Source organism: Sphaerodactylus townsendi, linkage group LG09, assembly GCF_021028975.2.
Source record: "Sphaerodactylus townsendi isolate TG3544 linkage group LG09, MPM_Stown_v2.3, whole genome shotgun sequence".
NCBI classification, from domain to species: domain Eukaryota; kingdom Metazoa; phylum Chordata; class Lepidosauria; order Squamata; family Sphaerodactylidae; genus Sphaerodactylus; species Sphaerodactylus townsendi.
Window position 1 is genome coordinate 54,009,181 of NC_059433.1, and position 72,089 is coordinate 54,081,269.

At 41.4% G+C, this 72,089-nt stretch overlaps 1 protein-coding gene across 2 annotated transcripts; it reads right to left on the reverse strand.

Moving 5' to 3' along the window:
* Positions 1-6,844: 6,844 nt before the first annotated feature.
* ALKAL1 (ALK and LTK ligand 1) lies at positions 6,845-53,888 on the reverse strand. Of its 2 annotated transcripts, XM_048507269.1 has the most exons (5): positions 53,136-53,888; positions 12,925-12,978; positions 11,397-11,477; positions 10,267-10,343; positions 6,845-7,609 (listed from the first exon to the last, which is right to left on the reverse strand). In XM_048507269.1, the coding sequence occupies exons 1-4, from the start codon at positions 53,527-53,529 to the stop codon at positions 10,279-10,281; spliced, it is 594 nt and encodes a 197-aa protein (XP_048363226.1). In that variant the 5' UTR covers positions 53,530-53,888; the 3' UTR covers positions 6,845-7,609; positions 10,267-10,278. The 2 variants fall into 2 exon arrangements, with proteins under 2 accessions (XP_048363226.1, XP_048363227.1); XM_048507270.1 differs by lacking the exons at positions 6,845-7,609; positions 10,267-10,343; positions 11,397-11,477; positions 12,925-12,978 and adding an exon at positions 49,908-50,010.
* Positions 53,889-72,089: the final 18,201 nt, after the last annotated feature.

The window sequence follows — 72,089 nt, forward strand, 5'->3', positions numbered from 1 at the left end:
TGAAATATTGGCAGGTCAAACTCCCAGAGCAATGTTCCTTTCAAATATGGACTATATTTAAAAAAGCATGGCTAGGAATAATTTCCAAAATGTATTAACAAATGAAAAGGTGTATAGGAGCTATAACAATTGACAAAAGAAAACCTACAACACCAAGGCAAAAGCAGAAATACGAGAATGCAGAATAAGTCTTCATTGTTCATATGTGACTTTCATACGTGACTAATGGTTGAATCTGCCAGCAATTACAAGAGGACCCTGTTCTATGGGACACTACTTCAGTACCATATAGAATCTTTTGGACTTAAGACCAATGAAATTACCAGTGATTCAGTTATGGATTTTTGATATGTCAGACTAATGCATTTGTTTATGCATTTTTGTGGAGGGTATGTGTTTGGTATACACGTTTTTGTTCTGTGTTTCACATTAAATGTAATATATTCCGCATTCTTGTAGTTTTGCTTTTGCTTTAGTGTAGTAGGTTCTCTATTGTTCCTAGGAATAATTTCCACCATGAACATTTCCAAAATTTCCAAAAATGATTCCAAATGATTTCTATAAATAATTTCCAAAATGAAGATCTTATGAACAATGAACTTTTTATTTCAAATGTTATCAGTTCATATACCAAAAAGAAAACTGAAACATTGGCAGAAACAGATAAATAAGTTCATTTGGAATGGCAAAAATTCAATAATTAAATTCAGTTTTACAAGATAAGAAAAAGAGAGGAGAACTGACAGTATAATAAACTATATAACAAGCAGCTGGTTTGGATTGTGGACTGGACCAAGAATCCAAATCAGAGGATAACAAAATGATAGATTTGGCAGCAGGATTACATAATTGGTTGTGAACAGAAAAATCACTGAAGGAAAGTAATACAATTCTAAATAAGAATTATATAATTACAGATGGGCTGATTAAAATTTAGAATGCAAGAGACTGAGTCCTCCAATATCCCTATTAATGTCTCTTATAGAAGCATATCATGATAAAAATGTGGTGGAAAATATGACCCTCCTTCGCACTGGAACACAGCACCAGACAGAGCATCAGTGACCCAACCCTCCTGCCACCACCATTGATGTGGCACGGGTGAGCCAGGTACATGGCCAGGGGAGGAGGTGATGTTAGTTGGCTTCTCCCTGGCCTTTTGCCATGTTATGCCAGTGGACAGGGCCACCAAAAATGGTGCTGTAATTCTGTGCAGCTCAATAGGGGTTTCTTAGTGGCGGGCAGACGTTTCCACTTTACCAGCCTCTCTGTGCCAACTAGAAAGCCCCTTTTGAGGCAGTGGCCCACTGCAGCTGTGGCGCTATGGCCAGGCACATTGCCCTGTGGCTGGGGCTGCCCATAAAGAATTCCATGACAGAAGGAGAATGTCTTTCTCATACTACAATCAAAAATAATTTTAACAATGAAGCAAAATTGAAAAGATGTAGTTCATCTATATAAGTATATACTTTGCTTTTAATATATTAAAAGGAGTGGTAAAATGGGTTTTTAGAAAGAGAAAATTATATGAATAATTAAAATAAATACATTTTTTATTCAGTTTTTAAATCAGAATTTGAATATAATTTTTAGAATATTTTTAGAACTGTATTGAAGATCTGTTTTCTTATCTATTGTTTTTATTGTTCTTATCTTTTTGTTTTTATTGAAAAATTTAAAAAATATTAAAAACTTCCAGTTAATGTTATTGAGGCAGTACCCACTAAATAACAATGCATAAAAATTCTAATAAAATCCATCATATACTATGACTGAAACCAGAAATTTAAAAAGTGTCTGTATATGTGTGTAAGATTGTTTCTCTCTCTCTGTGTGTGTGAGTGTGTGTGTGTGTGTGTGTGTGTGTGTGAGAGAGAGAGAGAGAGAGAGAGAGAGAGATTTTATATAAATATAATATCAACGGGCAAGGAAACAAAGACAAAAATAAACCAAAATATACAGCAAACATAGTAAAGTTGCCAGAGGATAAAACAACCAGATTACTGAGCAGGTTCCATACATAAAAGGGAAAGATGAAACAAGTATAAAAACATGGTAAATTCAGGGCGGGGGGGGGGGAGGGGGGAGATTATGCCTGGCACCTAAAACTCAACATGCAGCACGTGTTCTGTGCCTTCTGACTTGTGGTGACCCTATGATTTAATGATCTCCAAAAATCCTATCATTAACAGCCTCTTCAGGCATTGCAAACTGAAGGGCCATGGCTGACTTTACCAAGTTAATCCCTTTCCATATTGGATCTTCCTCTTTTCCTACTGCATTCAACTTTCCCTAGTGTTATTGTCTTTTCCAGTGACTCTTGTCTGTCATGATGTTGTCGAAGTACAATAGCCTCAGTTTAAACATTTTAGCTTCTAGGGATCATTCAGGCTTGATTTGATGTACAGCTCACTTACTTGTTTTTTGAGGAGTCCTATAGTATACGGAAATCTCTTCTCCAACACCCATGTTTCAAATAAATCAATTTTATTGCTGTCCGCTTTCTTCAATGTCCAGCTTTCAAATCCATCCATAGTAATAGAGAATACCATAATATGAACTGTCTTGATCTGTGTCTCCAGCAACTCTTCCTTACATTTAGGGATCTTTTCTAGCTCCTTCATGGCAGCTCCTCCAAGTCTGAATCTGCTTCTGATTTTTTGGTTTGCAGTCTTTGATATCTAGATTTTGTTTTAAAAGAGATGTTCTTATTCTCAATTAGCTTATCACCATTAAACTGTTTTAACTTGGGCAGACTTGTACATATCTATTGGAGTTTGGAAAGCATGGTTATCCAGCCGTAGCCACAAAACTCAACTCGTAATTAAGTGATGTTAATAACTCTTCAGGGAAGATTTTGTAGTGTTTATCACTAAATTTTGATTCTACCTCTCCCTTGACTGATTTGTCTTTGGAGGACTTGACTGCAGGTTCTAAAAACTTTAGAATGTTTTTGTTTATGCCTTTAATATGTTTTTATAAATATTTTTTGTAGAATTATTCTGTCTTTTGGAATTCTCTGAGAAAGAATTAACAGAACAATCAAAACTTAGGAGCATATTAGATTATTTAGAAGTATTACCATTGTGATATATTGTTTATACCTTGACTTACTATTTTTGTTGCCAGTATAATAAGCATTATACTGACTGTTAAAATTTAAGTGGATCTGTGGGATATATATATATGTGTTCCGCTACTGTATGAAAAATACGTTTGAGTTGAGGTATAAACTCTTATAAAATGAATTATGATTATTAATCAGATTGTACACATAAGTTCATTCATTTTTTAATAAGATCGACTTTCTACAAACAATCCACCCCAAAACAGCATCACTTTCAATGTTGTTTAGACTAGAGAGCCCAGATTCTCCTTTTAAATCTACCTTAAAGAGACACTCTGGGCTCCTTAGTTTAAACAACATTGAAAGTGATGCTGTTTTGGGGTGGAGTTGTGGAATCTGTTTTTAGCATCACTTTTAATGCTGTTTAGACTAGAGAGCGCAGATTCTCCCTTTGAATCCACACCGAAGCTGGTGGATTTAAAGGGAGAATCTGGGAAAATTTGAGAGTGCCTGTCAGGGAAGCAGTGTTTAAGCTAGCAGTACCAAAATTTCAGATTATTTTCAGAAAACTATCCTTATGATACTACCTAGTTTTTGGTGAAGTTTGGTTCAGGGGGCCTAAAGTTATGGACCCTTAAAAGGGGAGCCCCATCTACTATTAGCTTCCATTGGAAAAAATGGGGGATAGGGGCACTCACTTTGGGGTCCATAGCTTTGGACCCCCTGAACCAAACTTCACCAAACCTGGGTGGAATTAGCAGGAAACTGACCTGATGATACCACCCAAGTTTAGTGAAGTTTGGTTCAGGGTGTCCAAAGTTATGGACCCTCAAAAGGATAGCCCCATCTACTATTAGCTCCCATTGAAAACAATGGAGATTGGGGCACCCACTTTGGAAGCCCATAACTTTGGACCCCCTGAACGAAACTCCACCAAAACTGGGTGGTATCATCAAGAGTGTCTCCTGAAGATAGCCTAAAATTGTGGTGTTGCTAAGCTAAAGATTGCACCCCCCTGCTGGCTGAAAATATCAAAAACACTAAAAATGCAAAAAACCCACAAACTAACCCAAATTTTTCCACCACCACCCCACATGATCAAATGGTGGGTGCCTGGGACATTTGTTCCCACATGTCCCCATGGCATCTACACCCTGGACTTTACCAGTAGCTGTTGGCCAAATAGAATACAGCAGTCCAAAAAGAATACAGTGGGCCATCAACTTCCTCATGTTCCAGATGTGAATAATTATTAATCTGTTGAACAATAAAGTTGTTGGAATTTAAATTGGGCACTTTAGAGAAGACAGATTACCCTTCCAGTTGTCATCCGAGAGACAGGCAAAACATACATACACATAACCCTTGGGACTGACTGTTTTGCTGAATGTGAAATGCAGTTTTGTCTTTTAAAAATGGAATTTGGGAATGTCAATCAGTCCACACATATGGTGAGGATTACACTTTTGCATGAACCTTGTCTTGGCAGTTGATGAAGCCATGGAACCTACGTTTGAAAAATTTAACATGCCATCTTTTATCACTTTCATTCAGTGAATCAGGGAGGGTTTGATCACAACAGAATTTTTAATGAGAGGCTACTAGGTTTTGGGCTGTGTTAATGGAATAGAAGACAATTCAGTCTTTTGTGGAACTAAATGAAGTCTTAGGATCATAATATTTGACCAAGAGATTAGGAAAATGCTGTTGGAAGACAAGGATGCAACCATCTCCCAGCAGGTAGCAAAGTTCTGTGCATTGGCGTATAAAAAACGCAAGGGCCTACTTAATCAGGGATGAGCTGAAAGCCAAACATTCATGTAAATGGTTAGCTGTAATAATTGTTGTAATTTGCTGTTGTGGATGTGTGCTGTTGTTTTGTTTTGTCTTTGCTGGCCTTTGGCCGTATTAAACTATCTATCTAATATTTAGTGATACAAATGCAAGAATGTTTGAAATTGTATTTTGATTCAAAAAGATTAACTAGCAGTTAACTGTCCTGCCCACTGTAGCAAGATCCTTTCAGCAATTATGTATAATCTCTTTCTGAAATAAGCTATCACAATATTATTTAGATGTTACATTATTTCAATTAATAAATAATCCATTGACATCATTACAGCTGCTTGTCTTTTTTTAATGTCAATCTGATAAAGTTGTTTTAATAATCCTTTAGTAATCATTAATAAATATCATCATTTAAAAGTCATCCACAGAATTAATTTCAACTAGATATTTACCAATATAAAACTATGTAAAATGCAATGTAGCATTTTTAGAAAAAAAAGTCGACATTGAGGGTGCAACAGAAATTATCAAGCAACAGTTTAGAGCCCATGGCATACATACCTGTTTCTGCCAAGTTTCTCTGCAAAAATATAATGTGGTTCTACACATCAGATATCCATTTTGTTTCCTCCCATCCCCAGGGAAGCTCCTATCATAGTACAGATGGCAGTATGTCCAACTGATTGCCAAATTGTATTCTGATTTTAAAAAAGCCGGGGGGGGGGGGGGGTTGCCATAATGTGATGACTCACTTCAACTTCTGTTGATTTTGCCATTGTGTCGCAAATAATTTATCAAATGACAGACACTGTAGAAGAGGAAATTGATGTGTTGTTTAACAGAAATAACATCACACATCACACAGAAAAAAACAAAGATTAAACACAGATAAATGGCAAATTCCTATTAATGGTCCCTAGTTTTCATTTCTGGAAGTTGTAAATGCACAGTAGAGAGAAGAAACAGGTCATCTCCTGTGACCTGGCCTCTACCTAATTTTTTACACTTCAACTCTAATCTTGGACTTAAAGCAAGCATAGTTGAAATTAATAGGACTTACCTGTTTCCCCGAAAATAAGACAGTGTCTTATATTAATTTTTGCTCCCAAAGATACACTATGTCTTATTTTCAGGGGATGTCTTATTTTTCCGCTCCACAGCTGCATACTCTGGTCGACGGGCATGCTTCCAAACAAAAACTTTGCTACGTGTTACTTTCGCAGGATGCTTTATGTTTAGCACTTCAGCAAAACCTCTACTACGTCTTATTTTCAGGGGATGTCTTATTTTCTGGGAAACAAAGGTACCTCTAAACAACCATGCTTAAGACCAGGGTATAAAACACATACATCCAAATATATTGAAGGGATAAGCATGTGGAGTTTATGGACCAGAATCAGGCCATGAAACCACAAATTTTTGTCATGTGTGAATTTCCCAGTTTGGAATTCTGTGCACCTATCACAAACCTGAGTCAAAGTGAACTTAGGTATTGTTTTCATTTTAACTTGTACTGATGGTTCACATCTGCAGATCACATAGTTAACAAGGGCAGTTGCCAGGGCTATGCACAACTGGCTCATTGTTTTAGCATAGAAGGTCTCTGCTTAGCACTAAAGAACACAAGCACAAGAAGCTCCTTGTGGACCTGCCCCAAGAATGAGCTCTACATATCTGCCCCCTCACGAGGCCCTGCCATATTTTGTCATCCCTGGCAGTGTCCCATATTGGTTCCATCTTGTGCGCTGCCAGGCCCTCCCGGCCTTAAGACCGGGTGCCACCAACATGGGATTTTAGACTGTTGTTATCTGATTTGTTATGCTGCACATTGAATTTTAAATGTTGTTAGATGTGTTTTTAAGTATTTTATTGAACATTACATTGTATTGTGAACTGCCTGGAGTCCTTCGGGGATGAGGCTGTCTATGAAATCGATCGATTAATCAATCAATCAAATAAATAAATATCTTACAATTAGTTATCCACGTACCACAGATGCATGCTTTACTCTGGTCCACACAACTAAAGCACATTAATCATTCCAAATCCATCCCAAGTCTCAAGAAAAGTAAATGAAAATGTGGTTATATTTATATTTATAATCTTTATTCCACCCAAACTGCATTGCAGTCTTCCAGTCTTTTATATTTACATTAACTGTGACTCCTTTAAGTGTCAATACAAATGTTACTGATGATAATCCAGAACAATATTACAAGTGTTCCCCAAAGCACTATGCATTTCAGAGTATTTTGTTCTGATGTGCAATAATATACATCCCATGTAGGCATATATATATATTACCAAAGCTTCATAACGTAAAATATTTCCACTGAAAGTAAAACGTCCCACTTGCAGCTTATTCAGATTTCAGTTAAAGAGATTTCTGCCTTTCAAATTAGTGCAAATAACAAAAGTATGAGCCTGAGCAAAATGCTGTACACACAACAAAACAAGAGAACACTAACAAACTCCCTGCATATGGTTATAATATTTAATTAGTATATTATTAGTAGTCTTTATATACAATTTATTTAAATAAATTGGCGAATTTGAGCTATAGGCAACATATTTACACATTCAAATAAAATATAATCCATTCAGACAAATATGGAATGTCCAATCTATGTGAAAATAAAACTCATCCAGTGATGAAAAAAATGCAGTAAATCAAAAAGAGATCTTCTCTGTTGTCTTGGAGTAGATTTCAAGGCACTTTCTTGGCAAACCAGAGTTCTGTCTTAACAGGAAAATCTGAAAGATCAGTCCACACATCACTGTTTGGTTAGAGTCATAGTAATTAAATCTTCATACAGACCACAGTTATGTTTAGCTGACAGTTTTTTAAAAACCTAAATTTTCTATTTATTTATTTTAAAAAATATTTCACTTAATTTACCTCCAAAATGCTAGACTGCTTACAAAAAGTCACATGTTAAAATCAGAAATATAAACTCCAATGGACACACAAACAAAGATTATACACAAAACAGTAGCAAAACAATAGTAGCCATTTTAGATACTTTGGTCCAATTTTTTAAGAACACTGATTTCATTGTGTCTTATATACAACTGTGTTTGGACTAGAGCCAAAAGATCCATGAGGTCTTGTTCTTTTTTGTATAAATAACATTACCATTTGAAAATATCCTCCAAATAAGACTGTTAAAAAAGTTTTGGAAGGTAATAGTTAATTTTTTTAAAGAAAATTCCTGCCTATATATCTCACATGCCATTCAAATATTTTCTGCCAGCTTTTATTTATTTGACAAACAGTTAAGAGAATACAACCATGTCTAAAATATTTCCTTAGACATAACAGTGTCTTGATCTTAACATTTTGGTTACAATCTTTTGTGCAGCATAGAACATTTCCTTAAATGAGCCTATGCCCATCTATTAAAACAACAGACTTCTCCATGGTCCTGAAATGGATGCAGAGGAAAACCATGAATAAGTGTCTAACAGAAACAATAGAATGCAAAAGTGTTTTAGCTTCCTGAAGCAAACTTATTTTTTGAATGAAGTTTGCAAGGCTGTGATCACTTTCTAAACAGCATGAAACTATGAGTACAGAATGAAACATAGAAGACCAGAATCATACATTTTCACATTTGCTATGATCTTCCCACCTCTTGCCCCTCACTCCCACTCCCAACTGCCATTGAAATATGTTGCTTTCCATAGTAAAGTGCTGACATGGTAATACTAATGGCAGGAGATTTAAAAACTGACACTTGTGGTGTAATCTTCTTCTGTTACTCTGGTCTAAGCTTAGAATGGAGGAAATCTAGTCTCAGGGAAAGGAGGCAACATTTTCCTCATTTCCAGAGTTACAGCAGAAGGAGAAAGGCACAGTCTCAGAAGTAGCATGACTAGTCTCCTTGCACTGGATATGTAAGCGTATAACCAGATTCTATGCTTTGCTTCCTTAGAACTGCACAACACTGTTCAGTCAGTGAGAGGAGTGTGTATTTTCTTGAGATATAGTAGAAAACAAAACTTACAACTTCCTATATTAATGTAAAACATCTTAGACCAGTTAGATCTTAGACAAAAAGCTACCTTAGATTAGACCAGAAGCTACCTTTCACTAAGGCCCTTTCCGCATGGGCGATATACAGTGGCCCAGGGATGGCAAAAATGCTGTCCCTGGGCTGCTGTTTGCACAGGAAACGTTGCTGCATCGCAGCAGCGTTTTCCTGGTTGCCCAGGAGTGGTGTGAAGCCGCCGCTTATTACCTTGCTCAACGATTGAGGTTTTTGCAAAGCGGCGTCTTCCCATCGGCCCAGTGCAAACCACACCGCTGGGAAGACGCTGCTTTCCCCATTGCCTCCACTGACTGTCATGTTCAGCATCACTCTGGAGGGCTGCAGAGACCCGCCCACACTGCCCTCCAAACCCTGGAGGTCGGAGGGCAGCGTGGGCAGATCTCTGCAGCCCCCCAGAGAGACAATGGACATGAAGATCAGTGGAGGGGGCTGACCGGGGGCTCTCCGGTTGGGGGGGGGGAAGTTGGGGCCGCTCGCACAGTCCCCTAGCGTGAAAATGGTCCCCAAGCCTCCACCAGCATAAATTATGCTGGTAGAGGCTTGTTTCCGCGTGTGTGCGGAAAGGGCCTCGGTTAGACCATTTCAATATTATCTGCTCTGGCAGCTCTTGGGCAGAAGTCTTTACTAACTAAGCTTAGGACTGACACTGCAAGTATGTTCTCAGTCACCAAGCAATGGTCCTGGTCAGAAAAACAACAGCTCAATCCAGATTTTTTTGGAGGGGGGAAAGGGGGAAATGGCCATAGGAAATGGGATGGGCTCACGCTGATGTGTTTGCCTTCCAGGCCTGTCTCAGCGGCACCCATGCCAGCCAGGAGGATAAACAGGGATAAGGGAAGGTGCTGCTGAGCTCCACAGTCCTAGACCTGCTTCTGGTCGCTGCTTTCAGAGTTGTGTTGGTCTAACTTGTAGGGTGATGCAACTGGGGTCATTAAAGAGGCTTTCCTAGAGGCAGTCAATTCCTACAAGGCTTTGGCCCTGGGAATGCCGATGGCAAGGAAGATGCATTTACACCACTCTTTGGGGTGGAATAACTCTGATTCCCCTATGGAGGGCTTTTGGGTAGCCAGGAAGGGGGGGAGTTTCTTCTGCTTCCCTGCACTGCCAGAAAGGCTGCTGGATGTGACAAGGCAGCATCACTGTCCCCGGCTGCCTCTCAGGTCAAGATTGTACTGCAAGTTTACAACTAAGAGAAACATATATGGTTTTAATCTCTGGTATAAGGATGAATCTAGTCATTAAATAGGAAATATGCTGAAATCAATGCTGGATGAAAATGCAAGGTCAGGAAAATTGCTTGGCTTCTGAGGAAAGACTCATTAGATTATGAAGAGAGAAAGTACCAAAAATAATACTTACATAGCAGGCCTCCTATGGCTGTGTACACAGTGGGCTCACTGCTAACCTCATCAGCAATCTTGCACACCTTTTGTAATCTTTTTAAAACCATAAAACATAATTAAAATTATTATTACTTAGGCAAGAATACTGTCTGGAATTAAAAAAAGGTTCAGCAGCAAAGTTTCAATACTTCAAAAAACAACATATACATAGATTGCAATAATATCTCATTTTAGATCTGATTTTTGTTGTATAGCTTTAGATCCAAAAGTGCCCTTCTCTAAGAGTAGGGTCTGTTATTCACCTTGTGGCTATTTTTCAGCTCACGCCAGAACGCTGCCACTAAAATGAAACTACATTTTTAAAAATATCTTCTGCATCCAAAATAGTGCCAATAGCAGTGGTTCTTTGGATCCGGTCCATTGATTAGACCCTGTTTCTGTAATATTAAAGACTAGAGATAAGACACTCAGGAACAAACAATATAAGCAAAAGTAGTAGTAGAAGAAGAACAAGAAGAAGATGAGTTGGAGTTATATCCCCCCTTTCTCTCTTGTAAGGAGCATCAAAGGGGCTTACAAACTCCTTTCCCTTCCCCCCTCACAACACCCTGTGAGGTAGGTGGGGCTGGGAGAGCTCAGAAGACCTGTGACTAGCTTAAGGTCACCCGGCTGGCATGTGTTGGAGTGCACAGGCTAAACTGAATTCCCCACATAAGCCTCCACAGTTCAAGTGGCAGAGCAGGGAATCAAACCCGGTTCCTCCAGATTAGCATACACCTGCTCTTAATCACTATGCTACTGCTGCTCCTTTGCTTTAAGAAACACAATAAAGCAAAGGATCAGTTTCTTAACTACTTACGAGGTTCAAACTGTTACCAATATCCATCTACAATGGATAATACTTGTGACTTTTTTCCCTAGCCAATTCCATTCACTGATACAGCACATTTAATATTTGCAGCACAGCAAGATTTCAGGAGAACTACCTGACAATGGCAATAGGCGCACTGACACTTTTTTAAAAGAAGGACTATGAAAAACAGCCAGTGCTAAAATGAACCTGCCCATCTCTGTAAAACAAGGTAAACAATCAGAATGTTAAACATTAATACATGCCATATCTATGCCATTTTAACTATAACTTACAAGCTGGAGTTGAGCAGTCTCGTGTATTGTGATACAGTCGATGGAAATGCTTGCTACATTCAGCTGAAAATGTGACTGGACCTGTTTAAACAAAATCAACAAGTTTTACTATCTTTCTAATGCAATTGTGAACTAACACATAAGATTAAAGTATTCTTTTTTACTAATGGTCCATACCTGCTTTAAGTATTTCACCTGGTATAAAAATATAATTATTTATTTATTGGATTTTTATTACATTTTTCCTTCAAGAAGTGCAGGGCAGCATTCCTGGTTCATTACCCTTTATGCTCACAACATTCAATTTGGCTGACATGCAGTTAATTAAGGGAGAACATCACTCAGTGAATTTCATGATGCACTGCAGAACTGTATCTGGATCTTCTTGGTACTTATACTTTAACAATTATACCCCTAAATTATACTTAACCTCACACAAATACAATCAACCTGATTACTGTAATATGAACTACTGAAATAGTGAAAAGAATGAAAGGTACTGCTGATGAGAAATATTCATTGAAAAATATTTATGTTATTTGTCACAATGACTCAACAAGGATTACAAATATACAAGCAGGCCCTTTGAGACTTATAGGAGAGGAATCCTATCCGCCCTGAGTCCTCCAGGTCAGTCTCTTGCTGGGTGGCCTTGTCCACCAGAAATGTCCCTACAGTTGCCTTCCTTCTTTCCCCACTCACAGGCAAAGTAAGGCAAAATAGGTGGCTCTTTCCTCCTCTTTCTGCATACCTGCATTGCTGCTCCTCAGCAGCTTAGGGGGTAGCAGTGACATTGGTGGCTCCTTCCTCTGCTGCCTAACCCCCACACTTGCCTGTCTGCTACCTGAAGAAAGGTGGTGACTGAAGCAGCTCCTGGTTCTTCAAACCCACAGCACTTCCACCTGGGAGATGGTTCCACTTCTCCTACCCACCTGTAGACCTCCAGAAGAGAGTCATGTGTGGGCTACATCATGGCTCCTCTCCTCTTCTGTTAGTAGTAATCTTATACATACAATGTGTTTTTTCTGGTTTAGGGAAAATTAAAGCTTTTTAAAAAAAACTTTAAAGATTTTTCTGCTAACTGGGGGGGGGGGGCAGAGTTTCCAAGTTCGTTGAAAACCATCTCTTCACTCTGCATGACCCTGATCCACAGATTTAAGAATCAGCATGGGTCCATAGGGACAATTAGATATATTGACCAGCCCACTGATTATTATCATTGGTTTTTGCACACTGACTATGCCATTGTGATGTTGTAATCTAGAAACAGACAAGCATTAGAAGATGTCTACAAAGTTCATAATTTGCTCATAATTTGCTGCAGGTCATAATTTGCTGCACTGGCCCCATTCAACGGGAGGGAGACAAACATTTCATATTGGCGAAGGCTTTCACGGCCGGATTCAACTGGTTGTGGTGGGTTTTCCGGGCTGTGTGGCCGTGGTCTGGTGGATTTTGTTCCACCAGAACCAATTTCATATTGGCAATATTGGGAGAAACGTGTGTGTTTTATAAAAACTATTCTTACCTGTTAAGTGTATTAAAAATTTCTCTTTTAAATTGGAATCTCTTGGAAATACTTCTGTGGGAAAAATACATTAAACACACATTAAATATAACTGTATGCAAAATTGTTACACTTATAGAAATTATGAATAGCTGATTCAAAAGTAAAAGGTATTTTAAAAAATAATATACATAAGGTGGAAGCGAGATGGGAAGTCAAATAGTTTCTCTTTGTTGTTATTCTGATTTTTATGTATTATTTTAAATGTCACCATATGGATTCATGGTAATTTTATGGGGGATAAAAGTTGACACCATTTTCTGATCCTCCTTGATCTGAGATTGCAAATGCCTTAGCAGATTGAAATGCCTTAGCAGGTGCTCAGGAACAGCAGCAGCAGAAGGCTATTGCTTTCACATCCTGCATGTGAGTTCCCAAAGGCATCTGGTGGGCCATTGCAAGTAGCAGAGTGCTGGACTAGATGAACTCTGGTCTGATCCAGCAGGCTGTTTCGTATGTTCTTATGATTTTTTCTCTACATTTGGTGGCTGGTCTACCACGTCTTAGATTACATTTTTTAAAAAAAATTAAAAACACAGTACTGTTACTGTGGACCGCCCACAGTTCTAATCCTGCAGTCAAAATAAATAAATTCTGATCATTCATTTTATCCAGAAACACCTCAACTTTCTCAACACTGATTGCTTGATCACTTTGCCTTAGAGTCAACTATTTGATACAAAACCTTGATACAAAACAATGATTTTTCAAAAGCTTTCTTCAGACCTGATAGTATTATGAAGAGAAAAAGCCATCCATGCCATAAGTAGATGTTCAGTTTGTTTCCAGCTCATTTCATAACTAATATTAAAGTAAGCCAAATCTTTGGATACTTAAATCAGGCATGCTGGAGCTGTGAATGGGCAAGACAGATATTTCTACAAACTTAAAAAGGGCCCAGGGTTTGCAAAAAAAGTAAAATCTTATAAATAAAGTAATGTGTTTTAAAAAATCCAAAAAACAAAATGAGGTCCTGTAACTTTAAGCAATAGATTCTCTCAGTGGCTGTTGATAGACAATCATAGCTTCTAAGGCATGGTTCTATCAGTAAAAGAGAGGGGGATGGGGCAGGGCCATTTCCAGGCCTATTTTGGCCTGGCTACAGTTTTCAGCTCCAGGTTGGCAAATTTCTGGGCACTTTGTGATAGAGTGTGAGGAGGGCAGGGTTTTGGGTAGGGGAGAGGCCTCACTTGAATATAATGCCATAGAGTCCACTCTCCAAAGCAACCATTTTATCCAGGGGCACTGATCTCTATCATCTGGAGTTTCTTTTCAATTCTGGGAGATACCCAGGTCCCACCTGGAGGTTGAGAACCTTATGCCTAGTAGCAATCTCTGAATGGTTTGATATCACGTAACTAGCTTAACTAGGCCTGGCTACTATTCATCACCAGCCACCAGATTTGAAGAAAAATACATTGTGGTTGGCATTTTAAAAAATCCAAGAATGATAAAAGGAGTGCCTGCAGCTTTAAATAATGTATTTCTTTTGTTGCTATTGCTAGGCAATCAAAGAATTTCAGGATTCAGGTTCTGTGAGTAAAAGGAAGGGGGAGGGTATAAAATCCTTTCCAGAGATTGTTTGGCCACTGAGGGAGGTATGCCAGCAACCGCTAGGTAACTTGATACCATCCAACTGCCATTACTCACCTAGGCCTAACTGCTTGCAACTGTTCAACAGCAGCCATCCCATGAAAGCCAGTGTGATGTAGTGGTTAGAGTTTCAGCATAGGATCTTGGAGACCCTGGTTCAAATATCACTTGGCAATTTTGGGGCAGGAACATACCTTCAGTCTAACCTAGTTCTAGGGATGCCAGCCTCCAGGTGGAACCTGGGGGTCCCTTGGAATTACAGGTCATATCCACACTATAGTTCCCCTGAAGAAAATGGATGTTTTGTGGCATTGTACCCCACTGAGGTCCCTGACCTTCCCAGACTCTACTACTTCTCCAGGAATTTCCCAACCTGGATCTGGAAAACCTACTCCTCCACCCCCACCAGTGACCATGGGGAACTTGGCAACCCTACTTACCTCACAGGGTTGATTTCAGAAGAAAACAAAGAGAATAACATAATGTAAGCTTGTCACCACTATGGGGGTATGAATGGGGTATGAATGAAGGAAATAATGAACATCGCTGAAGATAGGAGGTAGATAAAAGGTAGGTTGATGAATGGCTGAGAAGGAGAAGTTGAAGCAGAAAAACAGGCAGGGTATATCTACAAAAAATGGTGCCTGGGGTAAGCTCCCAAACTGTGCTGCCCACAAACATCTGATACCCATTTTTAGATAACTGTACCATAATATCAGCTCAAAACTACAAGGAGCTCAGGGTAGCAAACCCTGTCCCGTTTTCACCCTTTCACCAATCCTTCATGGGAGTGTGGGTCTCCTAGATACTGGTCCAACCTGCTTTCCTCTTCAACAACAACAGCCACAACAACAAAAGCTATATCAAGAAAGAAAGAATGCAAAGTGTTTTCTTCATGGATTCACCTGTAAGCAACTGACAGTTTTCCATTTGGATAAAGCAATTAAAATTAGCTCAGCAGCTTTTTAGGACTGAAGGGTTTACCCATACAGAAGTTTTGGAGTGCCAGCATGCTACAAAATATGACTATGCAAAGGCAGCCTCTTTTTTTATACTTGGTGTGACAGTAGTATACTTCTGTGTGCAAATCAATGTGTGAGAGATGTGAGAGATAGGACGCCTCAGTGCAAACATCTCTCCACATATGAATAGGAGAACTGAGTTGTTACCCTTGTATGGCAATCTACTTCATAAGCCCCCAGCATATAGTATAGCTATACAGCCAGGGAGTCTACAAGTTTCTTTCTTCATTCCAACTCTCTCTTGCTCAACAAGAACCAGAACATTAAAAAAATTTAAGCTGTAATCCTAAAGACAGTTACGAGGTAGTAAGTCCCACTGAACTCAAAGAGAGTCCAAAATGAGAAAGTGTTAACTTTAATGAATTTCTATTTTGTTTTATAATAGTAAGTTGTCATTTTAACAGATTGTACATGGGGGAAATAATACAATGCCAGTCAAATGCAAAGAAACCAGATTCAAAGCTGTAAAAGTAAGAAGTTTTTTGTAAACATTTTGATAAGGACACTCAATCACACAGCAAAAATATTTGGTTTACATTTTTTTTTGCTTTATGTGTATGCCAAGTTTTAATTCAGAGTCCTTAATATGGATCTTTATTATACATTGAGTCCTTTGTGTGAAATATTTAAAGAACAACTTTAAGCATAAATGTTATATTGTTTTGTCTAGAGGAAGCCCCACCTCTAGACCAGTCCAATCCCTAAAAGCTCCAAGACAGGCATTATGTTATTTTTATAGAACACAGTACAGATCTAAAAAGACTTTATGGTCTCAGATAAAGCACATTTTATCATTTGTTTAAACTTCATGGACCTACATCTTTGCAATCACATGCAATGTTGCAAGAGAATCAAAATGAGATGGATTTGCATTATATAAGCAAGAGTCCAATGCCTAGTATAATCCCAGTTAATAATTATAAGTAATCTTCTTCGTTAGGGATTTCTTTCTTGTTTCCCACAAGATCATTCAACTTGTATATGCCTACTCTTCTTTAGATAATTAAATATTATGGAACAAAACCTATCCCTTACTCCACAGGTGGCCACTGCTATAAAAAGCTGGGAATTGGTCATTGAACGTATCTACTCACTCTATATTGCTGGGCTTGTTGTTTTTTTGTAGCACCAGATGGGCCACAAGATTATTCAGATTCAGTTGCACAATGCCATACAAGCCCTCCTGGGTGACCTTGTACAGAACAATTGTTTTTTCAGCTAATCTTGAAGCCATTCTTGTTGGAATAAAACTTCTTACAGACAGATTATTCCACAGTAAATAGTTGAAAGTACACTCTCCTTTTGATTTCAATTACTATCTCCCACAAAAGCTATCATATTCTCTTAACTATAAATAATATTTATCAATTACACGGAGATGGTGAAACACTGGTTTGGAAATACTGCGATCTCATTTTGTCTTCAAGACAATTCACAAAGTCAGCAAAATAAGAAGGTGATAAGCCTGCCTCTTGGCAGACTTGTTGTCAGACTGTGTTTACTGCATGATAACTGCAATAATCAAGTGCAAGCTTGGCTGTCCAAAAGTAGCTATTATGAATCAAATTAAATCTCACTTGAATATGCAACTTATCCATGAAATCAAGCTCCATCCCTGAAGACTGGAAGATGGCCAATGTCACACCAATCTTTAAGAAAGGATCTAGGGGGGACCCGGGAAATTACAGGCCAGTCAGTTTGACATCTGTTCCTGGTAAATTAGTAGAATCTATCATTAAAGATAAAATTATAAAACATGTAGAAAAGCAAGACCTGCTGAGAAAGAGTCAGCATGGCTTTTGCAGAGGCAAATCCTGCCTTACAAACTTACTAGAGTTCTTTGAGGGTATAAACAGGCATGTGGATAAGGGGGAACCAGTGGGCATTGTCTACTTGGATTTCCAAAAGGCTTTTGACAAAGTTCCTCACCAGAGACTATTGAGAAAACTTAGCAATCAAGGAATAAGAGGAGAAGTCCTCCTAAGGATTAAAAACTGGTTGAGAAACAGGAAGCAAAGAGTGGGTATAAATGGGAAATTCTCACAATGGAGAGATGTAGGGAGTGGTGTCCCCCAAGGATCCATTTTGGGACCAGTGCTCTTTAACCTATTCATAAATGACCTGGAAGTAGGGGTGGGTAGCGTGGTGGCCAAGTTTGCAGATGATAATAAAGGGTGGTGAGAACCACAAAGGATTGCAAAGAGCTCCAAGCGGACCTTGATAAATTAGGTGAGTGGGCTAAGAAATGGCAAATGCAGTTCAATGTAGCAAAATGTAAAGTGATGCACATAGGGGCAAAAAATCCAAACTTCACATACACGCTACAGGGGTCAGTGCTATCAGTCACAGACCAGGAAAGGGTTTCGGGCATTTTAGTTGATTGTTCCATGGGAATGTCAACTCAATGCATGGCAGCTGTGAAAAAGGCAAACTCTATGCTGGGAATACTTAGGAAAGGAATTGATAATAAAACTGCAAAGATTGTCATGCCCTTATATACAGCCGTGGTGCGACCGCACTTGGAGTACTGTGTTCAGTTCTGGTCGCCACATCTCAAAAAGGATATTGAGGAGATAGAAAAAGTGCAGAGAAGGGCAACGAGGATGATTGAGGGACTGGAGCACCTTCCTTATGAGGAGAGGCTGCAGCGTTTGGGACTCTTTAGTTTGGAGAGGAGACGTCTGAGGGGGGAATATGATTGAAGTTATAAAATTATGCATGGGGTAGAAAATGTTGACAGAGAGAAATTTTTCTCTCTTTCTCACAATATTAGAACCAGGTGGCATACATTGAAAATGCTGGAGGGAAGAATTAGGACTAATAAAAGGAAACACTTCTTCACGCAACGTGTGATTGGTGTTTGGAATATGCTGCCACAGGAGGTGGTGATGGCCACTAACCTGGATAGCTTTAAAAGGGACTTGGACAGATTTATGGAGGAGAAGTCGATTTATGGCTACCAATCTTGATCCTCTTTGATCTGAGATTGCAAATGCCTTAACAGTCCAGGTGCTTGGGAGCAACAGCCGCAGAAGGCCATTGCTTTCACCTCCTGCATGTGAGCTCCCAAAGGCACCTGGTGGGCCACTGCGAGTAGCAGAGAGCTGGACTAGGTGGACTCTGGTCTGATCCAGCTGGCTTGTTTTTATGTTCTTAAATATCACAGACACCGTTTTGGTTTTGTGTTAATGTGACCCCCATCAATGGAATACCTCCAGCTCTTGCTACTTAGACATGGTAAATATTGCTTAATAACATCAACTGACAAGCTGTCCCTTATGGACTATCACTCTGTTCACTGATACATTTTAATTTTCCATCATGAAATATACATTCAACAAAAAATGAAACACCACGTTATATATAAACGGAAATGTTATTTTTGCACCATAAAGTCTCACAGTCCAATCCAAAGGTTGCAGCAGCCATGGAGGGCACTGTTGCTGTGCCATCTCCAGAAGGCTTCCAGGTGGCTCAGGAAGGCATCAAAAACCAGAGAATCCTTGACCACCTGAAAAGCCCCCATTGGCGAAAATGAACCTATGCCACCAGTTCAGGTTGTTTAAGGTCAGTTCCATTCCTGGGAACATGGGAATGCCCCTAGGCTGCTTTCAGCTGCACTGGCATACTCCTTTGGGATGGCACAGGCAATAGGCTTTCCCAGGTTGGGCACAGTGGAGCTACGCAACAATTGCCTGCCTCTATGTTTGCCTTCCTCGCAGGTGTAGGTGCCACTTACACCAGTGGGTTGGGTAAACATGTTGGCAAGGCCCTTTACCGGTTCCAGGAGCTGCTTCACCCCACCCCCCACCCCCAAGATTGAGTGTAAGTGATTTATTGTGGCACGAGCTATCAGAAGCAAAATAAAATATCTTGATATTCAAGAAGCAATAGGTAAGTGTTTCTATGTAGGCTAAAATTATTTTGAGGATAAATTAGGAAGGTAAGAAAGTTACATGAATGCAAACACAATCCTAATTGCTGGTATATTAAACAGTGATTACACAAACTAAACGTTTGCTGAATACTAAGCTCAAGTGCTGGGAGTGAGTGACAAAGAGTAAAATTTAGTAGCATAATTCAAGCCGCTAATTCAAATCTGAGAAATGCAATCGGATTTATTAGCAAATACTTTTCTAGATTTTTGTGTCTTCATGACATTTTCTTGTTTCACTGCATAGACCCTAAAGTGTCCAGGAAGATGAAAATGTTTCTCCACTGATTTCAGTGCATCTTAATTTTAATGCAATTAGTATCATTCTTCCACAAAGAGATTGTTCTGGTGAGATTTTTGTTTGAGATCTCTGACCCCAGAAGCCACAACCCAACATGCTTAGCTACACAGAAGGGCTTTTGATCACCCTCTAATATTTTCAGCTGTGACTGATAGCACTGACCCTTGTAGCGTGTATGTGAAGTTTGGATTTTTTGCCCCTATGTGCATCACTTTACATTTTGCTATATTGAACTGCATTTGCCATTTCTTAGCCCACTCACCTAATTTATCAAGGTCCACTTGGAGCTCTTCGCAATCCTTTGTGGTTCTCACCACCCTACATAATTTATTATCATCTGCAAACTTGGCCACCACGCTACCCACCCCTACTTCCAGGTCATTTATGAATAGGTTAAAGAGCACTGGTCCCAAAATGGATCCTTGGGGGACACCACTCCTTACATCTCTCCATTGTGAGAATTTACCATTTACACCCACTCTTTGCTTCCTGTTTCTCAACCAGTTTTTAATCCATAGGAGGACTTCCCCTCTTATTCCTTGATTGCTGAGTTTTCTCAATAGTCTCTGGTGAGGAACTTTGTCATAGTGGAGGAATTTCATAGTGGAGGAATTTCAAAGACCTCTACTGGGACTGGTTCTAGTTAACATTTACAAGCAATCTGGATTCAAAAAGACCCATATATGAAGTTGTAACAAACCACTCCCCCCACAATTCCACCTCACACTAGTTCGCAGCACAAGAAACATGTCTATTTTCTTTTTGCAGTGATATAAATAAACCATATACTGTAATGGGAATGTAAACCAGGCTGAGGGCCCCTGGACCTGAAAAACTGCACTCATTTCCCCCTCCATTTTTGGGTCTTATGAGCTCATGGTTTACAAAGAGGAACCAAGATCCTGTGTAGGGATCTGTACAGGGCTGCAAAACTATATCTCTGAAAAGGAAAAATGGGCACCAAAATAGAATTCAGAATAACTGCACATTTCAAAAATGAAATAATTCTAATTTCATATGTAAAAGGATGGGTTCTAAATTGCTGTTGAGTATCTCTACTGACTACTATGTCAAAGGGGTATTGCAACAATGGGAAACTTTCTCTCGCTTTTTGGTGCCCATTTTCCCCTTTCAGATCACCACTGATGCAAGTGTGTATGTAGGTGTGGGTGGGTGGGTGGGTGCGAGTGGATGAGTGTGTGTTGGGGTTAATTTTGAACAATTTCCCCTTATTGTAGCATTTCAAGATGAATCCTGCTAGTTTCACAAACAATTAACCATGTTAGAATTGCCAATTTCCAGGCGATGGCTAGAGATCTCCTAGGTTACAATTGATCTACAGATGACAGAGATCAGTTCACCTGGCGAAAATGGCCACTTTGGAAAGTGGGCACTATAGCATTATACCCATTGAAGTTCCTCCTCATTTTAAATCCTGTCCTTCTAAGGTTCCACTGCAAAATCTCCAGGTATTTCCAATCCCGAAGCTGGCAACTCTATCTGCCAAAAGTGGCTTCAACAGCAGCAAGAAAAATAAATGACCTTAAAGCATAAAGCACTCTGAAATAAAACCTAACCCTTGAGAAAAGGAAATCATGGAACCCCCAAAAAATCCAAATAATTGCTACAGGGGAATTCAAGAAGGGACAGAAGCGTCCTGGCAATGTGGCAACCCACAGCAGGGACTCCCATTCAGTACAAGGCAAAATACTGGAAATCTAGTGAATTCACTCATTTTCGTAAATGAAAATTAGCATTCATTCGTTCAGTTTTTTCACTGCCCTTCCCTAGAAGGTCTAGGGCAGTTTACGACAATTAATGAACCAATACATAAAACCACAATAAATAATTTAAAGCCCCAATACAAAAAAAATTCAATTAAAAAATATATCAGAGAGGACTATCATGTGATCTCATGTCAGCTAACCAATGGTCCACATGTTGATCCATTTAGTATCAATGGGGCCCCATCAGAAGGGAAAAAAACTGAAGGGGAAAAACTGAATGGGAGAGGGGATTATTTGATGTCACACCGTTGCTGCCTCAACCATATGCCCACTGGAACAGCTCTGTCTTGCAGTCCCTGTGGAATTGTGTTAAATCTCAGAGGGCCGTGTTCCCTAGACAGAGTATCCCACCAGGCAGGTCCAGGTTGGGAACCCCAGGTTAGGAAATTCTTGAAAATTTGGTGTTGAAGCCTGGAAATGGTAAAGTTTGGGGAGAGACCTTCACAGGATATAATGCCTTAGCAGTAATGTTTTCCATCAGATCTAATCCATATAATCTGATATCAGTTGTAAATTTATAACAGCTCCAGAAACCGCCAGGAGGTTGGCAACCCTGAAAAATAGAAATAAACTTACTACAAAGATAGCATTATAATGACTGAAGCAGCTGCAAAACAGATGAGTTTATCATTGGTGCCCTACATTCTTCATGTGATTTTAATGATGCATGCATAGCAAAATGATCTTAAAAGAATGAATTCTAAAATTGACAAAGGTCACAAGCATAAAAGTTTATAAAGCATTGCAGACTGAACCACTTCAAAATTCAAACCCCAAATTAGTAGCATATTGCAGAAAAAAAGATTGTAAACGGTTTGGTAACTGCAGAAATAAAGACAAGGCAAGCTTCACTAGAATTCTAGGTAGTGGCTTTTAATGTACAAGTAGTACTAGCTCTAAGGGCTGTGATGAAGTCAGAATTTATACAGAAATGTAATACAATCAGACCCAGAAGATCAATGGCATGCAAAACCTATGGGAACAATGTCTGTACCACACAAAACAAAAAAGCCATCTGCGGGACATCTTAAAAAGAAGCAACTGCCTCTTTTTACTTGGCACACCCAAAATAAGACATTTGGGGGACATCTTAAAAAGAGACAAGGGCTTCAGAGGCTGTTTTGCTCTCTGGTCAATTTTACCATCAGCTTGTGCCTGACATGTTTGTGTACAGCTGAAGGGATTCTTCCTGCTGCCATTTTCTGAATGTTGCCCCAGGATGTTTGCTCAGCAAGCTGTGATCCTGGGTGCCTTTTCAATCCAAAAGTACATACTTGTAATCAGCTGGTCTTGGCGATGCCAGCAATGTCCTTTTTTTAAAAAAAAAAATCAATATGCTACCTCCATAGTTTCACAGACACAATTGCAAGAATCAGAGGCCCTTTCTGCACTGCAACGGTGCGGGGGTGCGTCGGCGTAAACGACACCAGCACACACCCCCGGGGCCGTTCAAATGAATGGTCCCAGGAGGGCGACAGGCTGTGGCGCAGCCTTCGCACAGGCTGCGTCATCCCTGCAAGCTTACCTCGTCTCCTGGCTTCCAGCTCGTCACAGAGGCCAGGGGACATGCCTCCACAGGCTGGAGCGACGGCTCTGGAGTCGCAGGCCAGGGATGTGTGTCCCCTGGCCTCTGCGACGAGCCAGAAGCCAGGAGATGAGGTAAGCTTGCAGGGATGGTGTGGGAGACATGGCGCCTTCCAGCTGCTATCATTGCACAGCAGCAGTTGGAAGCCGCTGTTTCCGGAAAACCTTGCTCAGGGAGCGAGGTTGGGAAACATGGGGGAAGTGAGGATGCCTCCCATGCGAACAACTCGCTAGGTTTGTTTTGCCGTCCCTAGGGCGCTGTTTTTGGCCTGAGCAGAAACGGCCTTAGCTGCTCAGAAGACCCATCTACCTCCCATTGAGAAGCACTGGGTTGAGAAGCATTGGAGGCAGGGAGAATTCCTTCAGCGTCACACAAATTGTTGGGCTCAAGCTGAGGGCGAAACAGACCAAAGAGCAAAATCATCAGGCAGAAAAATAAGATGCCTCCTGAGCTCTGCATTCCGCACAGAGATGTCTTGCTTAGGGGGGAAAAGGTGAACTTTGAACCATTCTCCCAAAAAGACACCTTGGGCTAAAACAAGGTATTCTGAGGGTGTCTTGAAAAGAAAGCTATGTGGAGTGCCTTCTCATGATTCCTCTTTTAGCTTCCCCAGGATGTCTCATTTTGGCTGTGCAAAACAGACCAATGTCTTTCAAGGCTCAGATTGCTTACCAGAATATTCATGCACCTTGGAAGGTTCCAGAGCAACAAAAGGAACAGAGTCAAATGAAAAAGCTGAAAGTGACAGTTAAGGAAGAGGAACCTACAGACTGAGTCAATCTGGCAGAAGTTCTCAACTAATGGTTCTGCAATTGTAGCAAATGAATCAGCATAATGCAACCAGCTGGTAGTTGCTGCTGGAGCATGCTTAAACCATCATGATGGTATTGTATCCATATTGACAATACATAAAACCGTTTATATTTTAAAAGTCCCTTGGATCAGTTCATTGCCATTACAATTTCAAAATTAAACCACAAAACATGCATAAAAACTTTCTATGTTGTATAGGGTAGCCAGGTCTCCCCTGTCCACCAGCAGCAGGTTGGGAGGAGGGTTACCAGATCTACACTGGGAAACTCCTGAAGATCTGGGGACAGAGCTTGGGAGGACAGGCACCTCTGTGGGGCACAGTGCTATAGAATCCGCCCTTTAAAGCATCCATTTTCTCCAGGGGAACTGATTTCTGTAGTCTGGAGATGAACTGTAATTCCAGCAGATCCCCAGATGCTCCCTAGTGGCTGGTTTCCTTACCATAACAGCAACTTTATATGCCTATGTCTGACAAAGATAAGCAAATTTAAGCAGCAAGGGTCAATCAGCCCAAAACGTATTGGATTACTGGCTGAGTCACAAGTACCTCAGGGGAAGAATGCACTATTTAATACAAAGTAAATTTGGAGATTATGTTCTGCCTTTTACTTCTGCACAGCTGGTGGTATATTTATCATCAGAGCAGACAGCCAGTTGGCAGATAATGTTGACTCATGTTTGGAATAATGGGGCAAGATATCAAGATGCATGCTATATAAAGAGCATCACATTTAGGTCAGTACATAAACCAACTGTACACACACTACGTGATCAAAGTACCCATGCTGCAATTTAGCTAGGACATGTGATATTCACTTCCTACAGCACCTTCCATGAATTCTTTTGGGCAAAACGAGAGGCTCAGCAAACTCTACAGAAAATGTAGTATACACAAATCAAATTTTTGGATGTCCTTAATCTCTTCCGTGTGGGTAAGATGGGCAGGAACAGGACAGAAAACCATGTGGCTCAGCTGGGAAAGACTGCCTTCCCCTCCCTACCAAGTTCCTTACACAGGGCAACACGTGCATGGTATTATCAATCAGATATTGAACACTTCATGAAAAGCAAGCATTCTGGAAATGTTCACAGATACTGTTCACAATTTGCTATCAAGTTACAATTTAAGAAAATAAATGTTTGTACATCAGTAGTCTGAATCCAAGAGATATGAACAAAGCAATCCTAAAATAATATTTGGTACTGGTAGGTAACAAATCCTGATGGTGTTGCATGTTATAAAGAGAGCATTCTGAGAGGGTTTACAGGACCCAATTTACAGGACCCAATCTATGATACGGCATTTATGAATAGCAGTTATCACCTACCAGCAAAGCACCTCCACTCCAGTAGTATAATAGGAAAGAATCTGTAGCTGCCAGCTGATACAATTCCCTAGGTTTGTTGCAGAAAATAATTTAGAAGTGTGTGCAGCAGGTAATTTTTTAACTGTACAATGGAACTCAGCGGCATAAAAAAGCCTTTGACAATATTGTTTGGATACACAAAATGGCACTATTTCCCTCCCGCTGAGTAGAAAAACAGTGACACTAGAAACAAACCACAAAACATTGGTGGAAATTTGAAGAAGAGTTGTTTATTAGCCAGGCATGTGCTCAAATTGAAGACTGCGTAGTCTTCAGATGTACCAGATGTCAGAAATTCAGAAATAAAAAACAACACCCCCCCCCCCCCAATTTCTTGACATTCAAAAGGAGTTTATCAAGAACAGGGAATGTCTGGATTTAAAGGAAATTATCATAGGCTAGCTTCTAGGATTAAAATATTTGCCTCTCAGAAAGCATATTATAGTATTTTTCCTTATTGTATTAAACTTTATTCTTACACCAGATTATATCACTAATTATATTTTAGAAAATAAACTACATGTCATATCACTAACAAACATATAGGATCTACACATACGTACTGTGGTATATTCTGAAATAAATCCCAAATATATGTATTTGTGAGACAGAAACCCACAACTCACAGGGGATCCTTTACCGTCATCCGGTCTCTGAAATTCTCAACCTGCTCTCCCCCCTCTTTTTTTTTGCTTCATTCAATTAATTCATTAATTAATTTATGCAAAAAGCCTGCACAACATATTGGCTTTTGGACAATATAAAAAAGTTTCGGGTAAAATATGAAAAAAACAAGACAGACAGCATTTTAAAAGATAAAAGTAAATAGAGATAAAATGCTTAAAAGTAGAAAAGATGAAAATCCACAAAAAAACCCCCTCCAAGCCAGTCATCAGACTTATTTCCCAGTTTTTCTAAGACTAATGAAATGGCCTTAGCTTGGATTTTCAAAGCTGCTGAGATGTATTTAGCAACAGCCAGATTAATGCCATTTTCATTCCCAGACAGGAGACAGAGTATATCTCTCTCATGGGCAAACAATGGGGGTTTTTTTGCTAAGTATTTCCCCCACCACCCTATGAACTGGTCCCCATTTTCTGTCATATTTTGCATCCCCATCCCATCACATTTTTTCTACATAATTTCCTTCCTCCCACCTTTCCCACTTGGTTCCCTCACAACTTCTGTTTTCCTCTCATCCCCTTCTATGTCCTGTTCTGCCCTCTATAGCCCTTGCTGCTGCAGCATGATACACCACCCAAACATATTTCTTCCCCGCTTTTTCACAGTGTTGATCTCCCTTTAAATTTTTAATATTCACAAGAATGTCTACCTGTAGACAGACAGATATTTGATAATATTATAATTTGGTTACTTGTACAGGCTAAAAACATTGCTATGAAAACTTGCCAGAAGTTAAGGGGACATATATACTTTTGCTTATAAAGCATATTTTTCCTTTCGGAAAAGATGTGTGAAATGCTATATAAAATCATTTCTACCTTTTTCGATATCAGCACTGCTGACAGTTTTCTACCATATTAAGTTAGTGCTTGCCTTCTAAGGTACAGTATTAAATTAATATTTCCTCATGTTTCCAGTGTTATGTTCTTAACCTCAATGCTGCCAGTGGTAAAAGAAATGGAAATAGTTGGGATTATTTAGCTAACCCTCTTTAAATGCATGCCAATTTCTGCCATAACCTCTTTCCCCCACTTAATAATTAAACTGAGACTCCTATTTGAATAGTATATTTATAATAGGTTCTTGCCATGTAATGGTGGAAGAAAGTATATTTTTACAAATAAATAAATTAGTAAAAATAGGCTACATAAAGCTCTCTGTGTGTGTATGTATGTGTAACTTGCTAATTGATGAGTTCTGTGTGTAGAAAATTTGCCTGTAGCATTAAAAAAATTCCAAAAATTATGAGAAATCATCAGTAAAAAAGGGATGTATAAAAGAAATCAACTCCATCTGAGATGTTGTTTAATAAAGCTATTAATTAGCCTGAGATCTCTGACAACTTTTGTCCTATTATTTATAACTTTTGTTATTGTCTCACCCGAGTAAAGCCTGTTGTAGCTAAAAAGTTAAATTATGGCTTTCTTTTGTGGTTGTCACTGCAACAGTTCATTAGTATACAAGTAGCAGATATCTTCTTCAGTTTGGTTATCAGGCCAGTAACTATTGTGTTCGTATAACTTGATGGCTGGCAGGATTGGGACACATCAATATTTTGTGTTAACAAAATGGTAGCTTCTACATGAGGTTATTCTTAGTGGGTCAAGTTCCAAATACATTACATTCATCAATGCCCTTAAACAGGAATTAGGTTTATAAAAGTAGTTGCCATGTGCTGGACTGAGAGCATGTGTCTTCTGTCTGGCTCAGGCCGCTTCCGCACGGCCATGCTGGGGGGTGCGTTGGCATATACGATGCTGACACACACCCCCGGGACCGTTCACACGAATGGTCCCGGTAAAGGCAGGGAAGATGGCGCAGTGCTGCGCCGTCGCCCGATCGACGTATCTTCCCTCGTGTCGCAGGGCAGGGGGGCGTGTCCCCAGGCCTGGGCGACACGCTGGAAGGTAGCAGAGAAGGTACGTCGACCGGGAAAGGGGGGGGATGGCGCCTTCCAGCCGCTGTTTCCCAAAAACCTCACTCGGGAAGCAAGGTGGGAAAATGGCGGCTTCGCGCCACTGGGGGGGAAGTGAGGGCAGCATGGCTGCGATGCAGCTTTGCCACCCATGCGAACAGCTCCCTAGGGACAGCATTTTTGCCATAAATGGCCCATGTGGAAAGGTCCTCACTGTGGAGGAATAGTGGATAAAAATACATACCAAATGCATTAAACCCTATTAGTATTATACAGTATGAATGAGGATGTTTCTTCAGTTACATCCTCCAGCACAAACAGTAATGTGCACAAGACCCTGAACAAAAAACTTGATGTTTAAATAATAATGGCTAAAGCACCCCTAATAAGCATTTTTGCAAGCCAAGGCTGTGCTATATTTTTTAAAAAAAGAAACCTTCCAGCTAACTTCTCCTAATGAGCTCCTAAAACAAGATGCTACCAGTGTGGTTGAGTAGTGTATGTTGAAGTCCTAGCTTTCCTATGTAGAAAGTATACAACTTGTACAGTGTTAAGAAAAATAAGGGTTTTTTAATGATGTCAAAGATCATATTACCATGAAAATCTTGACACTATCCAAAGTGCCAAAACTCTGTGTAATTACAATCAATAAAGTCCCCAATTTAAGTAACAGTATAAGATAGGTTTGATTTGGGGGCAATGCAGTTTCTCTGTCAGTTCCCTGGGTGTATATTAAGCTCCCTGGGTGTATATTAAGTGCTGTCAAGTCACTTTCAGCTTATGGCAACCCTATGAATTAATGATCTCCACGTTGTTCTATCATTAACAGCCTTGCTCAAGTGTTGCAAACTGAGAGTCATGGCTTCCTTTTATTAAGTCAACCCATCTCATGTTGGATCTTTCTCTTTTCCTTCAACTCTTCCAAGAATTATTGCCTTTCCAGGGAGTCTCGATTCTGGGGTGTTGTGTGGTTTCCGGGTTGTATGACCGGGCTAGTAGCATTTTCTCCTGACATTTCGCCTGCATCTATGGCTGGCATCTTCAAAGGATCTAAACAGTCCAGACTCTGTTTAGTCACTTTAGCTTCTAGGAAGACTTCAGGCTTGATGAATTAAAAGTGTTCTACTTAATAAACAAGTGTTCTACTTTTAGCAAAGCTATCTGGATTCCACTAAGAAACTGCCTGTATAACTTCAGTGCTATAATTTCATTGAATACGTTCTGTATTAAAGTCTACTCAGTGCAAGACTATCAGCAAAGAAACATCAGTCATCACTCATAAAGCACTTAGACGTATAGGCAGGTTCCAAAGTCACTGATCCCTGCACCTCATAGCAAAAAATTATACCATGAATTTCAGAATGCAATGGCCAAATTTCATATCTAAAACTATATCACTCCCAAATGTAGTTTTCATTGCGCAAACCAGATATACTGTTCTGGGGGTGTGGGGGGGGGGGAAGGGTTTTCACAGAACTCCAATGTCACTATTCTTTTTTCTCTGTTAGTGCGCAGTCCATTACATGCTAAGTATATTTTTGCTATCAAATTTTAAAGGCTTTGGACGACTATAAAGAACGATTTAAAGGACAAGGAGACACAGAAATCATACAATAAAACAGACTCTGTACAATACTGTTATTCTATATCTCTAAATTAAGGAGGGGAATTCTGGTGTCACATGATCCAACAATCTAAAGATACTTCAGTTTGGCTAGCATCTTGATGGGAGTTCTCCTGGGAACCCCATGAATGCTGCTTTGTGCTCCTGAATGGAATGGAAGTGAGACTAATGAGACCCAAAGGAAAGAAGTCTCCTCTTTACATAACCTATATGCAGTTGTGTATTCTTTCACCTTTGGCTACATATTTTTCTTATTTTTATTCCATAGCTAAACATTGTAGTCTCAAAGAAAGCAAGGATTATTAGTTTCTGATGTACCCACCAGGCAATAAAAAACAACTGTTGGAAACTTCATAGTATACTCCATATCATTGCATTTCAAATACCAACATTTTGTGACACTTCATTTGAAGATTCCATAGCTTATGCTTCCTTTATAAGAATATCACTAACTCATCTGTTCCTTATGAAAATAGTGTCATTTAACTTATGAAAATAGTGTCATTAGTCCTGGTTAGTTTTCACAACCCTGACTGACAACCACATAGAAAGGTTAAGTTGTCACTCACACACAAACATCCCTACAGTTCTTAAATGCAAGAAATCTAGAATGACAACACAAATCTAATTAACTACATGTGGTCCCTAAGGCAACTATGAACGTCTCAATCTACCCTTCAACTTTCAGCACTAATTTTCTTTCAAGTAAATTCCTAGTACTTCTACTCTCAAGAAAAAGTCAGATAGCTTTATGTCTGAGAACCCTGCAACCAGAAGGCATAAGGCAATCTCAGCTTTGTTTTCAGATTAGGGTTGTTTCCGCACAGACAGCGGCAGTGGCATCCCACCAGCTTAAATGAAGCCTGTGGGGCATTGGGACTGCTTGCATGGTCCTGTGTGGGCAGCCCTGATGCCAACGCTGCCCGGAGGGGAGGCTCCACACAGAGCCGCCCATGGTGTGTGCAAGGGACTTACCCCCGGGGGTCATAGGGCAGCATGGTCATGTCTTTGCAGCTGCCTGGAGCTGAACAGGACAGCAAGGTAAGTCCCTTGCACACACCGGAGGGGCCTCATGTCGGTGCGGTTTGCACCGTGCCGGCCCGAAGACGTCGCTTTCGGAAAACCTCGCTCAGGGAGTGAGGTTTGAAAGCAGCGTCTTCACACTGCTTGGGCGGGCCCAGCACGGCGCTGCAGAGTTGCAGCAGTGCCTGCTGTGCGAACAGCGCCCCAGGGACAATGTTTTCACTGTCCCTGGGGCGCTGTTTTCCGCCCATGCAGAAACAGCCTTGGCTTCTTCTATGTTGCCCTTCTATGTTGCCCAAGACCTTTCAAGTGAGAATAAATGTTTGGTTTTCCATAGCCAGTACCAATATCCGTTGGGAAAAAACCTGACATAAAACGTGGGGTGGGACTTACCCATGCCAGTGTTGCTGCCCCAGGACCAGGGACCCCAAGGACCACCATCTGCACCAGCCACATGGCACACAGAGGGCAAGGCCAGTAGAGGCCAGCTAGCACGGGGCAGTAGGGTTGACTGGGGGTGGGGCCAGAGCATGCAGGATCATATACAACAGGGGGAGGAAGCACCTCTTCTCCCTGCACTTGATGGATCTTTCCTCCCTCCCTCTAATGCATAGCTCAGTTGTGTTGTATTGTTACAGGCATTTGAATTGTTATCCTATCACAGCTTGGCATGTTATGCATGAGGACTGGTCCTTTTGGGGGGTGGAGCTTGCATGCCTGCCTGCTCATTATTGGGACCCTCCTAAGGGGCCTTGGGGATGAGACGGACCTCATTTGCAGTATGCCCATATGGGGCTGCTGAATGGCCCGCACGCCGTACCCCATGGCAGCAAGGGGAGATCCACTCAGTTGCCAGTGCCCAATTGGCTCCCACTGACTTGCTGCTCCTGGTTCTCCCAGCAGTGGTTTACATTGGGTCCAGTTTACATTGGGTTCAGTAAGCCTGCTGCCTAGTGATCAGGATGCATCCACTATGCTTTGCCTCTGCTTCCTTCACCAGCATTCAATAAAACAAGGTGTGGCCAGTTTTATTCACCACAAAGAGCTTTATAGCATATTTATTTTGTAAACCAGTAACCCCGCTCCCTTTTTTGGGTGACAAATTGCTTCCAAAATATAAACAATATGCAAAACATAAGGTAGAATCCTGAAATATATCAGTGGAAGGTGTGGATGGTTGCAAAAGTTTCCAAATATCATTTCAGTAGTCCCTTCTGAATCTACGAAAGTTGATTCCTAAGATGGTGGGTCTGTAAATGAGGAGATACAAGTAGATAAAATCTTCCTCCTACCTAGGGAGGTTGTGATTTTCACTGCCAATGAACTAACTTTATTTGATGAAAAATAACTATAGTGGCTGATCCAAGGATTGATTTGCTGGTCAATCAAACATAATGAACATCTCCCAAACTGGGGTGTTATGTAGATATTATGTACATAAGTGCGTGAAAGCCTTCGACAATACATCTCCCAAACTGGTTACCAGCTGTGCAACAGCTTTTGTTTTTTGTTTGTTTTTTGCTACCAGACATATTATTTTCTTGCTCTCCAGGCATGATTCACTGATGTGTGTGTGTGTGTGTGTGTGTGTGTGTGTGTGTGTGTGTGCAAGTGTGTGTGCAAGTGTGTGTGTTAAGTACTGTCAAGTCGCTTCCAACCCCCCAAAACATCCTATCATTAACAGCAGAGGCGTAGCTGGGCCAAACTGTGCCCAGTGCGCATTCTAATTTTCCGCCCCCCATGCCCCCCCCACAGTGTCCCCCCTTTCCCCCTTCCCACACTTACCTTAGTTCCTTTCCTTTTTCAGAACTTTTTCAGGCTGCAAAAGGCCTGTTCACAGTAAAAATGGCCTGATGGGAATTATACTTCCCAGGAGACCTTGTGAGCCCCATGGGGGAAAGGGGAAGGGCCCGTGGGCAATTGTCTGCACCTGCAGGCGTGCGCCTGGTGCATGGTGCACTCCCCTGCCTCCGCGACTGATTAACAGCCTTGCTCAGATCTTGCAAACTGAGGGCCATGGTTTCCTTGATTGAAGCAATTCATCTCAGGTTTGGTTTTCCTCCTCTGCTGCCTTCAACCTTTCCTAGCTTTATTGTCACTCGTCTTCTCAAATTGTGACAAATATGATAGCCTTAGTTTCATCATTTTAGCTTCCAGGGAGAGTTCAGGCTTGATTTGATCCATAACCCATTTGCCTTTCTGGTGGTCTCAGTATCCATAATACCCTTTTCTAACACCACATTTCAAATTAATCAACTTTCCCCTGGTGAGCTTTCCTTATTGACCAACTTTCACACCAACACATAGTAATGAGAAATATTATGACATGAGTTAACTTGATCTTAGTCATCCATGACACATCCTTACCCTTAAGAATCTTTTCTAACTCCCTCAGGCTGCCCTTACCAGTCTCAACCTCCTTCTGACTTCTTGGTTGCATTCTCCCTTTTGGTTGACACTGACGTCAAGGAACAGAAAATCTTGAACAATTTCAGTTTCTTATTTCAGTTTCTTAATTGTCAACCTTAAAGTTGGGTAATTCCCCAGCAGTCATTATTTTTGTTTCCTTGATGTTCAGCTGTAGTCCTGCTTTCACACTTTCTGTGTTCACCTTCATCATTAGTTGTTCCAAGTCTTCACTGTTTCTGCCAGCAATGTGGTGTCATTTGCACATCTCAAACTGTCAGTGTTCCTTCCACCAGTTTTCACTCCTCTTTCATCTAAATCCAATCCAGTTTTCCTCATAGTATGTTCTGTATAAACACTGAAGAGACAGGGAGATAAAATATAGCCTTGTCTGACACCTTTACCAACTGGAAACCATTCTTTTTCTCCATATTCTGTCCTAGCAAAACACTAGCCTCTTGTCCAGAGTACAGGTTGCACATCAAAAGTCAGATGTTGTGGCACACCAATTTCTTTTAAAACCAACTATAGCTTTTCATGATCCACACATTCAAAAGTAAATTAGCGATATGATCTTTGGTGCTTCTTCCTTTTCTAAATCCAGGTTTAACAGTTGGTATTTCTTCCTTGCAGTTGGGATATAAACTTGATGGGCTTTCATGAAGTATGATATAATTTGATATAATAGGATATAATTTTAATCAAACTTTGTATTACAATCTCTGATTGCTTATGTTACATCTTATTTCACTATTAAATAAACTCCATTTTAATTTGTCATTTTTCAAGAAAAACACTTTGTAATTTTCTGACTGAAAATGTCCTAAACCAGTCTATTTTAGTTCACTCACTCCTAGGATTGCAATGTTTAATTGTTCCATTCTTGTCTTAAATTTAAACTTCCTCCAGTGCCAATCTGGGAAGGCAAGCCTTCTGCAGGCTCACCAGTCTAAGCAGCCATCCCAATCCTTGCTCTCAATATGACCTGGTGAGCCACCCCCACCACCCAGTGCTGATTTGGGTTGGTGAATTAGATGTGAGTTTGCCAGCTGAGACAGCCAACCTCCCCACCACCACTGCTGCCCCCTCCCCGCAATGCCATTTTGGGCTGGCAAATTTGGCGGGGGCTCACCAGCCACCACCACCACCCTGGCCCAGCTCAACCAAATCACATTTATGTCATATCTGGCCCTCGTAAGTTCAACACCCTTTGTCTATTTTTTTCATTTAAAACCAAAACTAATTGGAAAAAATTAAAAACTAGCATTGCTTATAACTTTGTATGATCATATTGTATGTACAGACAAACATATGAGATGGTTATTTATGAAGATAACTACTGTCTACTTTATCTCCTCATATTCGGGGAAGCTAACACAGCAGCAAAAGCTGCAAGGACATGAAAACATTATAAGCCCTGAAAGTACCAAAACACTGTGAAGTAAAATTTCCAGTCTAGTAATCCTTCTGTTCCCCACCCATGGGCTGGTCCCCACTCCAAGCTCAAGCGCAACGGATGACCTTGTAATAGTTTAACTGATTCCTCTGATGATTATCTGTTATTTCAGTCTGCTCCCATCCTCTGTTTAACCAGATCCATGTGCCTCAAGGCACAGACTTTTCATTCTTACTTACTTGTTATAACATATAAGCTTTGTGGGGAAAAAAATTAACATTGATTTTGTTCTCTCTGCAATTTGGTTATAGGCATAGTCCTAAGATAGACTCACTCAAACTGATGACCTAAAAACAAATATTCAGCTGCCTGTTTTCCCGTACAGATCTATTCTGATAATGCTCATCTGTCCATTTTGTGTTTCCCTACATATTGAACTAACTTCAGATACCAATAATAGTTTTGTGGGTTTTCCTCACAGAAAGATTCCCTCTACATGTCTAAATAACGTGTGAAACAAGTCTGCCAGAAATCTGTTAAAATTACAAGATTAACTGCTGACATCAAGGTTTGTTATTAATTCTGCTTGTGGTGATTTACCAATGATTTCTTCTACAACATTCAGTTAAAGATATTACCTTAGAACGGTATTGTTCAAATATCTCGGGTCCAGATATATTCTTATCCGATCCCCCCAAACTGATCCATGTCAACCACTGGACGGACGTGCTCTGAAGATACTTATGTAAATTTTCCCACAATATTTTACTGATTTGGGATGTGAAATAGTTTCATCTGCTCCAATTTCTAAATTTACCAAAACTGGATTATCTTGAGCCCTTTTTCCAATTAAAAAATAGGAGTGAAGAAGACCAGTGGCTTGATATGATAGAAAGCAGCTTCATATGCAAATTTCATTGCCTGTAGTCTATTTATTAGAAAGCGGAGCAGTACTTCAGATCCAAACCAGTGAAATGTTTAGATAACATAATAACTTTTTTTCTAAGTTTACTGCACTGACAGTACTTGTGGTGATTAACTAAAAAAAATGTTTAGGACGATATTCACATGAAAGTGGGGATTCTTATTGTTCTCAACCTAATGTAATATGTTTTAAAATAATTTATTAGTCCTAATATTGAGCAGATTATTAGTGCCATGAAGGTAAATATTTAATATTACTACTACTACTATGGTATATTAACACACCTGATGCTTTACAGTGCTTTGTAAATTAAAATAAACCCCATCTGAAAGGGTATACATCTTCTCAATGAGAGAGTCAACAAAAGAGAGATAGGGCAGAAATATGGAGAGAGAAGTCATAAATCAGACAAGCACAGGGAACAGTGGAAGAGAGGGATGCATTTATTTCACTTTTAAATGCCAGTTACAGTTCAGCACATCAGAAAATTAAAATTATTCCCTTTCCTCTTTACAACTTTCTACTAACAAAAGGAGAATATACAATCTCTTGTTTGGGAACTGCAGGGTGGGGAGTTTAGAACCAAATCATTCGTCTCAAGCACGCCTCTGCTGATTTTTACAGAACTAGGATGTCTGCCAATGAAGTGAGTGATAGGATGTCATCCCTGCAGGTCAACAGCTGACACAGTTTATTATAAAACTGAGGCGAATTAATCAGTGCTTGGTAAAAACAGCAAGAAATCATAGCTACATAACTATATACTACTCAATTATGTGAGTTAACGAAAAATCACCACTGCTATGGTTCAGACACAAAAAGATATGAATGTTATGCTGCTGCTCTAAAAACATGTGATATCTTCTTTGGAACTCAAATGTTCTCTGAAGTATTTACATATTTTAAATTGCAGCAGTTCAAAAGCTACCTGGGTGAAACATAGGAATAACTAAAACATCTGAAAATGTTTACAGGTTATAATTTGTACATGTTATACTCCATTTCTATGGGCCCCGTTCTAGACCCAAACACATTCTCATTCTTCATGGTCTCTCTCTCTCTCTCTCTCTACCTTTAAAAATAAAAAGGTGTTAGGTGGTGTCTGCCTTGGGGAAGGGCTCTTAAGCAGTAGAAAGTCTCTCAGTAACAGAATAGCTTCCCAGTACAGTAATCTTCCCAAGTTCCTCAACATTACTTCCCGACATCAAAAAGAAGTGTTGTTGTTTTTTAATTTTATTATTTTTATTAGATAAGTATAAATGAATATAAATGAACACACATCAAAAGAAGAAATATACTGAACACTTATCTCATTACAATATAGTTAAGTAGATCAGAAAACAAATATTTTAAAATCCTACAATTATTAGTCATTATTTACTTTGAATTCTGGTTATTAACCCTTAACAATTATATAACCTACTGCAATAGATATATCCTACTAATCTACCAAACCAATAAGCAACTAGAGATAAGATCTGAAAGTATACAATTAAAGTTAATAATCCCCTCCCACCGCTCCCATCCTCCCTAGGACTTCCCCAGCCCCAAATTTGGACTTCCCCTACAGATTAAATTAATATTCAAAATCTATAAAAGATAAAAGCAAAGCTTTATTTACATAGAAAGGAGACAAAAAAGCAACTAAAAATAAAAAGACATTGAACCAAATCTCAGTTCAAGGTCTGAACCAATTTAATCCCCTGGGGGCTAAAACAAAGAAAATATAAAATCTTTTCTCCAAGGATCAAACTAAACAAGTCTAATTTTAGAATGTCTAGAAACAGACTACAAACTTTGAACTTACTAATACTCTACTGGTTTTATAATAGTATAGTTAATCTTAGACATATATTGGAACCAGGGAAGTGTTGTTTTTGGAAGTGTGGTTTTTGTGGTCTTCTAAACTTCCAAATTGAAGCTTATAAAATAATTACATCCCTCTAATCCCTTGTTTCTAGTTTGTCTCCATTTTCTGCCCTCTCTCTTCCTGTTTCTAGTGCATCTCTCCCTATGTTCCCATGTTGTCTCAACTGTGAATCTGTACACTGTACTATACTCCTTTGTACAGGGCTTGTTTTCATTCATAAAACACTGTAACCAAATACATTAAATAATTACATTTCGCATTTACCCATCACTCCTAGTAAATTTTGTCCAATGCAACCATAGGAGAGCTAACGATGTGATGATGTCTCCAACTGCTGAAATGAACTATACATATATATAGAATGGGCGCCAAATTCAAGAAAAAAGAAGGGTAAATTCCGTTTTCAAATACACTTGCAAGACTTCAGCATCATTATGCTCAGAGTATAACATTCTTCACTGTTCAGAAACTATAAGAAACTGAATCTAAAATCAGAAAAATGCAGTACTAGTACACCTGTCAACCAGGTTTTCCTTTCTCCTGCTTCCCAGGAAGCCCAGTTCTTCCTAAGTTTATAGTTCTCTGTAATAAAGGCTACTGAACAAATTTGAACTCTTCATTGTTGATACAATGGAAATTGCAGGATTTTATTTCTCCTTGTAAATGAGTCAGGAAGAATAAAACACTGTTCTTCCCTAACTTAGCAATACCAAATCTGGCATGATAAGACACCTTGGAAGAAGCCTTGGTTGTGGAGTTAGTCTGACCCTGGAAAGTCATAAAGGTGCTGTATTCAGTGCCACAAAAGAAGTTATTAAAGTCAAGTAAATGTTGGAAAATATTTTAAATCAGAATATTGAAAGAAGACACAGAAATTCTAAAAGTATAAAAGCAAAGTTGACATTGACTGAGAATATACAGTCCAACTTTCACACTATCAGACCAGTTCCTTATAGTATTAGTCCCAAAATGGATGCTTGGAGAAGGGGGCACACTTTCCAAAGTGGCTTGGAGTAAATAGGCAATCACTGTTTTTTCAATTCGAAAAAGAGATGGTAGTGTAGATCTGCGGAGAATGATGGGTTAGCAAAAACCTGCTTTGAAGATAGAAAGCTATCCTGTGGAAAAAACTGATTACATTTATGCAATTCTGTTAAAAGGGAAACAATTCAGCAAAAGTGATTTGCCACAGGTCTACTTGCAGATGGAACTAATAGGTTCCAAGACATAACCCGTCAACAGTTCAAAATGGGTGTATCAGTATAATAAACTAGTATTTAGTACTGTATCAGTTCTAGCTATCCAGCAAAGCACAGTGAATCAAGTTTTGCAAGATATCCCAAGTGCTATGGCATTATCATAGTAGGTGAAAATCTTGAAAAGAGGCATTCCCAGCCTATAAGCAAGGGGCTGATATGCCCCAGTCTATCTAAGATGAGAGCAGCAGAGGCCAGATTGAAACATGTGAAATAAGAGAGAACTGCCACCCAGGAGACAGCAGGAGGGGCCAGCCCTGGAGCAGGCTGCTTTAGCCCTAGGCAAAGGCAGTTGGATGGCCCCCCCCATGGGTGGCCACTCCACCACAACCATTTTTTTTGCACCAGGACATTGGTGCCTGCAGGGGGTGAAGTTTTTAGACATATCAGCACAATAATTTCAGCATATCATCAGGAAACTGTCCTTATGCTACTCCCCAAGTTTTGGTGAGGTTTGGTTTAGGGAGTCCAAAGTTATGGACTCCCAAAGGGGGTGCCCCTATCCCCCATTGTTTCAAATAGGAGCTAATAGGGGATGGGGGCTACAGTTTTGAGGGTCCATACTGCTTGGCCACAGTTGAACCAAACTGCACTAAACCTGGGGGTATAATAATCAGGGGCAGTCCTCATGATGAGACTCTAAGAAGTTTTGAGACTGTGCCTTCAGAAATGTATTCTCCCCAAGCCTGCCACATTTGCATGGGACAGCAATTGCAGGAAGGCTCAATGCAAGATAGAGATTCTTGGTGGAGATTTCTGGGATGTTCCTGCAGGGGGCGCATTTTTGAATCAATCGGCTGCCAAAGATTTCAGGAGTTATCATCTGGAGCTGTCATTATGGGTACTTTAGATTTTGGGAGTGCAGTTCCCCTGAGACTAGGGAAGTTGAAAGTTATGGACCCTCAGAGAGGGTGCCCCATCCCCGTTTCACCCCTTTCTGAGGAGATGGGGAACACTTTGAGAGTCCATGGCTCAGGACCCCCTGAACAAACCTGCACCAACGATGGGGGGGTGCCATCATCTCCAGATGTTACTTTGAAATTTTGGAGCCAAGACAATCTAAGGGCTGTCCTAGAAATTTTACTTAAAGGAATCTTTGTTCTGCATTGGAGTTTTTCTGCATTTGCTGGAAATTTGGGGTTGCGGGCTGTGGCAGGCTGCATTTCCAGAGGCCTGATCTCAAGGCCTTTGAGTCTCATCTGGAGACTGCCCTGGTGTTCACCCCAGGACTGGGTGCCAGTTTAGTTCAGGAGACTGAGGATTGCTGGACCCTCCAGGCTGAAACCCCCATCTCCTATTAGCTCCCATTGGAAAAAATGGGGGATAGGGAGACTTACGTTTAAGTCCATAACTTTGGAATCCATGGACCAAAGCTTCACCACTACCGGCAGAGTCAGCATAAGGACAGTCTCCTGATGTCACGCTGCAATTTTGGTCTTTCTTCAGCCCTCAAAGGCTGCTCCTGCCTGCAGGCCAAGAATGGGAGCCACTAAAAATATGCAAGAGCCGAGACCCAGCGTTTTGAATTACCACAAGGTGATGCCCTGGGCAGCTGCCCACCTTTCCCAATGGGCATTACGCCAGTGCTGCCACCCAATAGGAAGGCTGGAGGGAGAAGTTTTATTGCCATTTCTCCCTCATGAGGCAGCTTTTGCCACCTGTTGCCAACCAAACCACCCTTCCTTTGATATCATGAGATTAACTGGTCACTGTTGAGGTCAAGCAAGAATTTTTTTTGCTTCTTTCCTGATTGTTTTTTTGTGGAATTCAGGGTGAGCAGTTATTAATACCTTAACTAGGCCTGATCACTGACTGTTTGGTACAGCCCCAGTTTTACAGAGATGGTTTGGATTGCTTGGTAGTAAAGGGAGGTAGGGAACAGGGGCATGCATTCACTGTCAGCAACATGATAGAGGGCATGTTTTGAACAGACTATCACTTGCTTTATGGCAGCATGGGGCATGTGAAGAAGCACATTTGGTGTCAAGCAATCTCTTTCCAAACCTGGTAGTAGCTTCATGGTGCATCAGGGAAGGAGACTGGGCAGTGTACCTCTTTGCACAGTTGTTGGGCAGCGTGAAAAAGAAAACAAGAACAGCGTAGCCACTTAAAGCTAAGCTTGGAACCAGGGTGGTTTTCCCAAAACAAATTATAGTTAATTGATGACATAGATCAGCTGTTTTAAATAAACTAGTTAAACCCATATTGTGGTCTTGTGTCCTTAGTGGGTATTGGGGCAAAGGTACTGAAATTCCTAGAAGAATCTGTGTTGTCAGCTGACAGTGCAAAACAAGATTATTTAATGGAGTCAGTAGTATGCTATAGGCACATCACAGATGTTCAAGGCTTACATAAGTGTCCCCAAAGAATTAGGGCAGTCTTGGAAACCCTACAGCCCAAGGATATGACACACCCCAGAATGTGTTATCTAAAAATTTGGCAAGAATTGTTTGTTACAGAAGAGTCAAAACTGAGTGTGGTCATATGGCTGTGAGAAAGCCTTCTTAACTTTCATGAAACTGGTCATATTTGATATCATGTTCACGCACTTTAATCCATCCTTGTCAATTAATTTAGTATGTGATTCCTCATTTTATGAAATAGGCAGAAGTAATCTTGTATTCTAATAGCAAAATTGCGAATCTTTGGATACTGTAAATCTGGTGACTGGAACTGTGCATGGGCAAAACAGATTTTTCTACAAACCCGAAAAGGGCCCCAGATTTGCAGACAAATCTGAAATCTCAAAAAAATATATAGTGGGAAGTTTTAAAACTCCCAAAATGATAAAAGGTCCTGTAGCTTTAAGCATGGGATTATTTCAGTGGCTGTTGCTTAGCAACCGCAGATTCCAGGCTTCAGTTTCTCTGAATTTCAGGTAAGGAAAAGGGGCAGGGCACTTGTCAGGCCTATTTGAGCCTTCAAGAGAAGATTAATTGGGTCAACTGTGACTTGATAGCAAGAAATTCTGCCTCACTGGGTTGTTTTGAGGATAAAAATGAGGAGAGGAGACTGTAAGCTTTGGTTCCCACTGTGAAGAAATACTATAGTTTTCCAAAGTAGAGGCTGCATGTGGATGAAGAGGAGACAGATAGCTTAAGACAGAGGGGCAGGAAAAGATAGATTTGCTGTTGGATGGGAATGAGATAGAGTTGCCAACTCCAACTTGGAAAATTCCTGGATACCTGGGGGTGGGGCACAGGGACACTGGGGTTTGAGGAGGGGAGAGAAGTCTATAATGCATGGACTCCACCCTCCAAAGCAGCCATTTCCCCCAGGGCAACTAGTGTTACCAACCACAGGAGATGGTTGGAGATCACTCAGAATTACAACTGATCCCCAGGTAACAGAGATCAGTTACTTGAAGAAACTGACTGCTGTAGAGGAAGATCTATGGAACTGCACCTTGCTGAGGTAGCGTCCTTCCCCAAACTTCACCCTCCCAAGGCTCTACCCCCCTAACTTCACCCCCAATCTCTAGTTTTTGTCCTGAAACCACAGAGAGGAATTCATGCTATAGCTTGAATGAAATACTTGATTTTCTACCTTAGCATGTTAGATGTATGATACTGAGTGCAAGAAAACCATAGAACGTGCAACATGTCCTGTCACTTTTACCAATAGTTTCTTGAAAGTAGCCTGAAAGAGATGGAATCTGCACATTTTGTTAACCTATTCCAACTTGAGCATGCCTCAACAATGTTTAAAGGCTGGAGATATACTAATGATCTTCTAGTACGATTTTATATGTGCAGACATAACTTACTCTGGGCATTCAGGATGTGTAATATGGGTCATCCAAGTCATCATACTATCTACACTGCACCCTAAAGTTCTAGAAGAGATTCATAGAGAGCTTTTAAGGTTATAAAGATGAAAGTCTTGGTTAGAAGCTTTGCATGGTGGTTGGAACTTAATCAGCAAACACCTGTGGAGTGTGGAAGATGTCAGTAAACAAAACTAAAAGTGACAGTGTTCATACCTGACAGGGCTGCCACCATCATTTTAAAGCCTAAAATGGGCAATTTAAAATGCCATGAGGAGACTAGGCTCAAGCACAGCCGGATGAGATACTCCTGTTTTTCCTCTCCACCTCTTTAAGTACCAAATGGCTATGGGAATCAGCCATATGGACATGTGAAAAGTTGTGCAGGGGAAAACAAGGGCAACTCATCCTGCTACACCTTGGCTCTTATTAGTGAGGGATTATGTAGTTTACAGACCTAGTTTATAGATGCATTGTTATGTTATATTGTTTTTTCATATTTACGCAATCAGTTTTACCCAGTATTGTTACAATTTGTCTCTTAAGACTTGATTTGTCAATTTTTTGATTCACCATTTCCAGTTCTTTTGCACAGTGGCTGTCCCTGCACTGCTGACATGTGCTGTGACCATCATGCACATTAAAAAAAACCTGTTTATATACCAGCAACACAACCTGGCCTAAATGTGGATTTGCAGTGACATTCAAAGAGGCCCAAAGGTTACTAGGAGCTATAGTGTTAAGAAAAGTAAAGCCTTGCTACACAGCAGGAGGTTTATCTGCATTGAACCCACACACAGAGATATAAACATATCAGCATAGATGAACAGCACTAAGACTAAATTGTCAGATAATCTTTCCTTTTAATTCCTTCACAGACTACACTTTGTTACAGATTTAGTACTTGAATAACCAGTGATGTGGGGCAGAAGATTTCTGATGCTATATTTTCGCTGGAGAGATTTACATCCCACAAAGGTAAACCTAGTCCATTTAACTGTAGTTGTCACAGCTGTTATGCTGCAAATCTACCATGATGTATGGGCTAAACGTAGGATATGAAGTATAGACAACCCCCAGTGCTTGAACATAGTGCAGGCTTATTTGCTAACAATATTTAAAAATTTAAATAATTCATTCTAATTTTAATCAGAAAACTCTCACCATTTGGAATAATCAAAAGAGGTATTCCAAGACAAACTTTGTGATTATGCAGAATGAGTAATAATTACAGGTTATTATTCTCCTAACCCTTCAGTTAAGTCTCTTTTAGGCATGTATTGGATAAAAATGCCCATGCACACCAGATGACCATCCTTTTCTGCCAATGTGGGGGCAAGAGCCCACTTTAAATTATTAAAATACTACAGGAAACTTGATAGCATCACGATGACCATCTAATAAAATACACTTTTTGGTATTTCAAAAAGGGAATCAATGGCCTAAATTACTGTCCCCAATTTTGCAATTCTGTTCTTTTCCTTCTATAGAAGTAGAAAAGCTTTGGAACTTAAAAGAAATCAGTAAATGGTTTTGTTTTGTTTTTTTGCAAAGTAAGCTCTTCCCAATATTAGCATGGCTTGCCAATCAAAATTTTCCTTAAGGTATCCTGAGGTAAATTTTCCCCCCTGTTGTTTAGCCCATATCACCAATGCCTCATTAAGAAAGCATTCTCTAGTGCACATTCAAACCATGAATTCTTACAGGGCAGACTCTAAAAATACCTGTGGAGCAAAGTCTTGGTCTCTGTGATCTCAAGCAGGTTGAAGATATTGTCCATTTTGTTTTCTACTGCTCATCCTATGTACCCATCCACCATGAATTGCTGGTAATTTTCTGGTAATTTTTTTCTGGCTCTAATGAGGAATGCATTAGCTTTTTATTGACTCATGCTATTCTGATGGTAACTCTTAAACTGACTATTTTCTTCTGTTTAGCAATAAACAGAAGGAAGAAATTAGTACCTATTAATTCTGCAAGAATGCTATACCCTGCTCTACACAAAAATGTTAGTAGATTGTATGTTCTTCCACCACAGAATAAAACATACAGGACCTTCTTTGTTGTAAAATGCTCCACCTGGATCCTAGCCCTGTTCCCTTCCATTCATTTGAAAGAAAGAAAAAATACAATGAACTATAAATGTTCTTGTATCAAAATACCATGTTCAATAATGCATAAAATAATGGTATTTGACAAAGGCACTGAGTAAAAATGAATGATAATTCTCATGTTTGTTCAGGACTATATTAAAATGTAGAAGCATACAAGTTTATCAGCTGCAGCACCTCAACTGACTGTACTAAAATCTTCATGTGGAACAGAGCATAGCCAAATTGTAATGTTTTAATATTTTAGACTGTTGTTTTATTTTATGAGTTTTATTTTATTTGTAATATATTTGTATTAACTGTTACGTAATATGCATTATGTAACATATATTTTGGTAAAATTATGGCCGATGGGTACAACGGTAAAGAAATGACTACCTGTGCCCCACACAAAGGTTTTTTTAAAGGTAGGAGACAGTTCAGGTGTGATATAACATTGGACGGATGAGCTAAGACAATAAGGAAAGTTGCATTTGAGTAGGTTCAGGGGGAAAATGGAAATTAGTTGTCAGAGCATGGGTGAGGGAAATGGACCCACAGCAAAAGGATATGGTGAGAAAGGGGCAAATAGGATGTCTCCCCACACATGAGTTCAGACTGGGGTCCTTGCTTGCAAGGACAACATGTCTAGAATAATCCTTAAATCAAATTCAATGAAATTAGAAGCCTAGAAAGATGCCTAAATTAGCAAGCCCCCCAGCTTTTGTGATTTGCTAACTCCAGTATCTTCATTTGCCCTCCAATATGCTAAAAGCAGCTTGGGACGGTAAATCAGGAAATTAGCACGAAGGAAAAGGTTTAAACACCCTTCTCCCAGTATTACTGCTGTAATCACACTTGGACATCTGCCTTCTCTGAAGTTTTCAATCACATGCAGATTTCCCCTTAAAGAACCAGAACAAATGATTCTTTATGAGAGGTGAAGGGTTGTTTGATAATAAGTGTTGTTTATTATATACTTGGAATAAAAATTGGCATAAAAATTCATAGTGTCTTTCACAGTCTACTTAACAGAGTTAGTCACTTGGAGTGGAATTTGGTCACTTTGGAAAGATGCATTCAGTGATATTGTAACCTTTTGGCTTATTCGAGACATTGCACCATTCATCACTTAATTGCGACGAAATAGATGTTAGTGCTAGAATACAGATAATACAGCCTGTATTCCACGCATTTTAGCAGACTGAAATGAAATACAGGTAAAGTACACATATGTGTGTGAATAGATCGACAGATAGATGGACACACTCACACAGATAACAGGAAACCGCCGTGGATTGAAATTCTTTCAACTATGAATACATTCTAAAATGATCTTCACTGTCAGCAATAACACAAAGAATACATCTGAGCTAGTGCCTCAGTTTTTCTATTTTGAAAGTCCTTTTTTTGCTCATGAAAGAACATAGATTACCACAATGTACTGAGTTTTGCATACAAAGGACTCTAAAAAGCCCAAATAGTCTAATAAATTACTCTGTTACATTTAATTACTATGATTCAGAATGCAGGATACTAGGCAGAAATCCCTATGCACAAAAAAGAAAACTATCAAAATCCATAGTCTCTTCTGTCTAATAGAATTCAAATGAATGGGCTAAAAAGTTTTGTTTAAGAGTTAAGATAGAAAACGGGGAGTACAAAATTAAAGGCATTTAGTTTATATTTTATTAATGAAATTTTAACAAAGCCCTAATGTAACAAATGCTACATTAACTGCCCCATCCAGAGGGGGCCAGTGAGTGGGGACAGCGCTGCTTTAACATTGTCCCACCCTCTCCAAAGGGCTTTCCCATGCAAAAAAGGTTTTTTAAAAAATAATAAAAACCCCTGAGAATCCCCAATTGCAGGGAATAGCATGCTGTATCTCTGCCTGCAGCTCCACTGATGCATGGGGCTCAGTTGGCCCACCCCGGCCATGACAGTGCAGTGTTTTGTGATGGTCGGTCTGTGCGATAGGTTCCTGACCAGGTGCCGTGGAGCTGTGTGGTGCCTGGATGCCAGAGTATATAACATCCCCCCCCCCGCCGCTGACACATTTTCCCTTTGTGCCAGCTCCAGAGGGGAATTTGCCCCCCCCCCCCGCCAGATTGGGCTGTCCTACATCTAACTCAGGGGTCGGGAACCTGCAGCTCGGGAGCCACATGCGGCTCCCTCACCCCTGCACAGCGGCTTCGCCCGGGCACAACACAGTTGTCCGGGAGTGGGGACTCTCCCCTTCCCGGACCTCGCAGAGAGCCCCAGCCAGCCCCTGACCGCGGGCGCTCCGACAAGTGAGAGCGCCATGGAGATGGCTGGCCGCAGCCCTTGTCCATCTGCCAAGGTCGACAGCGTTGTGGGAGCGTTGGGCGGCTACTGAGCCACCCAAGCCGGCTGGGTGGGACCGGAGGGAGGAAGGGGCTGGCAACGAAGATGGCAGCAGCGCAGCATAGAGCCCATGGACCTGGCCGGATCAGCCAGGGCAGCAGGCGGCAAAGGGAGCTGCGACCGTGCAGCGGGACGGCGGCCCCAGCTGCAGAGGGCCCCAGCAGGCGCTGGAACTGATGCCCGGACAGGCGAGAAGGAGGGAAGCAGAAGGAGGAACCGACGCCCAAGGTGGAGAGGGGGAACTTTATGGATTCGACAAGCTCCGGAAGCAAAAAAAAGGTGGAGGGCTGGTCGCAGAAGCTGGTGTCCCAAGCTTCTGCGACCAGCCCTCCACTTCAAGCTTGTGAATAAGGTCCCTCCACCGACCCGTCGGTTCCTCACTTCCCTCGCTTCTGCACTATCCGGGCTATCCAGTTCCGGCTCTGGGGCTTCCGCTGAATTTTAAATCCACTCTAGCCTTGCGCTCTATAACGTCGACACCGGAGTCAGCTGCTCTTCTTGCCGCTTCTCGTCTAACCCGTCTATAGTCCCCACCAACCGACTGGCTTTAGATGGACAGAGCTCAATGACCAGCCATCTCCATGGCAGCTCTCACTCGTCGGACTGCCCCCGGTCAGGTGTGCTGAGGAGGGGACAAAGAGGGAGGAGGGCATGAGAGACCGGGAGAAGGAAAAAGGACAAGGTGGGAAAAATGGAGGAGGAGGTGGTGCCAGGAAAAGCCAGAAACTCAGAGGTCCTGGTGTCCCAAGCCTCACCCCAGCTGCCCAGACAAGCAAGCATGCAGCTGCCACTACAGAGCCATCTGCTGCAAAAAAGGGATCCCCTCCCCACTTTCTCTCCCCAGTGCACGTGCCCATGAGGCTCCACCCTTTACCAGCACACCCCCACAAAAAATGTTCAAAATCTACACTCCATACAAGTAAAATTCAATTTTCTCTGTAGCACCGCATGGACTCCATAATAACACACTACAATGTCTACTCTATACAAAGCATGAAGGCAAAAAACAACATATACAGTGCTATCCTCATTTCAAATGCCAAAAATATCTGCGGCTCCAAGTGCCCATTCGTGGAAAACGGGTCCAAATGGCTCCCTAGGTGCCAAAGGTTCCCGACCTCTGCTCTAGAGTCAACATGTGCATTGTGAATGCCTGCTCTGCTGGCTGCCCCTACAGGGTAGGCCCCCTTGGCCTCACAGAAGCTCATTTACCCTTCTAGAATAAACAGAACAGGAGTCTGGTTTCTGCCCATAAATTCTCTACTTCTATCAGGTAGTTAACAGCACTCCTGGAAGCTTGAGCCCCTGCACCATACCCATCTCTTCCCCCTTGCCCTGCCTCCTTTTTGTCCCTCTCAGGAGGCTCCCTCCTGCCTGGGAGCTCCCTGCTTCAGCCTCCTTGTCACTTGCAAGCTGTCTTGCCCTGCTAGCCTGAGACTGACTCATCAGCTTTCCTGGTCCTCCTCCTTGATTGCAGCCTGACTGGGGCTGTGCCAGTCCTGTCCTACTCTCTAAAGCTGATGTGGACTGCTGACAGCAGCTTGTCTGGGGCTGTGCTGCCCCTACCCTGTTCCTGGAACTGTTGAGGATTGCGTTTGTTGGTCAGGCTCTCCTGCAAATTCTCTGCTGTTCCTTCTTATTGCTGGCTTCCTGGAGGTCCCTCCAACTTGTGATAAGTCCAGGGGTGGGGCTGTTGGTTGTGAGGTGCTCCAGGGTCCCTGGGTGGACATTTGTGACAAGCGAGTTGGGTGGGGATAGAACAGACTGTGCAGGGAGGCAGCCCTGTCCCTGGACACGCATCTTTGGCATAGGATTAACCTGCACCAAAACTAGAGCACTGACACAAGCATGCAAATACTTGTAATGTGCCTCAATGTATCTGACAGGAAACTACCCAACAGCACAATTAGGCCATTGACCTGCCAATGTAAACTGAATTAACTTGCACATAGGTTCAGCTCTTGTGAGGGGTAAAATCTGGGCCCTCCCTAGAGTCTGAGGACTACACTTCCCAGCAGCCTACACTTCACTTTTTCTGAGGACTACACTTCACTTTTTCAGGTTCATCACTGAATAGGTTTTTGAAGGTAGGCAAAAGTACAAATGATGCCCCATAAATACTATATTCTTTATACATATACATACACATATACATACACACACGCACCCTCAGAGCCCATTTTAAATTAAAATCAAATGGATTCAAAAAGGGGGGAGGGGCAGGCAGGGTCCTCTTCCCCCAGGAGAACAGCCCATATTGTTTGTGGCAGGGGAGGCTCCTGGGTTGGGTGAAGGTAAGCATGATTAGGGTTAGGGTGTTGTGGGGTGTTGTGAGTCTTGCACACCCATTGGCTAGGGATTCATCGTCGAACATTCCATCCCTTAGGCAATTATATAAGGAGAGATAGATAGATAGATAGATAGATAGATAGATAGATAGATAGATAGATAGATAGATAGATAGATAGATAGATAGATAGATAGATAGATAGATAGATAGATAGATAGATAGATAGATAGATAGAGATATCAGTGTATATAATTAACAGTTCTTTAAAATGATAGAACAAATTATGTTGACCTCTAGGAGCTGTTAGTGATTAATTAACATCTAAAAGCTGTTAATGAATAATTATATTTTTACATTATTTTATCTATCTATAATGTTCAAATATTCCCTCAATCCTGCTACACACATAAAGACCCAAAACAAAAAGAAAGCTTTTCAGCCTAGTCTTTTCCTGGACATTTTTTAAAAATCCAGCACATATAATTTTGACATGGGAAACACCCAACACATTTCACACTGCTTCACAGCCCGATAAAGTACAGTTCAAGAAGAGCTTTATCTGGAAATTATACTGCTAGAAGCTAAAATGGCTAAACTGAAGCTTTTGTACTTTAGTCACTGGAAAAGATAATAACTCTAGGAAAAGCTGAAAACACTAAGAAAAGAGGAACACCCAACCTGAGAGGGATTTACTCAATAAATGAAGTCACAGCCCTCAGTCTGAATGAACTGACCAAGGCTATTAATGAGAAGACAGTTTGGGGGTCCTCCCCCTTTCCTTTTATATCTGTTCTAGCCAAAAAGCCCATCGTACCAACAAATACAATAGGCTCTAGAAAACGGTTGGTATGTTAACAGCACCCACTAAGGGGGCTAACTCCTCCTCCCTTCCTCCTCACCAACAAACAGGCTTCCCTAACTTTGTAAATGGGCTCCTCCAGGTCAGCTGCAGCTTGACAGAATTTGTTCCATGGTTCTATGAATGAAGTTCTTCAAAGTTCAGCATGGGAACCTGGTAGGAAAAAGCACACCATTGGGGAAGGAGGGAAGTATAGCTTCCTATGAGTCTCACATTCCCCCCCTTTCAAGGCTTGCTGTCCAATTTTTCCAATCCAAAACCTTTATTAGGCATAAAACCGGTGTGTGTGAAGAATTCTAAATACAATAAGAAAGCCATTATTGCACAACTTGTAGTACACAGAGTAAAAATATACCAACAGCTTCCGAGATTTCAACATTAGAATTATTTAGAAGCTTAGCCATTTTTAACTTATCAGAAAGGAGCATAAATCCTGTTGGTAATACAGTCCTCAAATCAGTTCTAATGTTGTTGTATTTTGAACAGTAAAGCAAAATATGAGAAAGTGAATCAATTGTATCAGGACAGGATCGACAGCAACACTCATTTTGTGGAATATTAGAAAAGCGACCTTGAAGATGTACTGAGGGAAAAGAGTTACACCTTGTAATTGTAATCTGCAATTGTAATTAACAAGTTGTTCCAGGTATATAGAATGGCTAGATTTCTGAGTGATAATCCCAAAGAATATTAGAGAGCAAGAGCGTGGTGCTTTGGTCAGGAGAAATTGATATTCTTGATCAAATAATTTAGTCTTTAGACGATGGTAAATCTCTGGAGCGGTGAGCTTTTGTAGGGCCTCTCATGAGAAGCCCGAAAAGATCTTTTTTTCAATATGTAGCCACCATTTCGAAAGCTGAAGCTCTCTCATTTCTATCAGGGATAAACTGTTAGGGTCTGTGCAAAAACAAAGATGCAGCCAAAACTTAAAAGTTACAACCCATGCCCTTGTTTCTAATAAATGTTGCCCTGATTCCAAACAAAGAACACCATAGGGGACACAATGTGGGGTGCCAAAGATCTGATATAGGAAATTGGATTGAATGCATTCCAATTTCTGGTGCCATGCTTGGATCCAGATGGGGATACCATACAAAAGGTACTGGGCCACCTTGGCATTAAACACCTTCAATGCTGCTGGTATGAATCTATCACCATTGATATTAAAGAATTTCAGGGCTTGCTGTCACAAGGGAGAAGAACATGTGTGTGAGGGGGAGTATGGTTCCTACAGCAGGGGCTTCTGGAAGGTGTAGTCCTTGCCCCTCTGGGAGGAGCTATAATCTGGGCCCTCCCTAAAGGCTGAGGCCTACACTTCCCAGCAGCCCTCACTTTTCCAGGTTCATCGTTGGCTAAATGCTGCTCAATTACATAGTAATATAATGTTTTGTTAGTGTTAGGGTCAGCTTAGCCTAGCGGTTCCTTCAGTTTTCTCTAGAAGTCTTATGTGCCCAAAGCCTACTATGGCCTCTGTCCTTGAAAGAGGGGGGTGGGAACATGGGAGTTGGAAGGTCCTAAAGGTGGAAGACTGGAGGGTGCTTCGGTTGTAGAAAGGCCTGCAAAATGAGTAATCTCTTCCAGGCAGTTGAGTCTCCTCAACTGGTCTTGCCTGCCACTCAGGGCACTAGCCCCTCCCACACCCATCCACCCACTCAAGCCCTAGCCCTGCTGTTAAGTACAATTAAAAGACACACACATCTGAGCACCACTGAAATCAACAGGAATTAAGCAGAAAGAGATGCATGGTTCCTAGCGCTTTAATATTATTTAGATGTGCCTAACTTTAGGTCCCTTTTATTTGAGAACTCCACTCTCTCTCCTTCACTCCCACCAATTCTCTGTACATTGAAAATTAATCCAGTTCAAGTAAAAGCAAACAATACTAAGTTTTTTTCCCTCTTGAAGTTTCACAGAACAGAGGTCAAAGTTCCCTAGATGTCAATTACTTCATAACACACAGTAATGTCTAAAAGCCAGCATGGTGGTTTGTGATTCTGTAACTCATTTTGCCCTTTAACTGCTATTTCCTACAGCTGTTTAGAAAGGGACTATCCCATTCTTTAAAAGAAAAGAAAAAGTAAGAGTAACCTGCATAGTTGGGGGCAAGTAGTTCCTCTCTACACAAAAGTGATGGATGCTTTTTTTCCTCAACAGATGTACTGCCAGAAGGAAATGGATGTAATATGTCTACATTTTCAAGGCTCCAAAATTGAAGAGGTGAAAAATGAGAAGAGACCGTGACCCTTCCCCTCCTTTTAAAAACAAGACCTGAAATCACCCACACAAACTCAAGTAAGACACAGACAGACCAGCCGCTCCACTTTCCCTTGATCTCTGCTTGCAAGAGGGTTTCTTTAATGCCTGTCTGCCACTTCAACTGAAGATTCTCTCAGAACTCTTTCTTTTTGCATGAATATAAAAAACCCAGACTAGGAGGCTGAATTGCAGCTCTTAGGCTCAGGAGTCTTGCAGCTATTAGAGCCTACATAAGCACTCCAGGACCTGAAAGTCAATGGAACTTGTTTATCAGAGAACTTTAAGGAGAAGGCGGAGAGAATTCGTTGTCTCTGCTCAGCATCAAAACCCCCGCTCGGCTGTAGACACAGACAAGGCAAAGAATTGCTACCCAGAGCTGCCAGTGAAGGCGGCTTGTCAGTTTCATCACTGCCTCAAGGCGTGGGATGTGCAGTTCCGGGAGCAGCCCCAACTTTCGCGGGTACCCCAGCAGCGCCGCCAGCCAAGGCGGAGAAAACTTCAGGGGCTCAACTCAAGCCCGCTAGCGTGAGAAAGCCAGCCGGCGACACCTTATCCGAAAGTCCTAAGAACACTTAAACCGGATTAAACAAAGTGGGACTTATTTCTGAGCAGCCCTCGAAATGTTTTCTCCGTTACGTATAACTGCGGAACTAACGTCCAACTGAGTGCCTCCGGAGCGCAGCCTGTCAACCTTGCACGAATTTCCCCGGGATGAAAAGTACAGTGAAGTTCGTCAAAGCTCCCACCCAGCCGATGCCGGCTGCAGCCAGCCCTGTGCAGATGGCGGGGCTTCAGCTGGGGAGGATCCCGTTTGCTCCCCGAGAGAAACCACCATCATCCCAAGGGGGCGGGGGGGGGGGATGGAGAGACGGAGCCCTACCTCGCCTTCACTCCCAGTATGTCTATCTTGATTTTAGTTGCTCAAACTCTGCACGTTGGCAGAGTCACTCCTGTTTCTTACACGAAGAGAAATCTGTCTCGACTTCAGAAAGGAGGGAGGGAGGAGCTCGTTGTTTTCTTACCTACGTGCCTGGAAAGGGAGAGGAGCCTGGCGGCATGTCCAGCCACACGCTCCCTGGAGGAAGCGGAAGACGAGAAGGACAGCCCTCGGGGCTCTTGAAGCACAGCCGGCGCGGGGTAAAGGGCTCTGCTGCCGCCGAAGCGCCGGGCTATGACCCGCTCGGTCCCTAGGGGGTGTGCAAGTGCCTGGTGGCTGCCGCCGCCGCCGTCCCCCAGACCTTTGAGCAGGAGCTCGAGTAGCGTCTGTTTGTCCCCCGCCGGCGTCTGGAAGTCCCGAGGTCGGCTCCTGGTAGCGCTGCTGCCCTCGACACCCGGCGTGGGGGACGGGACGGAAGCGAAGAGCAGGAAGAAGACGACGGCCGGCAGCGCGGGGTGGCATCGCTTGGCCTCGGGCATCGCTGGGCCTCCTAGGAGAAGGGGTGGGGAGGGAGAGAGAGAGACGGCAGCGCCGGCTGGGTTAGCTCCTGCTCTCGCTCCCGCCTGCCGCCGGCCCGGGGCTCATGCTGGGACGGGCGATCGCTCCGCGCGCCAGCGGCGAGCAGAGAGGGGCCACGGCCCGAGGGTGGCTTCGGGCGCCGCCGGCAGCAAAGGCACGTGGCGCGGCCAGAGGGGCTCTGGGGTCGGTCCGGAACCTCCTGGCCCGCTCCAGCCGCTTCATGCGAAGACGGCTCGTGGGCGCTGCTGACCGGTCCCGTCGGGGCACTCGCCGGTGGGCCACCTGGCTGCTCTCTGCCCAGGCCGGCGGGGAGGCGCTTCCTTTGACTGGTCCCTCCACCGCCACCCCGCCCACCGGCCCGCCGCTTCCCTCCCCGGAACATTTATAGACACGGATTAGGGGGGAAAGGGTATTAAGCAGGCGAGGCATATTGCAAGCCAGGGGCTTTGTGGGGGATTTGCCGAGCATGCTTTCCCAAACGCTCCACGGGATTGGAGGCGGTCGACGCCGGACACCAGCGGTGGTGACTGGAGCGGACCGGCAGGGTTCCCCGGGCATCGCCTGCGCCTTTTACGCGTGGCCCACGAGGGAACTTGGCCGGATGAGCTGTTGCATCTCCGACACGCGACCAGTCTCCCACATCTCTCTGCTTCTGCCCCCCCCCCCTCCCCCGGACCTTTTATACGTACATTCGAATACTAGACCAAGTCCAGCGAGTGAAAAAAAATTCTCTACGATGCAATTTAAATTTGGTTCCGGAACAAATTTGTCACCTGCTTTTAACCATCCTTTTTCAAAGTGATGATGTTTTTAAATCACCGCCTGTTCTCAGAATTACTTTGCCAAGCAAAAATCTTTCTTCCACGCAGCCCCTCGATCGAGAAGTGCTGTCAGCCTCGAGAACGTTTCTCATTCTTTATTATTTGCTATTGTTTCCAATGACAACTGCTTCACTTGGGGGGAAAAACCCACACACACACATCCAAAGCGCTTTGCAAACTAACCAGGATGGGCTGAACCCTCGGGCTCTTTGAGGACCACATTCTAAATGCACTGAACAATTCCGATTAAAAGGGAAATAAAATCAATCCAGCTATTTAGAAAGCCACCTGGATTTTTAACTATTTCAGAACCACTTTATGCAAAGCTCTGGCTTTAAAAAAAATACCCACGCTTTTCTCTATCTCCAGATATTGAAACTTTTTCCTTCTTTCAGGCAGGCTCACTATGGGGACAGATTTAGTTCTGTCATTTCTTGAAGGGGACATCCTGATTAATTGGAAGCGGCAATGTAATATCGATCAAATGAGAAAAGCAATAATCTCTACATTCCCTACAGGCATAATATTTCAAGAGCTGCCCATAATAGTACTGTAAGAAAGAGAGTCTTCTGGTACAATACCCTCTCTCTTTCAATGAATGAAATGATGATAATGGAAGGATTGTTGGTTGGTAGGTTGGTTTGTTACCGTGCAAGAGTTGCTTCTTCCTCCTGCAGGAGTCTTCTCCACTCGAGATTTCTCAGCGCTTTCAAAAGGTGAAATTAATAGCAGCTCACCTGGCTTATATAGTTCATTCTCCTCCTGTCCATTGAGTGCTATTGACTTTAGGTGGGTGGCAGACAACGAAGCCCTCTCTTAATCATTCTTCTTCTGCTCAAAGAGGGTCTTTTTGCTGACAAACTTCCTCCTCCCCACTTGTCCCCCAGAGGATGCCAATTCAAAGCCATCAATTGAGAATGACTCTCAGCTGCTGATGAAATTAGTCTGTCACCCAGATTAGAGGATGTTCCTCCAGGCTCATATATCTTCACACTGTTTTTGTTTGTGTTGTCTATGTGTGTGTATGGCGGAGTTGGCTTATGTTGGTGGGATTTCCCAAGTATTGATGCCTTCATGGGAGGAAAAAGAAACACAGCATAAAAATTAATCCCTTCTCTAGAACTGAAGAAAGGTGGGAAGGATGTATATAAATCACTCAAAATTGAATTAATCTAGGTAGAATTAATCTGGAGCCGCTCACACCTCAGCATGCAAATGGCCCCGGGGCTCCACCGGCATCATACATGCTAGAGGGAAGCCATTTTAGAAAGCACTGGGGCTAAATCTTTAATGAGATTCCAGAAAGGACTGGTTTCCCCCCATAAAATCTTATGTTGTGGGTATAAGAACCACCCCCACCCTCCAGCTTCTCATGATATATTTGAGGTCTGACTAAGGTTCCCCTCAATTCTGAGAGGTGATGGCAGGTAGAAGGAGCCTTTTAGAATCACAACCTGTGAAAACCATTTACAAACTTGCTAAATGCCCCTATAATGTGTCACAGAAGGGTTTCATTCACTGCTAGAAGTAAAAAAATGTTTTAGAGTATTTCTCCAATATACAGAAAGCCCAAAGTTCCTGTGCACAACATACCTCCTTCCTATTTCTCACATCAGGACATTTGCAGTGCAGTCCTAAGAAAACAGAATCCTACTCAAGTTTACTCTTAGAATGGCACTGTTAATCCCACATTCTTGCATTGTATTCAAGTTGGTGACTTTATTTGCTTTGTCTGCTATGGCCTTCTTTGTTTTATATGATAGACTCTGTCTTGAATCTTTGGTGTAAAAACATTTTCTAATTACGCACAGAACGTTCATAGGTGATGTCAGGGTCCTTGAGCCTCTGGGACCCTTTGGAATTCTGACACAGGGTAGTGGGTGTGACTACAAAATGTCCACCCAGAAGGCAGAGCCAACCACACAAGTAATGGTGCCAGTGGGTGCCACACTGGTGACTCCTTATGAATTCATGCTCATTCTTCACATTCCTGAAGAGGGATATGCATTTGTTTCAGAAGGAATTGCACTCTGAAAACAATCACTGTACTTCAGCGCCTCCTCAGAAGGGCCTCTGCATGAAGTGAGGCTCCTCTTGTTCATTTCAAACAAAATCCATCCAAAACACTTTGGCCCTTTCACTTGTTCCTGCCAACTTTTTTTTTGCTTTCTTTTCTAATCAGTGGGATTCTATGGAGGGAACCATGGAAGTGTGAAGGTGTAATAGAGATCACCACCCTAAGCCGCCACTCATGAAGGCAGCCTGAGCGGAGAGCGACCTAAGCTCTTCAGGAGATGCTGTCAGGCTTATTCTAGCTGCCACCTCTGAGAGAATGTTGAAAGCACTGTGAGGGAATTTTACTTTCCCCTCCAAAACTAGCTATCCTTATCAGCCTGGATTGGGCACTCTCAAATTACTCTTTTAAGCTTATTAACAAGTAAAGATGTGTCAAACCTCAAATCTATGTCCAACTCAGACTCTATGCTATTAGGGTTAGGAAGTCTTTATTATGGAAAAGGCACACAGGCTTGAAATAAAAAGCTGATCCTAGCGGGATCCAGGAAGCACCCCACTATATGAAACTCATACTTCCTCATCTCTCCCTCACACATAATACAAGCTCATGGTTCAGAGAGTGCGAAAGACAGAGAGGCAGGAATGCCAGAATGGCCAAGGTCAAAAGACAGAGATAAAAATGCCTTGCCATGGAGGCCCACACAGTGAAAACTGAAAGCAGTTTGCCTGGTACCAGGGCCTGCTTTCATCCAATTGTGAATAGAAATTGAAACATTACAGTGAAGTAAAACGTTTCAGTTGAAATCAGGAGGAAACTATTCACAATCAAAGAAAAATTGAACTAAAGTGAATACCTGAATGATGCATGAAACAAATCACATCGCTGTTTTATTATGGACATCTCTGAGGTTTCTTTTTTACTTTAAAATATATAATCAAGGAGGAAACTAGGTTATAAATCAGGATATGGTTTTCTGGAGAATACCAGGAATTATGGTCAAAATAATGATCACAAAACAGGAATGCAGTTTACTACTTCTTATTGTTCTTGGACACTTCTAAACAAGAAGGATATGTCAGATCTTTAAATCAAGAATTTATCCAAACCACACCCATTCTTTAATATTACAAATATTCTGAATCCAAACAGAACTATTTTTTAGTTATTTTGAAATCTCAATGTTCTTTAAGACTCTGTGGTAACAGGAGCAATCGGGAGGGGGCAGGTGAGAGGACCTCAGCAGCTGGTTGCAGCCAGAATGTTCCTGTCACACATGAGTGTAGCAATTGGTGTTTCTGTGCACAGTTTCTACATTCTGGCAATCATTGCATTATCTCAGACTTTTTGAGGGCTGTATGCACAGATGCTGTTCGTATGAACGATTCTAATTTTTGGCAGTTCTGACTGGAGGCTCAGATATCCTCCTCCAGCAGACAGTTGTGCTCTGCAAACTGTAAAGGGAGGCAGAAACTAGTCATTTCCACTCCCTGTAACAGACAAGCATAGGGATGCGGGGGAATAGAGACTGAAGTAAGCCTTGCGATATTCATACCTCCTCCAGGATAGACACCCAATTAAAGGGCAAAAGGGCAAGAGATCTTCCTAAATACCTCCCAAATTATTTCTGCATATGAGAAATTTACTCCAAGGAGCTTATGCCCAGGAAAGTGTTTTTTGGAACTGTACTTGGAAGTGTTTCTTAAATTACATATAAAATCATGAACACATGTAGCCATGCAATGTTCCTGAGCAAAAATTCCACCACCACCACCACCCTTTCCACAAGTGTGATTAGCCTTGGTGGAAGAAAGATACCACTTTTCTTTCATCTGTAAGGAAGTCAGGGAAAGGTCTGTTTTGAAGCAAAACTGGAGCATGTCGGAAAGGAGATCTAAGGCCTTCTTCATTTCTCATGTTTTCAGCATTTCCCCTGAAGCCTAGTTGATTTCAAGCTTGGGAGAGAAATGCTGAAAGCACCACTGCTCAGCAAAACAAAGGGTGTCTGTGTGTGAAGGTTTTCTTTCTTTAAATATATTTGCAGCACCAAAAAATTTTTTTTCTCCCACTGTCCATTTGATTATTCCAGGAATTGACCTGTCCCACACACATAGGTAAGATATAGCTATTCATATTATATAAATATAAATTATATCCTTTTTAAACAGATTACCTCTGCACATGTCCCCCCCCCCCCCGTCCCAATGTGGGACCAGCACTAGAACTTGCCTTGTGGGAACTTTGAAGAGACCAGGGTAATGTGGCTCAGCCCAATTCTGACAACTTTTTCACCTTCACACACAAGTCAGGATCACCATATGTCCTGTTTCTTGCAACAATTAGTCCATATCTGTGGTGGCGAACCTATGGCACGGGTGCCAGAGGTGGCACTCAGATCGCTCTCTATGGGCATGCGCACACAGAGTTTGTCATGTGTGTGTGTGGGGGGGGAAATCCCCCGCTCACATCTAGGCTGGCCTGGGCTGCAGGGCATGTGACAGTAGAATAAACCTATTAAATACTGTTAAACCCCACTGATTTTCATGGGAAGAACTAAAGCACAATCCTTTACCTGGGAGTAAGCTCGGTTGCTGGCAATGGGGCTTTCTTCTAAACCCTCCTAGGGTCGTGATTCACCCATTAGAAGCATGGTTGCTTCAAAGCAAAGCCACTGATTACCACCAAGCTTACTCCCAAGTAATGGGTGCCTTGAAGCCAACTTTCTTTTTCTAAATTAAAACCTCAGTATTCAGGTTAAATTGCCGTGTTGGCACTTTGCGACAAATAAGTGGGTTTTGGGTTGCAGTTTGGCCACTCAGTCTTGAAAAGGTTCACCATCACTGGTCTATATGATATGCTAAAGCTGGCTTCAATCAGCTGGAAGGGTTGGAAATGAGGGGCATTTGGGAAAGGATAAAAGTTTCACGAATAAGAGGAGAATGTATAATGGCTAAATGTTTTGAACTATATGAAAAATGTAAAGGGAAAAATTTGGGACATATATACAAGTATATGGTTGATGACAAAGACTTTATGATAAGAACACTGAATAAAAAAATGGGAGAAGGAAGGTGTTCTAGATACTGGGAAAACTGAAAATTTAATAGACAGTTGGAAAAATATAAAGATTGAGAAATATATGGAGTTGGAAAGTGACATTGAAATGGTATAGAACACCAAAACAAATAGCATATATGATTAAAGGACTTAGTCCTAAATGCTGGCACTGCGGAGACCAGGAGGCATATTATAGTCATATGTGGACGGAATGTATAGAAGTGACAACCGTAATGTTATATATCAGTGATGGTGAACCTATGGCACGGGTGCCACAGGTGGCACTCGGAGCCCTCTCTGTGGGCACTCGCACACAGAGTTTGTCATGTGGGGGGCAGAAAATCACCCCCCCACACACACACATCTAGGCTGGCCTGGGCCACTGAGCACCAAATTATGCGCACCACAGTGAAGCTTAGGAGGGGGACACAAGCTGGTGGGCCTGGTGCCTGTGCGCCAGGTGGCTGCTGCCTGGGGGGGGGGGGGGGGGGCAGAGGAGGCAGAGATGCTAGAGAGGCACAGAGTGGTACGCGTGGGACTTGCTGGAGACTAGAGCAGGCTGGCACCTGCTTGAGCAGGTGGGGGCGGAGGAAGAGGGAGCCAACTGTTTTTTTCTCAACTAAAACCTCAGCATTCAGGTTAAATTGCCAGGTTGGCACTTGGCGATAAATAAGTGGGGTTTGGGTTGCAATTTGGGCACTCGGTCTCAAAAAGGTTCTCCAACACTGTTATATATTGAGAAACTGGTGAAGATTAATATTGGGATAAATAATGATTTAATGTTCATGGGTTTAATGGAGGATAGAAGGGTAGATAAAAATATAGCTATATGTATAAAATAATGATCAAACAGCACATGCAACATAGCTTTAGGCTGGAAAGAAAAGAAAAAATGGACAATCCAGAAATGGTTGGAATATATCTGGGAACAAGTGACACTGGACATTTTCGATATAATAACAAAAAATAAACTGTGGCAAGATAAACAGAGCGAAATTTTGAAAATATGGACAATATATGCGGACTGGATGAAAGAAGCTGGAGTCAGTGAGAAGATATGGGAGAAGAGATTACAAAGAATAAAATTATGAAGAAAATACAGGGGGGAGGGAAAAAGGGGGAAAATGTATTGTTTGAAAATGAATGAAGAAGAGTATTAATATAAAATGGAATATTCAAATGTACAATAAAAATTTTAAAAAAGAAAATGAATAGCAAAAGTCTAGCCAAAGTTAGAAAAGATCTTTAGAAGGAAAAGAAAAATATTGAGTTGCAAAGAACCACAGTTGTAATGGCAGACACTGATTATGCAAAAAGCTACGAACACAAATTCTTCATCTCTGCAAACATGACTTAGGTAATCCTAACTATAGAGATGAATTTCCCTGTCTTTGCTCAATATATGGAAATACTTATTTCAGGAAGGCTTTCATTCCAGAAGAATAAACGAAATCTGATCTCAGCTTGTCTATTAATACATAAATAATGCAATTCCATTCAACCCATGTTTTATTTCAAAGTAAGTTCTATTTTGTTAATTAATATATTATGTATGTATAGGATGAAAGCATAAAGAAGATTAAAACAATGTATTTTTTAAATCAGTGATTAACAATATCCAATAAACAATAAATTAGTGATTAACAATAATCAGTGATTAACAATAGCCACAAGTTTCTCATCTGTATGCTATAAAGGCCATTTCCTCCTTTATGCCCCGCAAAACTGCCATTTCTCAACTTTGGCTAGTGTTCAGTGGCACTTCCTTCTAGGGAAACACAACACAGATACTATCATATATGTATAGGTAAGGTTCAAAAATACTCCTGCAGTGTGTTTACAGATAGTTGAGAATGTTAATCACCATTAGAGCACATCAAAATGAGCACACTATTCCTGTGTTAATGATCTTTGTTGACTTCCGGATGGTTTCTGGTCACACATTGGAATGCTGGTCTTGACCCTTAAATGGCCTGAGAACAGATCCTTGAGGTAAAATCTTCTTCAACATTGAAATGTCCATCTAAGACATTGATCAGGTCCACTATTGGCCACTGTAAGGTAGATGGGAACTTGGATCAAGGCTTCTGCTGTGTCTTCCTGCTTCAGAACTCACCCCAGAGAAGCTCACCTGAAATATTTTTTCTTCTTCTTTAGATGATAAATTGAGAAAAATTTATCTGAAAGAGCTTTGGAGGAAAAGCAGAATAAAAGGGTTTCGTGAATCTTTCCACATATTCTTATCCTGATATTTTATAACTGCATTTACTATACAATTTCATAGGGTTGATTCCTTTCAATAGAAAGGAGTGGAAAATGAGCAAAATAACCTTCACATCCTTCTGTCATAAATGAAAAGTTTACTCCATTGTACTTCCACTGCCAACAGGAAGGTAACTATTATGATTCTACCTCCTCCATGCAGTTGCCTGAGCTACTGTGGCTTTTTTTTTGGGGGGGGGGCTGCTGAGGAAACTGGAAGGTAACAAAGATCTACCCAGAAGCATACCAGGAGAAATGGTGCCTGGGGGTACTCCGGGTGCACCCCTACCTTCTGCATCCCCCCCTACACCCCACTTAGCTGGCAGAGGCCTCCCTGGGCAGGCTGATGGGGCTGGGCCATGTGTCTGCCAGGCGCCCACCCACATGATCTAATGGGGGACAATTGACCCCTGTCCTTCTGGCAGATACACCACTGGATCCACCTGGAATCTTTCCACTTTTGTTAATGTCTTTCCACTTTTGTTAATGTCTTATGTTTACTGTCTTGCTTTTTAATGAGTTTATGATGGTGTTATGATTTTACAGTGTTTTTACTAGTAAGACATTCTTCTGCTTCCAGAGGTATGTATTTGCTCCAGAAATGAATATCTACAAACATTAATTTTTCCCTACAATTTAGATAGGAATTATATCAATATGATGTTCCTATTTAAAAGGGAAAGCATGCCATTGAATCACAATGGACTCATGGCAAGACCTCACAAAATTTAATGGTGGTTTCCCATTGTCTTTTTTTGCATAGCAGCTCTAGGCTTCCTTTGTGGTTTTCCCTTCAATCACCAACCTTGCTTAGCTTCTGAGCTGTGATAAAATCAGGCTAGTCTATTAGGGTGGTTCCTATTTATTCATGTAAACCCATGTGATGAAAAGTATTAAGATTTTGCTGGAGATCAATCTAAAAGCGCAAAGCAACATAGCAACTGCAATCCATCCTAAAATGACAAGAACTTCCTAAGAAACTATAACCCTTAAACCTCCACTTTAAATAACTTTCCCTTTGTTTTTAATAGACCTAAGAGCCTAAGGGATTTTTAAAATTTATTTTCTGTTATTGTGCAATGCCTCATCAATGCTTAGAGAATTTGGGCATATGTCTTCTGAACGTATTTCAAAAAATGACAGGCAAACAGCACCTGGGAGAAGGAGACTTCTTTCTTAATCCCAGGTAGTTTTGACAAACTGAAATCCTATTCCTGAGCACAGCAGCAGGTCCTATTGGGAAGAAGCAACAAAGGGCTTCCCCATTAATCAAAAAAAAAAATCCCAGCGTGACCATTCCTTCAAAAGGCTCTGGAAAAAAAACAGCAAAAATAGAGCCTCTTATTCTCACCAATTTATGCTGCCTTTTAGTCAGGGAGTAAGAAAAGAACATAGGCATAAGGTGTCCATAATTCATTTGACATATTTGCTGAGCATCAGACTGTATATCAGAGAACTAAAAAAAACCTTGACACTGGTTTCGTAACTTCCCTAATGATATTTGTGAAGGACCTTTCTTCTTTTTGCACATTAGCATTCACTAACATGTGAATTGATTTCATATATGTTAATTCTTTCCATTGTTTTACCATCTGGTTTGCTGATGTCAATAATAATTCAGTGATTTTTGAGGTTGTAGGAAATGTAAATTCCTGTGTAACTCTCATAAGGGCACATCCAACTCATTCTTCTCACTACTACAAGTACATTCAAGTCCGGGGATCATCATGCTAAATAAATTTCATGGCAACACCATATTTAGGAACTAGCTAATGACATCATCAACAGACTTTAAAGAAAATCCAGCTATAGTCCTCTGCTGAAATCTAGCTAGTCCTTTGGTAGAACTCTTCATTTATACAAATTAAGGTAATCCCCTCTCCTCTTATGGGATAGTAAAGAAGGTTATATCTTCTGAACCCCAGTCAAGTCCAGTATTCGAAGTACTGTACTTCAAGCTGGAAAATTCCAAGATATCAGAGAACTTTCTCAAGATTAAGACAGCAAACAGGGAACTTCATTACTCTCAGACATGTCATAGCCAGAACTTAACTATCTGCTTCTTCAGAAAGCATTCATGATGAGATATCTGGTTGGGACCACAATTCATGTAGCCTTATAACAAGGATGTGCTGCAAACTCAAAAAGCCCTCCACTTAAGACAGCAAAGCAATTTCCCCAAAATGACTGAACACAATTAGATGGTTGTAGGATTGCCATCTTTCACCTTCACTTGAGCATAAGGTAGAATTCAAGACCTGTTATTGATTTAAGTCCACTATTGAAAACAAATCCATAATTACCAGTAGATTTCAAACAGATGGAATTAATCCAGAACTAGAATCACTGGATTAATGGACGCCCACCCTGCGTGTCCGGACGGCCCCCCTGCTTGTCCGGATGGCCCCCCTGCGTGTCTGGATGCCCCCCTGCGTGTCTGGATGGCCCCCTGCGTAACTGGACGGTCCCCCTGCGTGGCCCCCCTTTCATGAGCTCTGACATCATTGTGGGTAAATTCTTATTTACACCTCTTCAGTAAGTCCACTTCTACTTTAAGACTCTGCAGATTAATAGTTATCATTGTCAAATTATTTAACAACTCTGAAATATCATCGATCGAACTCTTGCACATAGTTGCCATTTTTGCCCAGTAGAGCTCACTGCTTCCACAGCTTGCTAAAGTTTATCAAGTCTTTACACAAACAACATCCCCTTCTCTTCCTTTCTCTTTCTAGCTGGTGACATATTGTTCTTCTTTTCTGGTCTGTGTTTTGGCAGCCTGTTGGGAGAGAAGATCAATAGTCTTTCTGATTTTTAAAACATTGTAACATCTTTTCTAGTGGGAGTCCTTTTTATTTTAATTTCATATCAGTTCAGATAAATATTTTTATCTTTTTTCATATCTTTTATGAAAGATCTTTTACTTTCTTTTAGGCTATCGACAGTGGTGATTTGCCTTCTCTTTTGAATCTTTTTCAATATTAATTCATTTTTTTCAGAGATATTCAGCTTGGATATTTTCTCACATGGGAAGACTGGCAGCTCAAACTGGACAAGATGGCAGTGCTGCTTTGCTCCATCTTCTCAACTCCATGGGATCATAATGATGAGTGTTCTTTACATGATCACACTTAGAGGAGATCACCCCCAAAGCTCATGTGGCTGTCTCCTCTCCATCCAAAGAGGCTTAAGCAGCCTCTGGACTGTGCATTTGGGCTTTGTTGTATGAAGCAGCTCCAGACAAGTCCACACAGAGCTATTTTCATACTGGAAGTCCTCCATCTGTACTGGTTTGACCCTTCAGTGTCAGCTCAGCTGATGCCTCCTCTGGCACTGCTACTAGGTGAGTCAATGCAATGCCCACTGATGACCAGATCTGAATTGAGTGATTAATTTCCAGTGTCCTGCCTAATCAGCATGATTGAAAGAACAGAAACAAAAACCTTCTCTGTGCATGTTAATTCTCTGTGCATGGGAAGGGAATGTATAGAGAAACATTTAAATTATGTAAGCCCACCTAACATCTCAGAAAAAGTGCCACTATGGTGTAGTGGTTTAAGAGCAGGTAGGTTTTAATCTGAAGAACCTGATTCCCCACTCCTCCACCTGAGCAATGGACTTTTATCTGGTGAACCGGATTTGCTTCCCCATTCCTACATGTGAAGTCGGGTCATTTTTTCTAGTCACAGTTTTTCAGAACTCTCTCAGTCCCACCTACTTCACAATGTGTCTGTTGTAGGTAGAGGAAGGGAGTTTGTAAGGCCATTTGAGTCTTCTTACAGGAAAGAAAGGGCAGGTTATCAATCAAAACTCTTCATCTTCTGCTACTACCACAGTGGTAACTAAGCCTATAATTGATAGTGGTGTTGTGAATTCTTGTGGGAGACTGATAAAAACTTCCAGGAGAAACAGGGAAGAAACATTAACATGGGTTACTGCTACCTATTTATTCATTTATCATATTTTTATCTCAACCCTTTTCAAAGAAACTCAAAAGCAGAATATGTTTTCCTGCCTTCCTTTTATCTTCACAACATTGGTCAGTAAGACTTAGAGATAACTGACTGTCCAAAACAGTGATGTGGGTATAGATTTTTTATGGGTTGGGTTTGGTGACAGGGCTTTCCAGCTGTTCCATTCCATGCACTGTTTCAAGCAAGCTGGACATGTAATGGGAGGGGTTTGAACCCGAGAAAAAAACCCCTTACCTACATCTCTGGTCCAAAAGTTACACAGTGAGCTGTGTTGCTGGATGGTTCCTCAAGTCTCACATTCTAATGATGGCCCTTTCCGCACGGGCGCTGAGTTCCATTATTTGAACAGGATTTATTAATGTAACTTTGCTAAGCTTAACATGACAGGAAAAGTCATCATGTTATTAGAGAACATGCTAATTCTCAGATACTATGCTTCAATTTCTGCAGCTTTGCATTGGTGACAAGATATTGCAATATTGTGTATATTATCTACCAATAGATGGCAGTGATCCTCCAGATTGCTGCAATCTTAGCACAAGTTAGGTATGCCCAAGTGGTACACTACATGACCTCCTGTCAAGATGTTTTGCTTACCAGTGACTCTGTATATTTATACAATTCTGCACAGGTTGGTAGATTTCTTATTTGCAGATATGAAAGAACAAGCTATTTGATTAATGCTTCTCTCAGCTTAAAGTCTGATGGCTTGGGATTTTTCATGCTACACTCCTGCACTGATGTAGCTGAACAATTCAGTCACTTTCCTTTCGGACATGATCCTTTCCATAATAACTCAGCTTTTTCACCTGTATCTTTTTTTTCACCTTTTCCAGCAATGGAATGGACCTATAGGACAACTATTAAAAAGCAGCAGGAGGGTAAATCATAGCCCATTCTGTACAAATGTTTTAAAAATAATAGTTTTCATGTTTTTGTTCCGCATTGGGCCAAACCAAAACAATCTGATATTTTACCTTTAAAATGTTTTGTTTGTGTTGTGCAGAACTGACCATGGTTATGTAATTGAAGAGCAATTAGATGTTGTATTTAGATTGACTTATACTTTAAAATCTGAATAATAAATATTCAGTTTGTTGTGATCCTATAGAAAAATTCTGTGTATTTTCAGCTTTCTGTTTTCACACATCTTCACACATAATAAATTTTAATATTTGTACTTGTAATATTCTGTCCCACAGCCTGAATGCCCCTAAATAGCTTGATGTCATCACAGCTTAGAAACTAACCAAGGTCAGTCACAGTTAGTGCTTGGATGGGAACCCATCAAGGAAGACTCGCATTGCTATGCATAGCAAGACAATGGCAAACCATCTCTGTTGATCTCATCTTGAGGACTCCACAGTTCTGGAGTCACCATGAGTAGGTTGTGTAGGTTGCGACTTAACAATAGATTTAATAATATTCTGTTTGCGTCAATCTTGGTAAAGACATTTAATTATAAAAAAGAGTCATTAGCTTTGTTATGAAAACACCACCACCATAAAAGGAATTTAGGGGGAGAGTGTCTATCATTAATCTTTTCCCAAGCAATGATGATGAAATAGGTAACTTACCCAAAGCACTGACAAAGCTAACGAAAGAATGAAGCGTGCAGTTTTCAAGAAGACAATGAAACATTAGATAATGGAAAGGAAATGGTCTGTACCCTGGATAATCGATAGCGTGAAATTTGGAAATTGCAGCTTGCTAAGAAATTATGGAAGAAGTAGTCGTGTACAACTTTTCATAGAAGTCGGACCTATGATAAATGAAAACAGCAAGCACATGTAAGGGTAAGATATTCACGAGAACATGTATCATCAATTGTGCCGGGCAAATGATTAGTTTCAGTTGTGTGTATGTATTCTTGATGCCCTAATTTTGCCCTCTGACTCACTGTAAAATAGTTATATGGCACAACTGCAATTGAGGGTGTATGCAGTGGTTGTACAAATGGAGAGGTCAGTTAATTATTTAAATCCATAACTATATAGTAATTATATAAACCCACAAAGCCCTGTATGTGAGTTCAGACCTGCCATTGAGATGTTACAGTGAAAAGCTTGTTCTGATTCAGAAAGAGGAAGGGGTAAGATCAGTTTTTTCTGGTTAATCTTTCTTGCTGTTGTTCCCCCCTTAGGGGATTGCTGGGAAGTTCAGAAGACTGCTGAGGGAAGGAGGTAAAATTATGTTCATGAACTCACTCATTTTCTACGTTTTATGAATAGAAATTGCTTCAAACACTTTTTTCCAGTGTGACTCAAGGATTCTATCTTTCTACTAGTGGACATGAAAAACATTATTAATATGATAATTATTCTTTGAGCAGCAGTTTCATGATTGCAGACAGTCTTATCAGCAGTTATTTCCAAGAACTCATTCTTCTGAACACATTTCATGGCTGAAAAGTTTTCTCTAACGATCATTCACTACGTAATTGAACTATTTGCATCCAAAGTCTTGTAGAGTATCAGAACATTCCTACCTCTAGGAATGAGCAATGAGAGTGAGGAAACATTCCTGTAAGTTAGTCAGATATCTGCTGGTAACCTTAATTAAAATAATAAAATGTTTCAGTGCCAGCTGGATACAGGAGCCTGCATGTATGAGTCAAAATATGCAAATATCAATTTGTGATGGAAGTCCCCCCCCCCCCACCACCACATTAGAGGCTGTGGGATCTTGAAGAGGCCCATACAATCTTTGAGAATTTTCTGGAATTCCCGAGCCAGTACAATTTGTCAGTTAACTGATGTGCCTTACCTAGTTAGCAGCAAGATAAATCTAGAGAATTAAGAGGGATCTCTTCTACTAACTTAAGCTTGGAGCAAAGCGCTTCACACAAAGAACATCAATTGAACAGTTTCCCAAACCATGGTATTTCCAGTCTTACATGATGTTGAACGTTAAATTGTAGAGGAAAACAAGGTTAGTTGATCTTGGGTTAGGTTTGCCAAACTCCAGGTGGTATCTACAATTCTCCTAGAATTACAACTGATCATAAGACTATAGATATAAGTGCCCCTGAAGAAATCATAACTCTGGAGGGTGGCCTCTATAGTTACACACCCCTGTTAAGCTCCATATCCTCCCAAAACTGCCCTCTTCTGGATCCACCTCCAAATTTCCAGGAATTTCTGAACCCAGACCTGGCAACGCCAATTTGGGTTTTAATTTTGTATGCATGTTATAATTCTCTTACTCAATATTGGTTGCATTCAGAATTCACAAGAAAAAGCTTGCTGTTATGCTTGCATGTTCCCCTCATTCCTCCACCTAATTCCAGTTTCTGGATTATCCAAATTTAAGCACCCGACAAAAATGGAGTTTGTTTTCCTTGCACCTACCATTTCAAACTGGGATTAAATTAAGGTTTAGAATCCCTGTCTATTGTGGGAAACAAACACTAATTTGCCCAGGTGGTCTCATTGGGAAACTTTAATTCAATGTTTCCCAAGCAATGAAGTTTTAAATTAATTCCACATGCAAGGAGAAGAAGAGGAGGACAGAGGTTTAAAAACCTAAAGGTGGGACTTGGAGTTTCCCTATAATTTCAGCAGATCTGCAGACTATACAGATGGGTTCTCTGGAAGGAAATGGCAGATTCAGATGGTATCCCACCCCCATAGGCATATCTAGGGTGAGGCAAGGCAGGACATGTGTCTGGGCACCACTGTCTTAGGGTTCCAGCCTGTTTCATACAGCCTCTGGAAGTGACTGCTCCCCACCCCTGAACTCCACATGGAGTTTGCGGGCAGGCACATTGTTGAACACTAAACCAGGGCAGCATTCAACTGGGCTTGCCCTGCCCCTGAACTCCATGTGGAGTTTGGGGATTGGTATGCCTGTTCAACCCTGGGTTAGGCTGGATCCACCAGTCAGGTGAAGCTTGGAGTCAGCAGTATAATGCTGGAGCCCATCAGGCTGAGCACTCAGTTTGATGTTAGTCTCAACCTGGCTGGGTCAAGCTTTAAACTGCAGGCTCAAAATTCATTTGGAAATTTGGGGGGGGGGGGGTTGGGTGAGCCATGGTGCTTGTCCTGGATTCTGTTATCTACAGATGCACCCCTGCACATCCCTACCGAGCTCTCTCCCATCCCCAAACTCCACCTTCCTAGGCACCACCCCCAAATCTCCCGGAATTTCTCAAGTTGCATCTAGCAACCATTGGAGCAAGTAGTACAAATTGTATTTATGATATTCATGGACAAGTGTACTTTTGTTGTAATGACTGAAGAGAGCCGATGTGCTAGGAAATGACACACAAAGTTAATTCTGGCTAAATAGTAAAAAAACCACAGCGGTTATATATGTTTACATTAACAGACCTACTATCACAAATTAAAATTACAACAAGCCAGGGGGGCATCCGGACTTGCAGGGGGACCGTCCGGACACGTAGGGGGACCGTCCCGACACGCAGGAGAGTGTCTGGACCTGCAAGGGGGCGTGTAATAATCGGTTTCAGTAATCGGTAATAATTGGTTTCAGTAATCGGGAATAATCGGTAATAATCGGTTTCAGTAAGTGGTAATAAACAGTTTCAGTAATTGGCAATAAACGGTAATAATCGGTTTCAGTAAGTGGTAATAAACAGTTTCAGTAATTGGCAATAAATGGTAATAATCGGTTTCAGTAATCGGTAATCATCGGTTTCAGTAGTCAGTAATAATCCTATTACATGCAGGGGGCATCTGGTCATCCGGAGGGCAGTCAGGACACTCTGGGGGTGTCTGGACAAGCAGGGAGGCCGTCCGGATATGCAGGAGGGGTCCGATCATGCAGGGGGGCGTCCGGAATTGCAGGAGGGTGTACAGACATGCAAGGGGGCATGTAATAATTGGTTTCAGTAATCGGGAATAATCGGTAATAATTGGTTTCAGTAACCGGTAGTAATCGGTAATAATCGGTTTCAGTAATCAGTAGTAATCAGATTCAGTAATCGGTAATAATCCTATGCAGGGGGCATCTGGTCATGCAGGGGGCAGTCTGGACATGCAGGGGGCTGTCCGGACATGTAGGGGAGCCATCTGGCCACGCAGGGGGGCCGTCTGAACATGCAGGGTACGTCCGGACACACAAGGGTGTGTGTAATAATCGGTTTCAGTAATCGGTAATAATTGTTTTCAGTAATCGGTAATAGTTGGTTTCAGTGATAGGGAATAATTGGTAATAATCGGTTTCAGTAATTGGTAACAATCGGTTTCAGTAATCGGAAATAATCGGTTTCAGCAATCAGTAATAATCCTATTACACACAGGGGGCATCTGGTCATGCAGGGGGGCAGTCCGGACACTCTGGGGACGTCCGAACATGCAGGGGGCCGTCCGGACATGCAGGGGGCCATACGGACACACAGGAGAGTGTCCGGACATGCAAGGAGGCATGTAATAATCGGTTTCAGTAATCGGTAATAATCGGATTCAGTAATCGGTAATATTCGGTGATTGGTTTCAGGGGAGCAGTCCGGACATGCAGGGAAGCCATCTGGACACGCAGGAGGGCCGTCTGAACATGCAGGGTGCATCCAGACACGCAGGAGGGTGTCCAGACATGCAAGAGGGTGTGTAATAATCGGTTTCAGTAATCAGTAATAATCGGTTTCAGTAATCAGTCCTATTAGAAGCAGGGGGCATCTAGTCATGCAGGGGGGCAGTCTGGACACGCAAGGTGGCCGTCCGGACACACATGGGGGTCGTCTGGATACGCAGGGGGCCATCTGGACATGCAGGGGTGTGTCCGGACATGCAGGGTGGCGTCCGGAAGCGCAGGAGGGTGTCTGGACACGCAAGGGGGCATGTAATAATCGGTTTCAGTAAAAAGTAATAATCAGTTTCAGTAATCGGTTATAACAGGTAATAATTGGCTTCAATAATTGGTAATAATCGATTTCAGTAATCGGTAATAATTGGTTTCAGTAATCGGTAATAATAGGTAATAATTGTTTTCAGTAATTGGGAATGATCGGTAGTAATCAGTTTCATTAATTGGTAATATTCGGTTTCAGTAACCGGTAATAATCCTATTACGCGTAGGGGGCATCTGGTCATGCAGGGGGGCAGTCTGGACACAACGGAGGGTGTCCAGACATGCAAGGGGACATGTAATAATTGGTTTCAGTAATCGGTAATAATCTGTAATAATTGGTTTCAGTAATCAGGAAGAATCCTATTACACACAGGGGGCATCTGGTCATGCAGGGGGGCAGTCAGGACACAAACGGGCATCCAGACATGCAGAGGGGCCATTTGGACACGCAGGGGAGCATGCAGGGGTAATAATTGGTTTCATTAATCGGGAATAATCGGTAATAATCAGTCTCAGTAATTGGTAATAATCGGTCTCAGTAATCGGTAATAATCCTATTACTTGCAGGGGGTTTCTGGTCA

Bases quoted from the DNA above. Each gene is read 5' to 3' on its own strand.
- ALKAL1 (XM_048507269.1), bottom strand. From the start codon at position 53,529: ATGCCCGAGGCCAAGCGATGCCACCCCGCGCTGCCGGCCGTCGTCTTC. The intron at 12,979-53,135 runs GTAAGAAAACAA...TTTTTCCCACAG, and splicing joins CTCCCTTTCCAGGCACGTAG to AAGTATTTCCAAGAGATTCC. The intron at 10,344-11,396 runs GTAAGTTATAGT...GGTTTTAAAAAG, and splicing joins AGACTGCTCAACTCCAGCTT to ATTACAAAAGGTGTGCAAGA.